We start from the raw sequence: 72,089 nt of genomic DNA on the forward strand, positions 1-72,089 counted from the left end.
GATGATGGATGTAATCGTCTGTCTTTAGTAATAATAAAATAGCACACATCGTGAATTTCAAATGGCATGTATCTATCTGTGTGACTCCTTTTCCTTGCCACAATAATTTATACTCGTATTCATCTTGGTTACTGAATGTGTTTGTTGATATTTAGAACAATAACGACAATGTCGAATCCCTCCAAGGCATTTGCCTGTCTTTCCGTCTCTTTGTCGACCTCTCTGAAGACGACTTTTGCCAGCAACATGGCTCTCTGAAAGAGTTCCAAGCAATCTTGAATGTTAAGGAAAACATTACAATATTTTGCATTTCAAGCTAATATAATGTTCATTCCTTTTTGCATTACGTTTGTTTATTATGTTACTGTGCAGTGGGAATTTATTATATATGCACTGCGCTCACAACCACTGATTTCTACTCAAGGGTGCCGCGTTCCGACTCAAGTATACCGAGGGAAGAGAGGAGAGGGGGACGAAACCAGCTCAACCCACCTCTTCCCCAGCTCCCAACCCTCCCCAGTACCTCTCCCCAACCCAACCCCCACCCGCCATTCTTAACTATCAGTTACATGTCAAGCTGACCTCATAGTTAACACTCATGGCCACACACACACACACACACACACACACACACACACACACACGAAACACTAGGGAATGTAAAGTAATACTTAACTATCGACACGCTGCAGCAAGAAATTAATGCTTTTAACGTTGACAAAGACTAACAACGGCCAAAAAGATTAACAACGGCAATCCCAGGCCTCCTGCGTTGAGTGCACTGCTTTGAACACACACACACACACACACACACACACACACGCACACACACTTACAGGCACAGGCAAACAGACACACAGACACTGACACACACACACACACACACAGACACACACACACACACACACACACACACAGACACACACACACACACACACACACACACACACACACACACACACACACACACACACACACACACACATCCAAACCCAGACCCACAACCACACCCACCCACCCACACCCCCACACACACACACACACACACACACACACACACACACACACACACACACACATCGAAACCAAGACCCACACCAACACCCCCCCCACACACACATAAATACACGTACTCACAAAACACACCCACACACAACACACACAAACAAAAACAAGCACACACACACACACACACACACACACACACACACATAAGCAAAAGATTGCGTGCACACGCGCATGTGGAGAAGCATGCATTCACACACGTCCCATCCACGTGAACTCTCTCTCTCTCTCTCTCTCTCTCTCTCTCTCTCTGTATGTGTGTGTGTGTGTGTGTGTGTGTGTGTGTGTGTGTTTGAAGCCGTGAAGCAAAGGACTGAATTACCTCTCGATCAAGGGAGGTGGTTGTTGTTCACATGGAAGGAGGGAGGGGGAGGGGAGGGGGTTTGAAGCAGTGTCCGAACACTAGACTGTTCTTGATTTCCTGGCCACGGCATGGACAGGACCTGGATAATTTCTTTGGATTGCGAGTGTACATCCTTTTAGTTCATCTCTCATGGTCCATCCTCTCTACATGGGCAAACCATCTCACACGATGCATATTTCATGTAGCAAAATGTTACAATGAAACATCTCTTTGGCTCTGCATTATCCATACAACCGTATTTGGATATACATTTTGTACAGACTTAGTCCTGGTATTAAGTGTCTTAAGAAACTAGCCCTTGTTACTCAGGGTTTAAGGCACGCGTTTTTTTTTTTTTTTTTTTTTTATGTACGTAGCTTTTGGTTCAGCTTTGGACACGCCAAAATGTGTTTTGCATGTTGAATTGAAGTTTCTGATCAATCTACTGTATATTTTGTAACCTCATCTGCCCAGGGAAGTTCCCGAGTGGTAATCACAAATCGAAGCGTGATGGCTAGCAACTCGCGGTACAATGTGCCAAGCGAGGTACCACATCTTCCTTTCATTATGCTTGCACCTGTCTGAGTGTGTTTCAGCTCCATAAAATAAATATTAGGTGATGAAACTTCTAACTAATGAATTATTTCGTCTTTTTCGATACACTAATCCCAGCTTGGCAGAACAGATTATTATTTTCTCAATAGTGAGTTATTCGGGAACGTAATAGTTTTGGACATATCCTGATATTATGTCTCTTTTCCCACACAGATTGTCACACTAAGATCACTGGTTAGTGGTGCACTGTGTAGACATGACCTGCTGATGGTGAGTGATGATCACAGCCAGCATCTGCTTGACATAAGTCAGGTGTTGGCGTCGGCTGGAGCCTTCCTCACGCCAGTCTTCCTCGCCACCCAACACGCACTCCTGCACACCGCCCATCCTTCACACCACACAAAAGGATCCCACCTCACTGCCATCATCATTTTCCACAGCGACCCCACTGCCTTCCTCCTCCTCCTAGGAAACAGCAGAGAGTGGAACCCCAGCCACCTCATCCTCTTCTGTCTCAACCCTCACCTCAACACCACGTCAGTGATCAATCAACCTGTCGTCCAGCGTTCAGAGTTCATTTTGTTGCTGCAGCCACAAGAACGAGCGGGTCGTCAACGCTTAATCGCCTACACCAGTATACCCACAAGCACTAGGGCACCAGTGGGAGTCTGGAGCACCGAGAATTTTCACACCAGACATGCATTCTTCCCTGATCGCTTCAGGGACTTTGGAGGACGGGTTCTAGAGTTAACAGTCGTCTGTTACGACCCACCGTTCTTATACTACGGAAAAGATGGCAAATGCATTGGCGGAAACGCAGACGTGCTTCAGATCATTGGTGATAAATACAACTTCACTTATAAACTCAGCTTCAACGACACAGTCATATGTGGAGTCAAGGAGAATGGAACCTGGAATGGGGTGCTGAGCGATATGATGTACAATAATAAGGACATGGTGATCAATGCAATGAATCTTAACATGGATCGGTCCAGTGACTTTGACCACACCTACCCCTACTGGCGAAACAGTTTTGCGGTTCTCCTAAGTGTCCCACCGCCTATACCCCGCTGGAGGAGTATCTTGTACCCTTTTTCCGCTCTACTGTGGGGCTTAATTCTGGCTTCCACCATCGCTGCTGCCTCTCTGTTCTCCTGCTTACTCCACTACCTCCATCACCTCAGTGACCCCTTCGACATTATTCTCAAGGTGATTAACCCCTTTGATCTGCTACAACACTTGGCGTTGCTGGTTACGTTAACATTTTATTTACTTAACTCTGGGATACTGGCTGCTAAAGTTTTGCTTTGACTATAGTAAAGAAGCCTTCTCACTGGAAAGGACAGTCTTATGTGGAAGGTGACAAACATGGTGGCTGAATTTACTGTCAGTTTGAGACACGAGGTTAGTGCAGACAATGTGATCTCTCTGAACGTATTATGTAATTCTAAAGAATAATGCAGTTCTTGAAGTTGCTTAGTACTTCTTGACCATAACCACCAAGGAATTGTTTGTCATTCCCGGTTATGAATTTATATATGGTATTACGACTTGCAATTTAAAATATTTGCATGACAGTTGAAAATATAAAATATTTTTGCCCAGTAGGGCTGTCTTGTGCAGGCAAGGTAAAATAATTGACTGCAATAAACTTATAACAATTATCATATTAACTGCAAATAATATTATTCTAGTTTTGAAATGTACTTGCATTGTATGTTATTGTATTTGAAAACCCATTTTTATAATTATATCCGTTTATGTGTATTTTGAACCTCATCTCATTCGTTAACAAGAGAAATCCGAAAGTTCAATATTAATAACTGGTTTTAATTAGAAAAGCAGAAATGAATACTAGTCCACAAATCAAATATACTGTATTTGTAAAAAATATATTTCAGTTTTCAGTACAATTATGGTTATCATTTTACAAACTAGTTATAAAGAAGAATCAGCCAAGCCATAGTATTATATTACTTTACCAAGTAATTGCTCCATGTCTCGTCCTTGCTGAAGGGACTGGATGAACACTTACAGCCCACGGGATCTATCCTGAAAATGAAAAAAAATAATATAACTGTACACCAAAAAAGCGAAGGAAATGTTCTCTGGGTAAAGATGAATTATTACACAGCAATTATAAGTATATTGAGGACATGGTTGGAGTTCCTTCTCAGTAGTCTCAAAATTACCAGGCGAAAAAGCAGTAAAGTTTATCATTCTGTATCGGATAAGTGTAGGAAAAAGAAGAGGCCTAACCTCTTGCACTCCAGTCTAGCTATTTTCAGTCATTTGAGTAACAACAGTCTGGATTCACACACATACGGTCAACTGTCTCCCGTAACTAAAGTTTGTCTTCGTAGGAAGAATTAAAAACACAAAAGGATTTTCCTGTTTCATTTCCTCTCTCCTTCCTGTAAAACCAATCCTAGCGACGCCAAGGTTTTGATCGGAGAAATTATTTGGTTATGCAGGAAGATCAAAAGACATGTGAAGTTTCTGAGCTCTCATTTCCTTCGTGAAAGAATGCATGTTACGGCACAAACTTGACCATAAGCCTCTTAGGAAATCTGGGGCCAGACAGACAAATTCATAAATGTTATACATTAATCTAACTTCATTTAAGTTATCACTCTGATGTATAGGCTAAGGTATCTGTTAATTATCTGTGATAAGAATCTAATTTCATTTGAGTTGCCACTCTGATGTATAAGGTTTATGTTAATTATCTGTGATAAGAAAAATATCATCTACGCATGTTACAGTAATTGGTTTTATCAACATTCTTCTGTGGCTTTGTAAAAAGAACTTTATTTCAGCTCTTCCACGTGATACCCAACACCCTTGTGTGAAAAAAAAAAAAAAAAAAAACTCAATGACCCTTTTGGATTTGAGAGGTATACATAATTCTAAGTCTTCAAACCAACATTACCTTCATAGTACTGCTTAGTTTATTATCTGGAACTGTGTGAGAATCAGGTGCTATACTGTAATCGAGAATTTTGTAGAATTCCATATTTCTGATACATAAGTTACTGCACAATAGGAAGGGCACAGTTTGTTTTCTTTTTTACGAAAATGACATTTCAAATTTCTTAAAATTCTTTTCAGGAAATTGTATCAAACTATCTCAAGAATTTCCTTTGCACGATGTTTCTGGCGTGAGTTCAGTTATATAAGTTGGATGACATATTCGTATGAGACGTATTATGCAACTCTGGGTAAAATCCACCTGGACACAAATAATACACAAGCAGGGGTAAGGAGCACTGTCTGGCGCAAGTGCCCTTTGGAATATATGAATTGATACTGCAGTGAAGTTGAGGGAGCAGCCAAGGAAATGATTTTGTAGGAACTCTGAAGAAATGCACTTTGTTGAGAAACTGCTGAGACAATTTTATCCGGAATTACCAATCTATGATTACTGAACTATTATAAGCAGGTCCTCCGATCTCTGTGAACCTGCAACTTTGGTGTTTTAGCAGCAATTTCAATTAATCAGTTCAAAATGATGCCAGGTAAACACACATACACAAGTTTAGGGAGACTTCTTCAACTCCAAGGTTTAGATGATTATTTCTCATTCACTATGTGGAACAGATAGTGTCCAGGGTGATGAATCAGGCCATGACTATCAAGACGGTTACAATATCCATGGCGTAAATTACCATCTTACATCCCAAAATATAAATTTTCCTCAAATTTCCTGGTCCAAACATTCTCAGTCCCCTTCTTTAAATTCACAGATGACTAATTCCTACATAAACTCCCAGGTTGTGTCGGGTCTGCTGGGTCAGTCCATGAATGACAGTAGGGTGCGGGTGTTTTCGTGGGCGCGTGTGTGGCTGATTTTCTGGTGGGTGGCTGTGGACATCTTAGCAGCGGCCTACATGAGCAACCTTGTGTCAGTGCTCACCGTGCCCGTCTACCCACACCGTATACAGACGCTGCAGGAACTGGCTGAATCTGTTATCATGTAAGAGTAGCATAATTTCTTTTTTTATAAATTATCATTTCTTGCCATTATCAATGTACCTTTTTTGCAAACACTATGTTAATGCTCACAATGCCTGCCTATCTGCACCTTTTCCAGGTGCTGAAGGAACTGGCTCATTCAGATATAATTAGTTTTTTCTTCTCTCCATTTTCTCCCTTTTGATTTAAACTGGTGTTGGAGAGGAACACCTTAATGTCATGACGCCGATAAAGCTGGGTGGCTCACTTGCTTGGTTATACAAACGCCCCCTCAGGTATTTTCCTATTCCCGCAGAGGAGGATTGTGGACTGCAGGTGGGCATCGTCTTCAATCCATTGTGTCCCCAAGTCAGATGAACCAAAGGTAGCAACTACTGCAACCCTACTAGCATTGAACTTTGGGACAAACAGAAGGCTCAGATATAGCGTGAGAGCAGCAGCATCTCAATCCATTTACTTTAATCATTATGTATTTTAATCATTTTACTTTCATGTTAACTTTATGTGTGATGTCACCGTGCCCCTCTACCCACGCCTTATTGTCACTGGAGGAACTGGCTGAATCCATCTTAATGTGTGGGTCTATTTGCAAATTTGTGTTGCAGTTGTTCTTTGTGTCACCATTTTCACGCTTCAAAGTTTCACAAACTCTGTCAACCTTGAAATCACAAAGGAGAAATCAGACACCCGATGGATGATTTGCTTAATAACCTCTTTATTTTAACTAGGGTTAATTCTTGTCATTCCTTTTCACTCTGGTCACCCTTCACCTAGACCCTGTGTGGAAGACTATGGAGGCTATATTTCCAAGATTTTACAATTCTTCAACAACCTCATCTACATCAGTTTGATGGAAGGAATGTTAAGACAGTCATGAAACGCTAACTTTCTTTTTCCCTGTGGTCTTCCCACATTCTCGCGTTATATGATGGAATAAGAAAGCATAGTTCTTTATATCTTTTCTCCTTCCTCCCGGCTCCCAAACATATCTTGCTCACAATGGACCTGTTCAAACTGTGGCCAATTTACGATATATTCTGATGTAAACTTCATGATCGTTTAGGTTCGAATGAAAACTAGAAGAATGCCCTGTTCCACTGGGCCAAGTTCTGGACCCTTTTCTATCACTGCCTGATGTAATGTGAGTGATAGTGAGAAGAGGAAGGCCATGAAGGTGAACCAAAGAATCAGACTGATCTGTGTTTAGTTTTCATCCTGGCTTAAATAGTTAAACTTTGTTCCCAGATTACATCCATTTCATGCTTCACTGAAGATATTCCCTAACACATAACGCAGGATCGTACACCTCTGTCTCCCGCATCCAGACCCTGTAGAGCAGACTTCAGAGACTTCATTGACCACCCCCTCAATAATCCAGCTACTGTTTATCTCTCCATGGGATTTGGCATGTACAATAATAATCTGGGTACATTTCCCGCGAAATACTCTGACCTTAAAGACGTTGACAACTTAATATAAAGACAAACAAATAAATAACAGATTATAGCTTATGCTAGGATTCTGCGCCGAACTCAATACTGTTAAATATTTTTACACGAAAAATAGTTTGAGACTTTTAAAGAAGTGTTACAGCTTAATCTAAATCTACATCTACTTATTCTTAATCTTCTTCATCCAGCCCCAGCATGGTAGACTACGGGTCGTTTCTTCCCCAAGCCCTCCTACAATCAACCAACCCTGTGTACCTCACTCTGGGGCGTCGATTGTACCTCGAACCCGTCGCCAACGTTGACGACACTGACACCTTCCTCCTGATGCAGGTTCAGAAGGGCACTCACGGCTTCATCGACTCTGTTGATTATGTCATTGTCCTTCAGATAAAAAGGGATCTTGTTCGTACTACGTATATCATGGATGAAAAGGTAGGAGACTCAGTGTGGGTTTATAAGTCTCTGTAAAAATCACTTAATATGTTACTGAAATCCCACTAACGCAGGCAACGGTTTTCAGTGAAGACAGTTAAAATCAGATCACTTCCTTTCTCCTGAGTGGCATTAAATGAGCAAAACATAAATCAACATTACCTACGTCTTCAACCTTTACGGGATAATTCCGGTTGAAGAACCTTAGCCCACTAGACCACCTGGCCTCCATTTGTTGGGTTTATCGTAAAAAGATACTAAGAAATAATTTCACTAAAATAATTATAATCATGCCGACACTTACTCCCACCTAATGATGGGATGGGAGAAATTATTCTTAAACTAAGGCATATTCCACATTTATATTGCTTCCACCCGACTACTGTATATTGTTTACCTTGAGAGAGCTCTGACTTCACACACACACACACACACACACACACACACACACACACACACACACACACACACACACACACACACACACACACACACACACACACACACACACATGAATTTAAAACTGTCCTGCTGCTAAAGAAGACGATGCATCTTATAGTCTCACTTTTTGGGGTGCCAATGAGTGTGACTGTGAAGACCAGCCCTGGATCCGCAAACTTTACAGCACAGTCGGCATGCCAAGTCCGGCTTTGCTGGTAGAACAGTGTTTTGGTTGTCTCTGTTATTTATGCTCCTCTCGGGCCACGTTTCAAGCTTATTCGAGATGAATATTTCATTTTCATTGGGTTTTCTCAGAGGCATTAGTTCAATATCTCTTATGATATTGCCTTCTTATATCATCTCTCTATCACTTCTTTTGTCCCCTGGGTTGCGGCGTCCTTCATGGACTTGAGTACACAGGACCTGGCAGGAAATACGGTGCACAGGCATGCGGGACACGTGCCCGACCCATCTCAGCTGCTTTATAGCCAGCATGTTTTCTAGGCTGGTTGAATTTGCCTGCTGGAGAATTTTTAAGTGAGGGACTTTATCCTCCCATGTTATTCCTATGATGTGCAGTAAGCATTGGATGAGAAACGACACAAGCTGTTTGATGTGACGCTTGTAGGCAATCCAGAATTCAGCACCGTAAAAAAAAAAAATAATAATAAGTTGGAGTGGTATACAGCCTTATATTGATACTTTCGTCTCGATTCAGGTTGGTGTCTTCAAAGACTCTGCACCTGAGACTTCCAAGCAAGGCTGAAGAGTGGTTGATTCGTGCAAGTACTTGTTTGTCAATGTTATGCTTATCTGTGTGCATACATCCAAGGTAAAATTCTTCACCTGCTTTACATTTTCGCTGTTTATCTGAAATGCAAGAGGCTGCTGTATTGTTTTTCTGAGATATTATTTCTATTTTATAGACACTTATTCTGAGCTCCATTGCATGGTTTATGTTGAAAACGATAATGAGACTCTGTTGTAGGGTTTTTGGGGTATGTGCAAAGACAGCACAGGGATCAACATAATGTAGCTCTGGGAAATGAGCTATTTCAGGCTTCCATTGCGCATGATGACGTTTGAGATTAATAATTTACCGTCCAGATAGAACTGAAATTTTATTTCATAATCAGCGTTCATTTGTTGGTGGCTTAATAACGTGACTGAAGTGAGATAGATGTTGAAAAAAACATGAATCAACACAAATTCTTGCTTTACGCCCGCCTCCACGTTGAAGGGATCGGATTTCCTCCCGCCTGTGGACACATGAGCATTCATGTTGTCATCCAGGCTATTCCGGATGTTTAGAAACTTGTTTGGAACTCAAAACTGTGAAACAGCATTCCATAAAAGTTCTCTGTTCATTGTGTCAAATGCTTGTACAAGATACAAGAATGCAATATATAAGTCAGGGTTCTACTCGTGACTTTTCTCTTGTTTCTGTCGGGCAGCAAAGATTTTATTATACTTCGTACTTTCCAAAATTCACAATGTGTTTCACGAAGTGTTGACTCAAATGTTTTGTCAATCTCGATAACATTATCTTGGCCAGTACTTTGCCACATTCACAAGGAGTGAGATGCCTACGTACTCACGATTTGAGCAGACCCCATTCTTCCTGTAGATGGTTAAAATAAATTTTCAAAAGTAAGCCATTCAGATGGAAATCGTTCTTGTTTGCAGATACTTAGGATGAGATCATAGAGGAGCTGGTGTAGTAACTGGCTACCCACTTTGATTAGTTCAGATGGTATGCCATCAGGGCCAGGGCTTTTGGTATTTATTAGAGATCGGATGGCCTGAACAGCTTCCCGAAGTGTACGTGGGACATCGAGATCTGGTACTTGAGGAGCATTTGGTATGCTATCAAGGATATTTTGCTCCACCGGGTTTCTGGAATTCAGTAAGGTATTGAAGAGTTATGTCCGTGTTTCGTGGAATTCTTCCTTGTCATTCAATAGCTGTTCCTCGGCTGACCGAACACAGATTATGCTGTGTTTCATTGACACCTGAAGGGTTCTTATGGATTTGTAGAACCCATGTTGGTAATTTCTATCAGCCAGTCTTTGGAGCTGTATTTCTTCCTCTGTCTACAATTTGCTCTCTATGTCACGAAGTTTTCCGTAGGTATCACATCTGTAACTCTGCTGCTAGCATGAGCCAACCAGTTGTTGTGTGCTTTATTCTTCATTGCAAGGTTAGGTATGCCCTCAGCATAATCATCAAACCAATCTTAATGTTGACGTGCGGAGAAGCCTAGGGTTTCTTCTGCAGTACTTTGAAGCAGGGTCTAATGTTCAGTCTCTCTGCATCTAGGTTTGTTGCGTTGTTATTTGGGTCAAGTGGTGAGCATTGAGAGAGGTTGTCTGGAGTAGTGCTGTGGAAGGCTTTATAAGGTGGCGTGTCCATTAAAATACTAGTTTAGTTTCTTGGTGGATGATCTATAGAGCCGTATATTTAGTAGCAGTTTTATTATTATAAGGTTATGGTCTGTTGATAGCTCAGCACCTCTCATAGCTTAAGTTATAAGAAATTCTTCGATCTCGCTGTCTTACAATGACAGTGAAATAGGTGCTGGTGTCCTGATCATGGGTGCATCCATGTGGTACTGTGTTTATTCTTAAGTTGAAAATTGTTGTTGTCGACGACCATACTGAGTTGAGAGGATAAGGAAAGCATTCTAAGGTCATTGTTGTTCATGTTATCGACATAATGACAGCATATAATGCCTTACCAGACGTAATTATCTTTTCCTACCCTAGCGTGGCACTTAGCAAACGGTAGCATTATGTGGCACTTAGCAAACGGTAGCATTATGTGGCACTTAGCAAACGGTAGCATCCAGAGAGGCACAAAGGGGACCTTTGATAGTGTTCTTAGAGTCAAGCACTGGTGCACAGGCATTGAGCAGTGTTGCATTTTGGCCGTTAGAGAGTGGTATGTGGCAGGACATCAGCCTCTTTGATATAACGAAAGGTGATTCTTGGATCTTCTGTAGTAGCTTCCTCCGGACTGCAAACCCAGTATTATGTTTCTTTTTTCATTGTCTGGGTATCCCCCCCAGAAATATGTATACCATTCTCCTTTTCTCAATAGGCTGCCCTCTCCTGAGAGGCGACTGTCAGACAAGGCAGAAATGTTAATTTTATATTTTTCAGTTCATGTAGAAATAAGGGCCGTTCTACAGCATGTTCGTGTGTCTTGTTCAGTATCAAGCAAGGGTCATATATTCAAGGTAGCAAAAGTCAGAGGGACTCTTTTGGTTTTTCGACGGCAGTTTGGGATCTCTTGACAAAAGTGACTTTCTGTCCAGGTGGTCCAGAGCATCATATGTTTAGGTTACCTTTTCTAAGCCCATTGCCGTCAGGGGTAAGGAGTTGGACGTCCGTTTCCGGCTGCTTAGTAGCACTGGATGCTGCCGAAGGCGTGACCTGCTCCTGTGTCATCATGCCAGAGACCACTGGGCCAGTGCCGCCTATGTGGGGGACTGGAGCTAGAGACTTCCAGGCACATCCATGACCTGTCACTGTCAACCTATACAGTCGCCATAGATCTTTTGATTTGAATGAGAGAATGAATAGGGAGGTGAGTATAGCAGAGGGCTTACGCAATAGGGTGGAGTGATTTTTTGTTTCTTCACATTTAGAAAAACTTAGGTACTAAGCATTGAAAAACATGTCAGAACTAAAGAAAATGCCATTTGGGGGGCATTGCCATCTCCTGCGTGCCAGCGACACTCACTTTATTCCTACAGAAGAGTCGTTGACCATGGAATATTTTTAAAAAGTGTTAATTAGAATTAACCGCTTTGGGACTGTCATTTTCAGCTGAAATTATGCACAAATGAAATCAATTGCATAATATATTAGATCTCACCCTAAATATTGTGTTGCTTTTTCTTGCAGGTATTGGTGAGATTTGTATTATTGTTCATCAAAGGCTCGTATATATATATATACTGTATACATATGCTATAAAGTATGCTTGCACACAGTCAGCTAGCGCGGGCAGATTACACTTGGTTCACAGACTACACACACTTCCAACACAACAATACACTTACAAGCACTTCTCACCCTACATACAATCTCTACTAGACAACCTAAGCCACTTGGAAGAGATACATTGGCTGTATCGTCCCCGTTTCGGTTGGGATAGGCCGGTCCTGCAGTGGACACTCAAACGGCTGATGATATATATATATATATATATATATATATATATATATATATATATATATATATATATATATATATATATATATATATATTAAATAATAGAACAGAGGAAAGAAAAACAAATTAATAAACAGAAGTGGTCCATACACCAGATTACTGGTGTCCTCCATTCATAAAATATCTGTAACAGTTGGACTTGAGCAGGTGTGGGTTGAAGGTTGGAGGGAAACAACTCTGGGAAAGCGAGTTCCAAAGAGATGCAGTTTGGGGAATGAAAGAATTCTGATAGGCAGAAATTCTGCAGTAAGGCTGAGTAACGTTCCAGTCATGAGTGCTACCTGATGCCTGTGTAGCACGAGGGAAGGCATGGAGAGGTGGCACAATGGACGCAACTTTGTCTGAGCATTTGCCATTAAAACATCTGTAAAATAATGCAAGGGTGGCGACATGCCTTCTTCCTTGTAGGGAACGTAGTTTATTTATAACAAGATTATTAATAATTCCAACAGCTTTGTTCTGAATTTTGTCTAGTTGTTTTAATGCAACCTCTCCACATAGATTCCACAAGGGTGAGCAATATTCATGCTGATAGTGCACATGACTCTTATAAACTACAGTTAACTGCTCGTCAGAGAAGAAGTTACGGACTTTGTACAATAATGCAAGTTTCTTTGAGGCGATTTTAACAAGTGATCTAACATGAGAGGTCCAGCTGAGACCATTGTTAAGTGAGATACCGAGAATTTTAATACTTTTGGAGATGGGAATATTAGTAGCACTGAAGGCAATATACGAATCGGGCAATATCAGACTATTGTTAAATTGTATATATTTGGTTTTACTAGCATTAAATGAGACAAGGTTGTTTAGTCCCCATTCACTGATCGTAGATAAGTCTTGATTTATGGAGATGGCATTACTGAGTTGAGAGTTAGAGATATTAGACTTTATAAATAGGTGTCTGAGTGTGAATGAACTATGAAGTGTTGAGTCATTTGCAAAAGAATGGGTGGGATTGTGGGTGACAGATAAGAGATCATTAATATGAACCAGGAACAAGGTTGGTACCAGAACTGATCCCTGTGACACACTGGCGTTAATTGAGTGGAAATTGGAATATATATCATCTACTTTTACTTTTTTTTTTTTTTTTTTTTTTTGTCGCTGAGATTTGAGGAAAGCAGAGGAAAAAAAGACTTTAGTCCATAGCAAGGGAGTTTTGACAGCAAGGGAACGGTGCCAAAATATGTCGAAAGCTTTAGATATGTCAAGGGCTACTGCATGAGTTTCTCCATGTAGGTCGATTGATTGATGGATGGTATGAGTCAGGAGATTTAGTATGTCAGTGGTGGACCTTTCGTAGCAAAAACCATATTGTCTATCACTAATTACAGTAAGCTGTTGGATTCTAAATGTTTAACTATGTGCTTATTAATTAAAATTTCAAATACTTTATCAAGAGAAGATGTGACAGTTATTGGTCTGTAATCAGAGGGGTCAGAGGAACTTTCTTTCTTTGAAATTGGGTGCATATTGGCTTCTTTCCATGAATTAGGGAATGAAGAAGTACGTATGCATAGTCTGAATAATTTATCTAGAACAGAGGCAAGTTCTAGGGAACACTTTTTTTCAAAACAATTGGAAGAATTCCATCTGGCCCTGGAGCTTCGTTGATTGGTAAATTGTCTAGGATGGATTTTACGTATCTTGTCTGTATTTTAAGTGGAACAATATCGGGAGTCAAGTTCTTGTACTAGGATGTTCTGGCTGACTTCATCTATGGTAGAATTTCTGTCAAATGTACTGGCAAAGATATCTGCTTTCCCACGCAAGTCATCTGTAATGTTCCCATCTGAAGATTTTACTGGGGGAATGAATGATGATTTGTTAGAGTTATTACTGAAAGAATTGAGAGTTGACCAGAATATTCTATTGTCATTAGGGTTGTTAAGTAGTTTTGGTGCTTGATTTTGAAGAAAGTTTGATTTTACGACATTTATTACAATTTTTGCGTGGTTTCTGGCAATTTTAAATTGAGCGAGTGATTCAGATGTTTTATTTTAAGTAAGAGTTATATGCTGATGACTTTTGGGCTGTTGCTCTGGCACAGTTGTTATCAAAGGATTTTGGTGAGAGTGATCTTTTAGTGAACTGTTGACTTGGCATGAATAAATCCATACCAGCTAGTATTACAGTAAGTCGCAAATGTGGGACTGGGTAGAACTGGGATCACTAGAGAAAAAAGACTGCTACGGAATATCAGCAAGATAATTTCTAAATCCATGCCAGTTTCCCCCATTAAAGTGCCATCGGGTCAGCCTGACAGGTTCAGAACAGAGAGGTTGGGGGGCTTACTATAAGTCTAACAAATCTAAACGTAGGGTTTTGGTGGAGTCACCCCCTCCCTGCACTGTTGCCACGTTTCCGAGCTGACCTCTCCATCAGCGATGACCTTGACACTGTTTCCCTCTTGTGATCTCCGTTTTTCTAATACCCCCTATACCCCTGCCACCAACACCCCCTATACCCCTACCCCCAACAACACCCCCATCAACAACACCCGCTATACCTCCACCACCAACACCTCCTATAAATATAGACCCCCACCATCAACACCTGTATAATAATTAGCCGTTGATAATTGCTATACTTTTATTGAGAGCATACATTCTACCCTATTGCTCAAACTCCCTAATCTTACAATCCCATCTGTCTTAATCCTTCTCACTGCCTTCGTTCCTAAATCCCTTAATTGATCTATTTTTAACCTAAGTGTCCCCACACCTTTTAAACCATTTACCTCTCTGTCACTATTCTCCACCATATGTATCAACTTGTATTATATTGTGTATAGAACTTTCATACTGCATGCTGTACTACTGTATAATGTATAAGAATACCCACTGTTTAGTGGAAATAAAGTTTTATTATTATTATGATTATTATTATTATTATTATTTCTCTCTCTCTCTCTCTCTCTCTCTCTCTCTCTCTCTCTGTCTGTCTCTCTCTCTCTCTCGCTAGATTTTGTTATGTGTCATCCATGGTTTTTTACTTCCATTTTTATGTATGGATTATAATTTTGACTTTATTTCCGCACCACCCTTGAGGTAAAAGTCACGGCGCGTTTTTTTTTTTATAGAGGTTTCCCCAATAGACCTAAATCCTGTAGGGGGTTGGTGACCTCCCATAGCGTACACACAAACACGTGTCGCGTGAGTGCTGCCACCCCAAAGCTGTTTGATATATTTATTTTAATTATGAAAGGATCGCCTCTTCCCACTTTTATCCCTTCAAATTTTCTTGCAATTATACTTGCTAAATTAATTAGCAATGTTAGAAGTGTTGGGGAAGTAAATAATAATTAGAATATTTTTAGAGCAACACTGCCAAATTTTTATGCCACGCTTCTCTATTATCGTATAATATAGTATGCAGAATAGTTTTATTCTTCCTTGATACATGTCAGCACTTTCATTACAGTTATATTAGTATGAGTTATGTTTATGTATCATTCCTACTACACAAACCACAGGCGTTATACATCGTAGGGTTAGGAAACATGGCAATAGTGTAGGGAGGGGGTGACTCCACCCAAACCCTATGTTTAGATTTGTCAGACTATAATGAGGCTTTGATGAGATTGTGGTCAGTGGATCCAAGTGGTGACAGTAGCTAGCTCTTACTATACTGATCTGGATTATTTGTCAGGAATAGATCCAAGAGATGGGCACTATGGTCAAGATTATCTTGTATTTTTGTTGGTTGCTTTACCAGCTGCGTGAGAATAAATGATTCTGCAAACTAGAATAGCATCGTCAGTCCTGGAAGAATGCAATAACCATTCAACATTATATATGTTAAAATCACCCAAAATGATAATCTCAGTGCTAAGGGCAAGGTTAAGGTTACTCAACTGTGTGGATATGTTGTCAAATAGACTGGATTCTGAAGAAGCATTGGAGGAGTGATAAATTACACTGGTATGTTTGGTAATATTTAGAAAGTTTAGTTTATACAGTGGATAATCAGAACTGGATTAAGTGAGGTTTAAAATAGTGTCAACAGCATATTGAGATTTGATATAACAACAGGTGCCGCCCTTGTTACGGAAGTTTGTGAGGAGATGGTAACCAGGAAAACAAAATGGGGATATTTCAGTAGAGGGTGAGATTTGTATTACTGTGTGGAATAGGGCCAGAGGGGATATGGACTGTAGGAAAAAATGAACTGAATTTAGATTGTTGCTAAGACCACGGATACTGATGAAGAATAAGGCCGCACCTTCACTTCTACGCTGAAGAGCATGACTGAAAATTGCAACAGTCGCTGCCGGCACAGTCGCTTGATGGTGACTGCAAGGACCCTGTGCCACCAGCCCTACCCTGCTGGCGATGGCAATCCAAGGTACCATCTCGTTTGATAGTCATAATGCAGCGGCTATTGCTAAACGAGAGTGGGAGTATAAGGTGTGATGACCTATGTGCATGTAGTGTGGTGTAGACAGTTGAAGGTAAAGGTATTAAGAGAGTATGCTGGCCTACTCTCTGTGTAAATGAAAGCACCGAAAATGTTCAGCAAAGGGAGATGGTCAGGATCAAGTCCTGAGGGCTGGTGAAATGGGAGCTCCAGCTCTCCCTGTCACCAGCTTGCCATCCAACTCGGGACTACTGCCCTGTTCGACTGGTGCTACAGTCTGCCAATGGTATGTGTACTGGTATGCAATTATGGAGACTAGGAAGACTGCAACAAATGTCAAGGTACTGTATAGTGGTCATACATTCAGTAGCATCAAAAGTTTCCCACCAGGCATCCTCCCAACTAAGAGGCAAGCCATTGAGAAAATTTTGCATTCCAAGAACTTCAGGACTGTCAACGTCGCTGATAGTGTCGCAAACGAGTTTCACGATAAATGGGTGTGGTATAATGTCTACTCTTTTCATCAGTTGACAATATCGAAGAAGTCCCAGAAACTAAGAAAACAGATGGCTCATGAAGAAACGAAGCGGAACGTTTTTTATGAATGAAGCGGAGTTTATGAAGGACATTGATGATCTGTTTGACATATTGTATAAGGATGAAAAGTAAAGGAAGAATTTGAAGAAGGAATACAAACTGAGGATGACTGAAGAAGACTTCACCTTCTATGAAGACCAGAAGAGTGCTCGCATCAGTCGATGCCTGGATGTTGTAGTGCCATTTACTCCATCTGATGAAACATGCATCTGCAGGTCGTGTCATGCACTTGCATCTACATCTGTTCCTGCATCTGAATGCTTCACAATTGCATCTGGATCTGCTCTGGTATCTGCCTTCTCCTTTACCCCTAAACCACGGGGTTGTTTTGGCGCTCCTTGTGTGTCCCGCTGGGATATTCATGCTCCGACAGACTTTGTAAAAATATTTGCCAAAAATCAGTTATTAGTCCTAGAATATTATAATCATATATGCTTATGGCACATACCTTAAACTTTCTCCTGGGATGTTTGTTGAGCCTTTGTCTAGTACCGTAGGACTTGTGGAGACTTCTGAAGTTGGGTAATGATGTCTCCACTTTACACTTCCTGACACCCCGTAATATGATTACCACAGCCTGATAGTATCACTAGAAACAATATTCTATGATTTTCAATTAGTTTGGAATCCATACTCAAAAAAAAAAAAAACTGTGAAAGCAATGAAAATTACAAGCATGTACGAGCTTCCCACTTGCGCTCGTTCCCTGCTGGTATTGTCATTTATTATTCATAAAAACACTCACACTTTATATTCCTATTACTATATAACATTTATATATATCTGCAGTCTTTATCCATAAGTTTCCTTCAGTAATAGCAGTTTCTTGTCACTGTAGGCATTCAATTTCTCTTTCAGTAAAGTACGTAGAGAGCCAAGGTTTCACTTTCACTGTCATAACTTCAAGTATTTGTACTCATATTCTTATACTACTAATTATTTACATTTCTATTTACATTTTCTATTGTATTTTCAATATTTACACTTCTATTTTACTTACACTATGTTATGCACTGTCACTTGCAGTAACTTATAAAACTATATTACACTGTTCCATCATATTTACATCCATTGCTTTCACTTGCTATTTACACATTATTTACACGTTATTTACATTTTCCACTTGCACTTTTAGAACTGCTTCAGGCTGTGGTAATCAAAAAAGAAGGTAATGAAGAGGGGAACTTGGCACTCAGCGCACTGCCAAGTGGTGCGTTTGCGCACAGGTGTGCGTCGGGTGGTATGTGCACACACCTGGCACCTGCGGATCACAGCCTTCCTCTTGGTTGTGGCAGGCATTTGCACTAGTCTGTGCCGATCCATGTACGCCCTCTGCTCAAGTCTGTAGGGAAGTCTTACAGCATGGCGCCTTGGAACTGCTGCTGTCATGCTACCATATCTCTCAAGCAGCTGCTGAACACAGGTCCTGGTGCACGACCTCAGGGAGAAGGACTTGGGTGGCTTTACCTTCATATTGTACAGGATGAAGACGTTCAGCATCGTCATGTCAAGGAGATGCAGAAAAACTTTCCTGTACCACCTTGTATTCTTCCTGAGGCAGTCGATCTCTCCAATCATCATGTCGGACTTGTCCACCAGCTGCATGTTGATAATATAGTCTATGACAGCATCAGGTTTCCTCACAGGTTCACCTGTCCTACGGTCGACCTTCCCACTGTTTTTCAGTTCTTCCTTGTGTACGGTGGTAAGCATGTGCACGACTCTCTTGTCATCCCACTGTATTGCCAGCATCTTCTCAGACTTGCGTAGGTGCACTTCTCCTCGCTGCAAGTTTCCTGTCTCTGGGAATTTGGGGAAGTGGGCACAATTGCTCTTCACAGTGCCGCAGGAGCCGATGCCATGCTCTGAAAGGTATTTAGCAAGTTTCGGTGCTGTATAATAGTTGTCAGTATACAACACATGATTCCCACCAAAATACCTTTCAAGGAGCACTTTCACTACACAGCCTGAGAAGCCAAGGGGGTGTATTTTGTCCAGATCGACAGTGCTGGCTGAACAGATGACGAAGTCAAGGATGTACCCCGTCTTACAGTCGCACAGTACAAAGAACTTGATTCCAAAGCGATGGCGTTTGCTTGGAATGTACTGTACAAACCTAAGACGTCCTCTGAACAAAACCAAGGATTCATCTATGACAACCTTCTGAAAGGGGTAGAAGAATGACATACACTTATCCTTCATTCTGCTCAGAATCTCCCGGATCTTCCAAAGTGTGTCGGTCTGGGAAGGTACATCATTGTTGGTGAAGTGCAGGTTTCCCATGATGTTCCGGAAGCGATCTCTGGCCATGTACTTACTGAAGGTGGGTGAGGGTAGTAAGGGGTCCATGGACCAGCATTCTTCCAACTCATGCTTCTTTGAGTGTGGCATGCGAAGCATGAGGGTGAAGAACACATACAGCTTCTGCACTCCCAGAACGGTCCACTGTTGCATCTTCGCTGCACCTGCACCACTTGCAGCACGTTGTGATTCGTACCTGTTAGTCTCATCACATATGTGCTGCATGACTTCGTCATCAAAGAAGGCCAAAAGGAAGTCCACATACTCAGCATCCTCGTCAAGAGTGAAGGCAGGCTGTATCCCTGAGGAACTCTCGTCGAAATGAAGATGTTCAGGGACGAAATTGGAACCTTCCGTCCACACGAAGGCGTCCAGGATTCCCTGTCGTGGCGGTGTAGGGTGGGTGAGGGTGGAGGGTAGCAGTGAGGCAGACTGGGCTGTTTCAACGTCACTCTCACTGACCCTAGGTTGCCGTGTAGCACTAGCAGCCCTTACTCTACTTCTACTCTACTTTCATGAGTCAGGGATTTACCTCTTCCCCTACGGCCTGCCTTCACTGTAGGTGCTAGTGGAGACTCCGACGACAAAGACTCAGGAGAAAATTCCGCTGAAGATGAGGAAGAAATTAGTGAAGTGGGGCTGAGGGAGTGGGGAGGTGATTCACCTCGGGACTCATTGTGGACTGGGTGACGCGGGTCCATTGTTCTGGGGCTAACCCGCCGCCTTTTCACTCCCTTCCCAAATTCCTTCCCTTGCTGCACTAAAGGCTCCTTTCCTTTGGAGCTAGGGATAACTTGGGACACTGAAACATTCATACTAGGAATTTCTGTCACGATTTCCTCCCCAGGCTCATCACATGATTCACCCGAAAGATCAAAGTCACTATCCATCATTATCATTGATAATTCTGCCAGTTCACATTCCACAGCTGAGTCACTAAGTCCTTTACTGCTTCCCACACGAGTTTTTATAGGGGTAGAGGTCACAGTGCCCTTTGCAATGGGCGCAGAAGCGGCGGAAATGGCGGGGCACAAGTGCAACATGGTTTCACCTCAGAGGACGACGAGGAACTGAATGACGCAACGTATATAGGCAGGCAAGGGTTGACAATGTGAATAGGGTGACAGCTGCTAATTAACATGCTATGAAATGATTAGTAGGATATCTCGACAATACATAAAAAAATAGGTAGTTCCAGGTGAATGTAAATATCACTTAGGCTTCTCCCTTCCTTTCTTATATATATTTTTATTATGAGAATATTATTATACGGCATATTTCAAGGGGAAATTACCGGGGGAATTTAGTGAACGAGTGCAGGTGAAGTGTTGTTAGGTGATAATTAGCCAATTCCAGGTGTATGGCACTATCACTTACCTCTTTTTTTTTTTTGTATATATTATTTTTTATAAGAATAGGGCATAGGGCTGATTTCAATGAATGAAATCGGTGGAAAATTCTGGGGAAGATTTACTTAGCGCAGCATGGCCAGGCAGGGAAGAGGCGAGGGTAATGGAGGGGAGGTAGGGAGGGGAGTCAAGAACGGGTAAATATGGCTAAATTGTCAACAATGGATGGGAGTACAGATGAGATTAGGAGTGCTGACTATTGTTGGACATTGGCAGTACTGATAGATGATACAAGCCACCACTTCTAAGCCCGGGAGAATTCAAAATAACACAGAGTCACAAAAGTGACGCCCCACGGTATGATCCATTGCGCCTGAGCATCACTAAAGTGACGCCCCGTGGTTAAGGGGTTAAACGAGCAACCATCTGGATCTGGTTCCTTGTCCGATGATTCACTATCTACAACGGCATCGGAAACATCAGTAATTTCAGAATTTGCTTCTGCACAATGAAGTGAGCAGAATCAAAGGGAGTGGAAGAACTTTGCTAAGATGTGTGTGCGATATCAGGTGTCTGACAGAGCTGGTGCTGTATTCGCTAATATGGTGTTAAAAGACATGGGCATCATATCTGAATATGACAGAAGACATGGCATCGACCACAGCAAGTTGTGCAGGCAACGTGATAAATATGGGGAGCATATACAAAGAGAAGAACAAGTAAATTTCAAGCTTGTTGACAACATTTATCTGGACGGGCAAAAAGACGCTGCATTGATGATGTTGGAAGGAACAAATGAAAACAACAGGACACTTCAAGTGGAGGAACATTATACTGTAGTTAGAGAACCTGGTAGTTATTATTTAACTCACCTATCACCCAGTGGTGGAAGAGGTCGGACAATTGCTCAGGCTGTTTACAGTGCCGTTAAAGGCACCGAGTTGGAAGCTGCATTAGCAGTTGTTGGCACCGATGGAACAGCTACTATGACAGGTTGGCATAATGGCTGCATATGGGGTCTTGAGGAGATGATAAAGAAGCCACTACAGTGGGTTATTTATCTACTGCATACAAATGAATTGTCATTGCAACACGTATTTGCCTGCATTGACGGCACCACAAACAGTCCAAACAGCTTTGCGGTCCCCATCGGCAAACAACTGAATGGCACAATGTCTGATTGGGCAGTTGTGGGGTTCCAGTGTGTGCCCAATCCAAACTTCTCTGAATTACCTGAGTCTGTTGTTCATGATCTAAGCACAGACCAGCTCTACAGCTACAGAATCTGCAGAGCTGTGATTTCAGGATTGGTGGACAGTGACCTGCTCCTTCAAGTTGGTCCGATTGTACACTCACGTAGGTTGACTCTTGGGTGCCAAATCCTACGGCATTATGTGTCAGTTGAGAAGCCTTCTGTCGGTCTAGTTCTACTGGTAGAGTTTAGTATCTTGGTGTACTTTCCCTCATGGCTCAATATCAAGTGCAACTGCATATTGACTGATGGAGCAAAAACTATCATTAACTTGTCCATCAAATTGCGAATTTACCAAATGTAGAGGTCTGGGATGTCGCTCTGAAAGTGGTCAGGAGGAACTCACTGTGCAGATCCCGAGAACGTCCTGCTGGCTATGGTGGGAGTCGACAATGAAGAGATTCGCAGAAAAGCAGTGGAACTCATGAAGACTCTTTGGAAAAAGAACCTGGAAGCCGAAGAAGTGAGGACTTTCAACATGACAGAGTTACAGGTTGGAGCTGACTCATATCACCGAATTACAAACATGAACTCACCGGATATACAACAACCACCTTCCATTAGGAATTTTTTAGACTCAGACATTGAAGGAATCCTGCACCGGCCACTCAAACTCAAGCACCTGTGTCATCATCAGTCGTTTGAGCGGCATGTAAAGCTAGTGACAGAGGCTTCAGCAAAATGTGGCTGGGCTCGAGAGAAGAGACAGATTCATCCGTCAAAGAATCGTCACAAAAATTTATGAAGAAATTTGAAACGAAGAATCAATCTGTATGAAAACTATGTCATCTGATACAGTGCCAATGTTCCTTGAAAAAATCACTGATTCTCGACAACCATAGGTGTCAATTTCCATTCCTCATGTATGTATTGTAGTACAACTAGTTAGTAGTTGAAAGAAAACATCAGTTTCATTCCAGAACTCGCTGTAGTATTGGAACCACAAGCAGAAACCAAATGTACCCGTGATCATCAACACAAACCTTCTATAGGAAAAAAGTGAGGGTTGCTGGCACGCAGAAGATGGCAACGCCCCCAGATGGCATTTTTCTCTAGTTTTGACATGTTTGTCAACGCTTGGTACCTACATGATTTTGCCCTTCTCAGCCAGTGATGGTGGCACGAATATTCACGATGCCTATTTGAGCTGGGTTGCAGGAGTCTGGTGGAATCTGCGTCTGCCGAGCGCCACCTTCTGTGGGACTCCACTCACGGATGTTTCTTTCAGGATGTATTCCCTTAGGATTAACATAGGCAAGGATTATGGACAAGGAAATGGGTTTAGGAACACTTAGTCTGATCCCTCAATGATGACATGGGCAACCCTGTCCTCTTGATGAGTACGGGAGGGGGGAGGGACTTCCACCCGCTGGTACGGCCCACCAAAACTCCAGGGTAGGCAAGCCCCCACCCGAACAAGGTGATTCGCCCCCCCCCCCGCCCACCTCAACACACGCACTACGATGACACTTTACGTTAAATTCTTACCAATTTCTGACACTTTTATTCAGCTTCAGAGAGACCGCTGGAAGCAATGGAGAGAGAGAGAGAGGGAGAGAGATTCAATAGGGGGACTGTAACCATAAGATGATTATTCTTGAAACTCTACCTGTATAATCATGTCTTACCTTTCTGTCTTTGGCACAGTAGACATTTTCTCTGCTCACAGATTTAGGATAACTGATAACTGAACGAGTGAGGCCAATGAGGTCAGCGGTCGTTTTTTCATTTCCTCCCGTATAAATAGTTCTTTCCGACAAGGAGAGTATGTATTCACCCCTGTTTGTTTGTTTACTTGTTAGTATGTCTGTCAGTAGGATTACTCCAAGACTGAAGGTCAGATTTAAACCAAATTTGGTGGGTGTATAGCCCATATCCCAAGGAACAATCGATTAACTTTTGGGACCGATCCGGGTCGTATTACAGGATTTGGATCCGGAAAACAGCGAAACCCTAATCAATGATTAGAAAACATAACCCATTATGAAGAGTGGTTTGGAAATGACGTTGCCCGTGTTGGAGAAATGCGCTCCAGTGAGTGCCCCTCAAGTTTCATTTGCTTTTAGTATGAATGTGCGTGGATGTAGTACAATTGAGGCTAAAAGGGAGGAGATTGGGAGAATGTTTGTGAGAAGAAAGTTGGATGTGTTAGCTTTGAGTGAAACGAAGATGAAAGGGAAGGGGGAATCTATGTTTGGAAGTGTGAATGGAAGATTGTCAGGTGTTGATAGAGGAAGGGCAAGAGAAGGTGTGGCCTTGTTAGTGAGTCCGGAAGTACAGCAGTGTGTGATTGAATGGAAGGAGGTGTCATCGAGACTGATGTGGGTGAAAGTGAAATTTGAACGTGAGTTGTGGGTGTTTGTGAGTGCATATGGGCCTGGTAGTGAAAGGGATGAACAAGAGAGGGAGTCTTTCTGGAATGATGTTGATGAGTGTCTGCAGAGTTTTGGAGCGAATGTGAATGTGGTAATGATGGGAGATCTGAATGCTAGAGTGGGAAATGTAGCAGTTGAAGGCGTAGTTGGTATGCATGGTGTGCCTGGAAGAAATGAAAATGGGGAACGAATGATAGCGATGTGTGTTGAGCGAGAGATGGTGATTGGGAATACGCTGTTTGAGAAGAAAGATATTTATAAGTATACATGGGTGAGACAGGAGGGTGGAAGGGTTGTTGATAGAGCCTTGATGGACTATGTGGTTGTGTCTAGGAATGTAATAGGAAGATTGTTGGATGTGAGAGTTCTGAGAGGGGAGGGTGGAGGTATGTCTGACCACTACCTGGTGGAGGGAAAGTTAAGAGTAGGTGAGAGATGGGTGAGAGCTAGGAGGGTTAGGTGTGGCAGGGGGGTTTTGAAAGTGTGTGAGTTGGATAAAAGAGAGAAAAAGATAGAGTATCAGGAGAAATTGAAAGATGAGTGGAACGCAGTGAAAGATCGGGAAAATGGCAGTGTGGAGGAGGAATGGCAGTTGTTTAAGAGTGCTGTGGTGGGGCATGCAGAAGAGGTGTGTGGTGTGAGACGTGTGGGTGGTGGTGTAAGAAAAGGAAGTGAATGGTGGTGCGAGGAAGTAAGTATGGCTGTGGCTGAGAAGAGACGTGCATATGAAGTGTGGCTGCAGAGGAAGGATGAGATGTCATATGAAAGGTATAAGGAAAAGAGGAATAGAGCGAGAAGGGCTGTGCGTGATGCTAAAGTGGCAGCAGATGAGAGGTGGGGTAGGCGGCTGACAGAGAATTTTCAACAGAATAAGAAAATGTTTTGGAAGGAGGTGAAAAGGGTGCGAAAGGGAGAGTCTGGGAAGGAAGAACGAGTAAAAGCAGAGGATGGAAGGATGTTAATTGAGATGGATGCAGTTAGGAAGAGATGGGCAGAGTATTTTGAAAGATTGTTAAATGTAGAGGAGGAAAGGGTGGCTGAGATTGTGGCAGATAGAAGGGTGCAAGGAATAAATGTGTTGGGAGAGTTGAATGATTCTTTGATCACGAAGGAGGAAGTGGAGAAGGCAGTAAAGGAGATGAAAACAGGGAAAGCTGCAGGTATGGATGGGTGTGCTGTGGAATGCCTGAAGGGTGGTGGAGTGACTATTGTTGACTGGTTAGTAAGATTATTGAATGTGTGCTTTGAGAAAGGTATGGTGCCAATTGACTGGGCAAGTGCTTGTGTGGTCCCGTTGTATAAAGGCAAGGGTGATAAGTATGAATGTACTAGCTTTAGGGGTATAAGTCTGTTGAGTGTTGTAGGTAAAGTGTATGGTAGAGTGTTAATTATGAGAGTTAGAGAGGGTACAGAGGGAGTGATTAGTGATGAGCAGTGTGGCTTTAGGAGAGGGAGGGGATGCGTTGATCAGGTGTTTGCTGTGAGACAAGTGTGTGAAAAGTATTTAGCGAAAGGCAAGGATGTGTTTTGGGCATTTATGGATTTAGAGAAAGCGTATGATAGAATTGATAGGGAGGCTTTGTGGACTGTTTTAAGATTGTATGGACTTGATGGTAGGTTACTAAAAGGGGTGAAAAGTTTTTATGTAAATAGTAGAGCGTGTGTAAGAGTGGGAAATGCTGTGAGTGATTGGTTTCTCGTGAGAGTGGGGCTGCGACAGGGATGTGTGATGTCGCCTTGGTTGTTTAATATTTACATGGATGGTGTTGTAAGGAGGTGAATGCAAGAGTTTTAGGTGGTCTGAGTCTGGTAAATGTTGATGGAGGAGAGTGGAATCTGAAGCAGCTGCTGTTTGCAGATGATACTGCACTGGTGACTGATTTAGAGGAGAGATTGAGACAGTTGGTAGAGGAGTTTGGAAGGGTGTGTGAAAGGAGGAAATTGAAAGTAAATGAGAATAAGAGTAAAGTGATGAAGTGTACGAGGTTGATAGATGGTAGGGGGATGAATATAGTTTTGAATGGTGAGTTGCTTGAGGAGGTAGATTGTTTTAAATATCTAGGGTCACATGTTGCTGTGGATGGAAGAATAGATGCAGAAGTGAAGTTTAGAATAAATGAAGTAGGAAAGGTGCTGGGAGGAATGAAAAAAGTGTTTAAATGTCGTTCGCTTAGAATGGATGTAAAGAGAAGGCTGTATGAGGGTGTTGTGGTACCGACTGCGTTATATGGGGCTGAAACATGGAATATGGGTGTAGCAGAGAGGAAAAGTTTGAATGTAATGGAGATGAGATGTCTGAGGAGTATGTGTGGAGTGACGCGTATGGATCGAGTGCGAAATGATGAAGTGCGAAGGAGAACTGGAGTTGTTCGGGAAATGGCTGGTAGAGTTGAGCAGAGGGTGTTGCAATGGTTTGGGCATATGGAGAGAATGGATAATGAGCGATTGGTGAAAAAGATAACTAGATCTGATGTGAGAGGTGTAAGACTGAGAGGAAGACCACGAATAGGATGGATGGACAGTGTGAAGAGAGCGCTGGATGCGAGAGGGATGTCTGTTGAGCAAGGAAGAGTGGCTGTGCGTGACAGAAATAAATGGAGAGAAATTGTGAATGAATAAGTGATGACGCAGCCCTGAGGGGATATTCTCCCGCATTTGGTCTGATCAGCTAGTCAGGTCAGGTGCGGGTAAGGGGATGGGTCTGTTATGATGTGGCAGGGGTAAACCAGTTCTGCTGTCGGGCCCTGCTGTGGATGTCACTGCTTGCATTGCGCAGTTGACCCTTGTGCGGTGTGATGCGGTGAGGATCTGTCCGTTCTCCCCTTTGGGGCTAAGATGCGAATGAATGTGTTTGAATGGATGAGTAAATGGAGAGTGAGTCGTCCTGTCTCGGCTACCTCCCTTTCCTTGGGGGAAGCAGCCTAGGTATATAGATAGATAGATAGATGAATACAACAAATTCACCATACATTTATGTAAAACCTGGAACACTACTAGAACTGGGTCGCACGTTTCAGTCCTACAAGTGTATTAGCCATATAAGTAATGCTGCCATATTAAAGCTGTGTGTGTGTGTGTGTGTGTGTGAAGCTATTCTCTCTCTCTCTCTCTCTCTCTCTCTCTCTCAAACCAAATCACTACCCATCCTCACAGCTATTCAGAGACCACATGACATGGTTTCTACCCCGCAACACAGCCTTCACCCCTCTAATATCCAAAAGCCTTCAGCGCATCCTGGAGACAGGCATACTGGGAAAAATATATGAGACACACGTCAGAAATATCGCCGTACCCACTACACAAGTAAGCTTTGATGTACGAATCTATTTTCACCTTCAACTGTGCAATTACACTAATTGTATTATCGTCATAGACATTACTGTTACCATCAAGGCAGCTGTACACTTCAGACCATTATTATTATTATCATCATGAACACCGTAGTAGAGCAAATCAGAGTTCATCATCATCATAAAAGGAGCACAAATTAGATATTATCATCGTCACCTTATTAGCGATAATTACACAATTATCATCACCGTAGCAAAACAAATCAGACATTATCATCACCGTAGCAAGACAAATCATACCACTATTATCAATGTCATTGTAGCAATACAAGTCAGATCATTATTATCATCACCACAGCCGCATAAATCAGAGATTATCATCATCGTCGTAGCAGCACAAATAAGCGATTATTACATCACCATAGCTGCACAAATAAGACATTATTATCATCGCCGTAGCAACATAAATCAGACATTATGATTATCATCATCACCGTAGCAGTTTATCAGTATGAGTGTGAGGCATCGTCTTCCTTTCCGTCGCCTAATCAACTGCATTTTTTATCACCAACATCAGCTAAGTTTAACTTGACCTGAACATCGCCTGACAAGGATAACCAAGAAGAAATCTAAGGTCTGACAACATACTCCCAGTTTTAAATCATTAGGACTTCACGAATGCTGATAAGAAAGCTGTGATTGAAATTAATACAAGAACTGTTCACTCTGCAAAATATCAGAAATATAATTTCTATTGTTAGGCGATGATAAACGGAAAAGTGAGTACCCAGACTGTTCTTGTTTTGTACAGGTTCGTGGGACGGGTGTGTTGAACCTGGAGCATCTACAGGGAGCATTCATAGCACTGGGGCTGGGAGTTGGTCTGGCTGCCTTTACCCTTGTAATTGAGTGTATTATGAAGAGTCAGTAGGTTACTTCCTTCCACAGACAACAACGTCAACACCATCACCACCATCATACAACATCACCACCAACAAAACAACCTGGAGCATCAACAGAGAGTATTAATAGCACTGGGGTTGGGTGTTGTTGTGGCTACCTTTACCATGATGTTGGAGTGCACTGTGAAGAGTCGTTAGTCACTCGCCACCAAGAGCACCATCAGCACCACCACATATCAGTATCATCACCACTACCATACAACCTGAAGCATTTAAAAGAGCCTGTTCATTGTATTGGGTTTGGGTGATGTTATGACTTCCTTTACCCTAATGATGGAGAGTATTGTTAAGCCAGTATGTTGTTCACCACCATCACTAACAGCAATATCTTCACCACATAACAACAACAACAAATGCAGCCTGCAACATACAACAGGGCTCCTTCATAGCACTGGGTCTAGGTGTTGTTCTCACTACCCTTATCGCAGTGCTAGAGTGTATTGTTAAAAGGTAATGAAGCTTCCTCATCGCCACCAGTCCAGTCCAGCATAACCACACAGGCACCATCCTGCTATCACAACAACGACCTAACAAGAAGCGATGTTAAGGCAAGCAAACCCCTCCCCGGCAGTCATTTTAGTGCTGACGTATGAACACAACAGAATGTGTAGCCAATAATGTTACATATTAAATCTGGAGCAAATCGGGTGAAAATTGATTTTATGTCCATTTCAATATTTAGGCCCGACTCACCTGACACTGACCCCCTACCGCTAACTAGGGGATGACCCCCGTGATGTAATGAGGCATGTTATACTGTACAGTGCAGATTTGAAAGATACACCTTTAGGTTTTGGTTTCATGTCGATATGACAAATTTCAAAGGAGTTATAGCAAAAATATATATATATATTTGTGTGTGTGTGTGTGTGTGTGTGTGTGTGTGTGTGTGTGTGTGTGTGTGTGTGTGTGTGTGTGTGTTTTCTTTACATTTTTGGGGCTTACAACCAGGGCCTTGGTCCAATTTGGCCCAAAATTTAGTCAGATGATCAGAAGGTCAAAGCACATCATCCCTGTTATTTTAGTCAAAATAGCACCAGTAGTGTTCACGTAAAGTTGTTAACAGCTAGCCAGCCAGACAGACAGACAGACAGATAGACAGACAAACAAACAAACAAGCAAACCGAGTGAAAACAATAGCTGTCCCAGAGATCCTCCGGGGCGGGGACCGGATTAAATTTCACCAGCATTGCATACTTAACCTCAAACGGTGGTGAGGAACGCCTTCACGTGATGGCACCAATATGACCGGGTGGCTTTGCAACTTTGTTATACAAACGTCCCTCAACTCCCATTCTCTCCAGGAAAATGATGATGATGGGCTGCAGGATAGGGGCAGCTCTAGCCTACAATACATTTAGTTCAATTTCATATAATCCTGGAATTACTACTACTACTACTACAACAACTACTACTACTACTAGTACTACTACTACTACTACTACTACTACTACTACTACTACCACCACCACCACCACTACTACTACTATTACTACTTTTTTTTTTTTTTATGTGTCCGACTCTGGGCATAGGCTTCACAGCCTGCTCTCAAGGCCCAGTAGTCCTCCTACATACCATACACATCTCTACATTACTACTACTACTACTACTACTACTACTACCACCACCACCACCACCACCACCACCACCACCACTACTACTACTACTACTACTACTACTACTACTACTATTACTACTACTATTAAACACTATCCCTCGACAGCCGCCATCACTACTCCTACCAGCACACAATCACACAACTTCATCAACATCCAGGCAACACCACTACTGGACAACTAACACCACCTTCACGCCACCACCACCTCCACCACCATCATTTCCACAACCTCCAACAACAACACACACAATAACCAAACACAATTACCTTTGCTTGAGGACCTGGAGCAGTGGCATCTTCGTCTTGAGTCCATCCCTCACAGGCTGTCGAAGCGGAGGAGGACAGCATGAGGGCCAAACCATCGCAAGCCCCCCTGTCCCTTCACGGGGCCCGAGATCCTGGAGTGGCTTTGGTCGCCCGTGCAAGTACTACATCGAACACAACACACACAACAACACTGTTCTCCACACCGAGAAATGACTCTCCGGTGGTCATTTCTCAAAGACTTCTTCTAGCCGATGACATTAACCCCTACACCGCGGGGATGTTTTTGCACTCCTTGCGCATCCCGCGAGGATATTCGCACTCCAACTGACTTTTTAAAAATATTTGCCAAAAATCAGTTATTAGTCCTAGAATATTAAAATTAAATAAGCCTATGGCACATACGTTCAGGTTTCCCCTGAGATGTTTGTTGAGCCTTCGTCGTCTACCGGAGGACTTGTGGAGACTTCTGAAGTTGGATAACGAAATCTCCACTTTACACTTCCCGATACCCCATAATATGGTTACCACTGCCTGATATTATAACTACAAACACTATTCTATGAATTTCAAGTAGTTTGGAATCCATATTCCCCAAAAAAACCACTGTGAAAGCAATGTAAATTACGAGTGCATACGAACTTTCCTCCCGTGCTGGTTCCCCGATGGTATTCTGAGGCGGAGCTGTCATTTATTATTTATAAACACACTCACACTTTATATTCCTGGTACTTTGTTACACTTATTTATATACAATATTTATCTATAAATTTCTTTCAGTACTAGTAGTTTATTTTCACTCCAGGCATTCACTTTCTCATCCTGTATACTAGCGTAGAGAGCAAATCTGTCACTTTCACTTTCATTTTCCCAGTATTCATACATGCTAGAGTGAATCTTTCACTTTCATTACTCCTAGTAAATATACTCGTATTCTTGTATTACTACTTATTTACATTTCTGTTTACATTTTCTATTTTATTTACATTATTTACATTTCTATTTTATTTACACTATATGCACTGTCACTTGCAGTAACTTATAAAACTATTTTCCACTGTTAATTTATATTTACATTCATTGATTTCACTTGTTGTTTACACATTATTTACACATTATTTACATTTCCACTTGCACTGTTTTAGAGTCACCAGAAAGATCGTAGTCACTGTCCATCATTATCATTGATAAATTAGCCAGTTCACGTTCCACAGCAGTCACTTAGCCCTTTACCCCTTTTCACAAGAGGCCACAGGGCCCTTTGCATGGGGCTAAAAAGCGACAGACTTGGACAGGAGCGAATCCGACGTGGTTTCACCTTGAAAGACGACAATAAACTGAATGGTGTGGCCTAGGGGCAGTGAAGGGCTGCCAATGTCAGCATGATGACAGCTGCTAATATATATGCTATGAAATGATTGGCAGGAAATCTAGATAATACCTAATAAATTATGTAGTTCCAGGGGAATGTAAACATCACTTAGGCTTCTCCTTTCCTTTCCTATATATATTTTTATTATGAGAACATGTCATACAGCATATTAAAGGGGGGAAATAAATAGGAAAAATTAGCGAATGAGTGCACGTGAGGTGTTGTCAGGTGGTAATTAGCCCATTCCAGATGTATGGCAGTATCAATTAACATTTCTCTTTCTTTTATATATTATTTTGTATAAGAATAGGGCAAAGGGCACATTTCAATGGATAAAATGAGTGGAAAAATCCGTTCAGCATGTATAGCGCAGTGCAGCTGGTCAGGGAGGAGGAGAGGGTAATGGAGGGGAGGTAAGGAGGAGGCGAGTCAAGGACAGGAGAAAAATGGCTAAATTGTCAACAGTGGGTGGGAGTTCAGGTGACATTAGCAGAATTGAGTATAGCTAGACACTGGAAGTACTAATAGATGATACAAGCCTCCACTTGAAAGCCCGGGCGAATTCAAAATAACACAGACTCACAAAAGTGACGCCCTGCAGTATGACCCCTTGCTCCCGAGCATCACAAAAGTGATGCCCCGTGGTTCAGGGGTTAAGAGCAACCCAGGACCTATCAACAAATACATATATATGTCCAATGTGCTCTAACACGTGAGTCGACAGACAAAGGGTTCTGTTCAGTGCGAGTTCTGCAAGAACTGGACCCATTTCACCTGCACAACACTTGCATCCAGAGAACATGACACAAACACCTGGACCTTTTGCTTATGTTCCTTCGCCCCATCCTCTAATCCCCCAGCCAGCCACTCTCTTACTTCCTTCACACCCCCTCAGCCTAACCTACCTATCCTTCCCACACCAACCAATCCCCCAATCCCTCCCATTCCACCCCAATCTAATCCATCCCAACTTTTATCTCTGTCACAACCGTCTCCCACCCATTGCCCTGCACCTACATTTCCTCCTCCCCTCCGTGCTGCAGCACCCCTCATACATCGTATGCACAACATAAACATTCTTCAAATAAACACAGAAGATAGAAACACTAAGAAACAAGAACTCACACAGTTCATCAAACAACAAAATGTACACATTGTCATATTACAAGAAACAAAACCACGCAGAACACAAAAAGCACCTACATTTCATAATTTCACCATCATCAGTCAAGACCGGGCCTACAGCATTAGCGGTGGACCCAGCACCCTAGTGCACCAAACCATGAACTTCTCAGATACTAGTGCACACACAAAATCACTTCTCGCCGCACATGACACCACAACAGAAGTACAATAAAATAATTTGCATTGGCAACAAATCACACATGACAATCCCCAATACGTATACTCCCCCCCCCAATCGTCTCCCACAGTACCACACAATTATTCTCCTCAAATACGAGTACACCACGTCACTAGCATACCAAACATCATCCTGGGTGGTGATTTCAACGTCAAGGTGTCGACCTGGCATGTCAACAATCCTGACACAGACAGAGGGCTGATACTACTATCCCTAACAAAGCATTTTTTCATCTTCAAGAATCTGCATCAACGTACCCATATCCCACACCAAGCCCTCTTCCTCTTATCATCCCTAGACATCATCCTTTGCTCCCCAAACCTCGCCCCCACAACATCCTGGAGAGTGGTCAAAACCTTTGGCTCTGACCACCTCCCGATCATCATCACTAACAAAACCAGAATCACCCAAGCTGACCACAGACACACATACACTAATTATAAGAGAGCCAAATGGGAGGCCTTCACAACTGAAACAGAACAACACTTTCAAACATTACACAGTATAACCATGACAAACATCAACGATACAATTATTCAAAACACAGACAAAAGACACATCCCTAGAGGCAACAGAAAGAAACACAATCCCAAGTTCACACCAGAATTTCAAGGCCTCATTAATCAATGCGACATACTAGACACTCCTCAACACCCAATACACAAAACACCGTACAACAAATACAAGCACTCAGCACTCATATAAACAATAAAATATCAGAGAAGCAAATGCTAAATTCGAATAATAATCTCCAAACACTTGGCCACAAAACAAACACCAGCAAACTCTACAAAACACTAAACAGTATCACACTCTCCAACAGCAACACTAGACTATCACATGTTGCCATCACAACAACAGACACCATACCCTCAAATAAACAACATGCAAACACTCACCAATCACTTTTCACACGTCAGTCATCTAAACCCCCTTTGCGACGACCGACGTGTCATCTGATGTAAGAGACTTCACCAAAGACCCAGACTTCGCACCCTTCCTTTACACTTAGATGAAGCACATCATTAGCAACCTTAAGCACTCATCTGCCTGTGGCCCAGACAACATAAGCAACATACATCTTAATCATCTCGGACCACAAGGCATACATGCACTCACCAATATCAAACTACAGCTATTCACACAGCATTATATCCAGCATCTGGAAGCATGGCACTATCATCACTATCCCCAAACCCAACAAAGTCCCTTCGTTACCCTCCTCACACCTCCCCATTACATTCCTCTGCACCCCCTCAAAAGTCACTGAATGACTGGTATTACAATTAGTAACACCTCAGATCCCCCTAGCCCTATCACAACATGGTTTTTAGGCTGCTACACTCCACAAACACTTCTTACAGACCTTACACAATGAGTTTTTGGTGGCATCAATTCAGCTAGGCCACCACACAGAACACTCCTAGTCACAGTAGACATTGGCAAAGCTTTTGATGCCATCGCCCTCCACAACCTCACAAACAAAATATTCAACCCAAAAATGCACAATAAAACACAAAGATGGTTGGCAAACTATTTAGCAGGCAGATTTGGACATGTAACATTTGTCGGTCAGTCATCGAACATCAGAAACTTCACAAATGGGCTCTCTCAAGGATCTGTTTTGTCCCCTACACTGTTTAACCTATACATGCACGGCATGCCCACACACCACAAATACACTTAGCTTCCTATGCAGATGACATAACACCAATATGTACAAAAAAGGCAAACACAGCCACACACATCCTCCAGTCTTACCTTAGCACACTACACGAATGGTTCACCACAAACTGATTCAAAATAGCCCCAGCCAAATCTACAGTGACCCTTCTCACAAACTGGACAGGAGAATATAGTTACATTCCACACCTCACCATAAACGACACCCTCCTACCACACACACACACACACACACACACACACACACACACACACACACAATCCTTGGGTGTAACATCGATGTCATTTAAACAATACATCATATTCATTAAAAATAAATTAGCATCAAGACTCAATGTCATATAGTCACTTGTCCATACAACATTCGAACACATACCAAGAAACATCAAATCATCACCCAGTACACAATATCATACACAAATATTGTCATCTCTCCACTTGCCCGCCTCAAACCAACTTCCACAAGCATATCCATACTCAGATCACTTGCCGCACCGATCAGTCATTCAAAGAACACATGCATCTGCATTCACGGCCTCCAGATACCCACCCTTCTGAATCCTACCTCCCTCGTGAGGACAGGGTCCATCTGGCCAGGCTGGCATGTGAGCATCATCCAACCCTCTTCAGTTATCAGAAGAGACTGGATGATTCCATTGCTGATGCGTGTCCAGGATGCAACACAGCTCCCCATACTATTAATCACATTATGGAAGACTGCATTGCACACAATCGCTTGTGCTAAAAACGCAACATACACTCACTGAGAGCTCCGTGGGAAAGCCCGGTATCTGTCATGGCCTTACTTAAGGACTCGGAGTTGTTAGGCCAGCCTGCTTAGGGAACGACAACTACTACTACCTTTGCCTGACTGAACTTTATGTAAGAATACCCACATAAGTACAACTGCAGGGGAGTTTTGTTATATATATTTTAATTTTGGAATAAAGCATTATGTAGGCTCAATGTTGTGATCATTTGACAGACGTCCTGGTATGTAAACTTATCTGTGATATGAGAAGGGTGAAGAAAATGTTCTACCTGACACTAAGAACTAGAGACGATATAGGAAGAGAGACTGGACAGCCGGCATGTTGGTTCAACGAATGGATATTTACTGGGCATCACTCAAGCACGTATATGGACCAGTGATCACTGCTTGATAACACCAGGCAACTTAACTGCTCTTCATAATATATGGTGCATTTTGAACATCTGTTATGCTATTTCCAGAAGCGGTGCTTTGTTAATAAGTAAGGCTGTATAAAAATGAAATTTTCTTGTGTATCAGCTGGGTGCATTTCTAAGCACGCAAAGATCAGGGATGAGTTGCCACACGACGCTAGATCGATTAACAAGAGCAGTGTTTACTTATTTTGCAGCGGTTTTTAAGTATGATGGAGTTTTGGTTGAAGTTAAAGATTGTTGTTCTTCTTTATATTTATAATTGTGGTTCCCATCGAGATATTATCTAGGCTTACATCCCCTATATGGATGTGGGCCAAATACATGTAAAACAAATAAAACTTGCCTAGGAAAGCAGATGATGCTCACTAGTAAAACAGCTTGTTTTCTTCACCTTAATATCCCATATTTTCCCTCTTGGTGGATCACAAGGGAGTCGGAAAATTCGCATAGAGGTTCCATCGGTTTTATTTCACCCAAATACAGCACAATGAGACCATTTAAAGGAAAAAAAAAAAACAGTAAAAGAACACATCACCATCAGTTATGCGGCTCTAACAGTTTGGTGTGTCAAAATTATATTTCGGCGATTATCTCGGTATTTACATTGACATAAAATCCATATTTAGAGATGAATCAATCAATCAATCAATCATTTCCTGTGGCACCCTCGGGGATGCATAGGGCCTCGATGAACTCACACCGCCACATCCTATCTTGTGCTAACTCCTCAAGATCTCCCCAACACTCATCTCCAGCTTCCCGTCTCATTGTCCTCACCCACGTCTCTTTTGGCCTTCCTCTACCTCTCCTACCAAGTGCCACCCACCCTGGTGTACCTCGTACTATTCCCTGTCTCCTATACACATGTCCTAGCCACTTCCATCGTGAGAATCTAACATATTCATCGATCGGCTGCACTCCCGTTATTTCTCTAATTCTACTATTTGGTATCCTTTCCCACCACTTAACTCCTAATATTCTTCTAAGTGCTTTATTTTCAAACACCAAGAATTTATTTTCCATAGTCACTGTGCTGTACCAAGACTCGTGTCCATAAATTAAGATACTCCTAACCATTACCTTATAAAGTTTGATTTTTGTATGCACAGAAAAATTGTTATTATTCCAAATATTTTTAAGCATTCCTATTGCCTGATTAGCCTTCTTTAACCTTTCCTCGAATTCAAAGTTCAAAGAACTATCCTTGGCTAAATAAGTACCTAAATATTTAAACCTATCAACTTGCTTTACAACCATACCTCCAATTACACATTCCTGGGCATTTTCCATATTCATATTTATTATTTCAGTTTTTCCACAATTAATAACCAAACCCACCTTGCGACCTTCACTCACCAAACAGTCCAACACTCTCTGCATCTCTTCTGGCCCATCACAAATCAAAACTATATCATCTGCATAATCTAAATCCAAAAGTTTCCTGTTCTCTCCCCAAAGTATACCTGCACCGGTTTCTGTTCCAACGCGTTTCATAATGTAATCAATGACCAATATAAATAGTAAAGGCGATAGAACACCACCTTGAATTACTCCGGACTTGACTTCAAACGAATCACTCAGACAACCATCAACCATCACTTTACAAAATGTGTCCTCACGCATGTTCATAATGACCCTCACAAACTCCTCTGGTATTCCATAATGTCTCATGATCTTCCCCATAGTCTCTCTCGAAACACTATCAAAAGCCTTTTCAAAATCAACAAAACAAAGACTTAACGGTACTCTCATTTCATTAACTTGCTGCATCAAATGCCTAACTATAAAGATATGGTCATTGCAACCACGTCCCTTTCTAAAACCAGCCTGTTCATCCCTCAGAATACCCTCAGCCACCGGCTCCAACCTATTTAACAACACTCTACTGAAAACTTTCAAAGCTATCGGTGACAAAGAGATTCCCCTCCAATTACCACATTCACTCAGGTCTCCCTTCTTCGGAACTTTAACAATTACACCATTCTTCCAAACTGATGGTAGTAACCCCGTCACCCATATCTTATTGAATAGCTTGGTCAAGATCATTATTAATCTATCCCCCTCCACTTTAAACTGAAATCTTCAGTAGCTGAAATTAACGAAATATACCACAGTTATTGAGACATTTTAGTGATCAACCAATCATGTACCATAGCAGACGAGATATGTGTTTAGACAAATTTGCAGTCAGTAGCATCCGGGTTGTAAGCCGTTTCAGCCAAAATGCCGCCATGTCGGCCGACTAATCAGCGAGCAGCTGAAAGTATTGGCTGTCCAGTCTCTCTTTCTATAGGGTTTCCACAAAAAACTAAGATAAACAATACTGAGCAGAAACTGAAGAGAGGTTGCCAGGGACTGAGCAGGGTGACCAGGACCTGTGCATGCTTACATGTTTCCACAGCAATTAGGCGACCAGGAACTACGCATGCAAGCATGTTGGAGCCTTTATAAGCGAAACGAAACGATCACATTGATTCATAACAAGAAACCTTCTTGGTTAAGGAAACAAGTACACTCTATTACCACTAGAGTGAAAAAATAGAAACAGACATTGACCCTTTCAGTCTTTAAAAAAGTACTTCTCCACTTTATTTTTGCTACTGGCGAAAGACTTTGCTCGACTTAAGCAGAGATATTTCGAAATGATGGCGATAGATACAGCCTTGACCAACTCATTCAGTTTAAAAGCTAGATAAAACGAGGTAGGTAGAGGACTAACTTGAAGGTTGATATGCTCAAAACAAAAGTAAATGGGCAGTAATTAATAAAGAAAAATGAAACTATCTGGGAAGTATGAGTGAAAAACATCGGCTGGCGAGGTGGGTTCGATCCCCACACACTTAAGAATGCTTTACGGAAAGATGCTCATCGATATGTCATCTTGTAAACCATCGTGACAGGAAAAGCTTAAATTCATTACCATCCACAATGCAGTAGGTCGGTGTGTGTGGTTCGGACAAGAAAAACGTCATACTCATGTGACGGCCACACATCTAGACCTGCAGCGGGGAGGTGGGTTCGAGCCCCACACCGGTGAGTTTGCTTAGCAATGTAATGTTATTACAACCTGTTGGCAATATACTCAGTACTGGCTGGCGTTCAGGCAAATAAGACAAACGTTCATCATGTATATACATTATAGAATTTGAAACAATTTGGAATCTGTAAATATTTCTAACGATTTCTTATTCAACTTAGAAAAGATGTGCAACAAGGAAGTTGTCAGTGAAGGTCATATTTAATCCCCACAGCTCGAAAAGTCTCTCCAGTTCTGAATCAAATCTTTTGAAGTTACCAAAAACATGTCATTGGATTCAAGAGGTTAAGAAGGTGGTACCTGTCCCTGCCCACGAGACCTCCAGAGTAAGCCAACGATGTGGATATTTTTATACAAGGATTTGGAGATGTCGTAACAGCCATTCCTTACCTATTTATTCTATACATTATACCTCAGTATTTACTTGTATTATTCTATGGAAACTAAGTTGATAATAAAGCGATATTGTAAACTTCTTTTTCTTCTTCTACTCCCATCTTTTGTACGGAGTCAATGTGTCTAACCAGACTTCGCCATACCAACCAGTCCGAGGATATCCTGGTTTGTTTTGCTAACTTGCTAGTTTCGTTTTGGCAGGTTAATGCGTAATATGCCAGATAAATCGCTAAAAAGTTGGTACTACTAAGCCTCCTAAGCCTCATATTATATAATTATAATACTTTCCATGAGGTTTTCTGAGAAGCCTTTGTATACAATTGTAAGGAGAATAAAGGATTCAACTTGAAACCAAATTCTTAAAATAACCTCATACCGAATAAGTCAATAGAAATGAACATCAAACATATTTTATTCATCTATGTAATATTTTAATGCTGGAGGATTTATGTTTGGAAATATTTCACCTGACCTAATAAAACTTAATCAAACAATATAGCATGAGATGGATGGATTTAGTAAAGATAATAACATTATTAAGAGCACAAATAAAAAAGGAGCGAGGTGTACATTCTGTGTTTTTTCTAAGTTATGGATCGAAAGCGTGCAATTAAAATCCTTGGAACGTAAATTTAGAGTTCTTCAAAAAGAATGAATAAAAAAAAAGTTAGATGTCAGAGAGAGAGAGAGAGAGAGAGAGAGAGAGAGAGAGAGAGAGAGAGAGAGAGAGATCCTAGATAAAAGAATCAACCAAATTAGACAATACATTAACTACAAAAAAATAAGCATAAATGGATGAGGGCAGGCCATGTCCTTCATAAATATCAGAGTAAATGACTGCCAGCCCAGAGACAGACTGAGAGGAATGAGCAGACGAGACAGAGAGCTGTAATTTGGAGTTTCACTAGGACTGGATGGAATAAGCTAACAGCAAAAAGGTAAGACATAGGTGGGAGAGCCCTTCGACTTGGCATGGACTGTCTCAGGGTGTTGTGTTTGTTGATGATGATGATGATGATGCGAACTGGCCAGAATAGCAACGTTCAGATATAACTTGTACATATATGTATATACATGCCTGAAAAATTGGAACTTGTCGGTACATCACATTGACAGGACTAATAAATGAACACAGTATATAAAAGTGTCCACACTGACTTGAAAGCCACAAGGTATCCTAGGTTGTAGTACTATTTCATTTCAGTAACGGAACACTGAAGTCTTGATCCTGCTGAGGGTTTTCCATTTTGTTTTCTGGGATCAATTGTATAATCCTGAGGGTTGTCGACGAAACACGCTACTGTAGATGGCCGTTCTTTATTAACTTCGCTGTATCTCCACACATACTGGTTGACACCAGGGATAGTGGACTTGTTCCAGATCAGGGTAAGGCTTGAAAAACACTTAAAACCACACAATGGCCATGTTGAGCCCAGTTATAAAAGGAGAATCCTATACCAGAACGTGGCTGAAGTCCACACCAAGACTTGCATTCCTGAGAGTGTTGAATTTCCAAGTAAATTACCAAGGTGAAACTGATATACTTAAATTTGAAATAATAAATAATTAAATACATAAAAATCTTCGGACTTTTTCAAAGTGATATAAAATAGCTGTCCTTTAACCACTCTAACCTCCCGTCTTTAGTGATACTGCTCAGGATAAGAACTCATCACCGTATTCCATGACTGCAAAATATATTTCAGTACCAGAATAACGTACAAGACTGCATATGTTTAGGCTGGCAAGATAATGGCACAGCTATTCTGTACCTTTTACCATATTTCACAACTTCAAAACATTACTAATACAGGTATAGTAATATCAAAATCTTTTGTTGAGTAGAAGTAAATGTATTAATCCATACTCTCCCCATAGTGGGGAGAGAGTTAAAAAAAAAAAAAAATCTCCGCTGAAGGACGGAGTGCCACCATTCAGAGACAAAAAAAAGCCTTTGTCTCCTCGGGGAAGCGCGCTGGCTTTCTCTTGAGGAACCCTGATGATAAACTTGCAAAACTGAATATTATTTGTTTTAGTTATATGGGTAAATATCACAATATATATATATATATATATATATATATATATATATATATATATATATATATATATATATATATATATATATATAAGAACACATTGGTAATATTCTTAGTCTCAAGCGTCATTTTTTTCATCATCATCATCTAATCAACTGACAAAAATACTGAAACACTGTATAGAACACATAACACCATGGGAAAGATGTACAAATATATGAGTTATTATGAATAAAGAGCAAAACTATTATATGTGTTTATTTACAACCAGTAGCCTACATACTGTTATGATTTACAACAGAAGAAAATAATGACATTTAATCAAGGACCAATTTTAGTTTACCATAGAAACAACCAAACACTAGTTTTCTTTCAATACTGCGACGGGATATTCGCTCTCTGTGGCTAACTTATGACCAACAATTATAAAGAAAAGACGGAGACATGGTCTAACTTCTGCATGAACTGGCCAGCTTTGATTCTTTGATAACGACAGGCTATGTTTGCAGTATATTCCGGCTGTCAGATTGGTAGCAGCAGCAGCAGCAGCAGCAGCAGCAGCAGCAGTAGTAGTAGTAGTAGTAGTAGTAGTAGTAGTAGTAGTAGTAGCAGTACTAGTAGTAGTAGTCGTGTTAGTAGTGGTTGCGACCCCAGACTCATCTGAAGTTCTGAACGTGAACCCAGTGGACTGCAGGCTGAAGTTGCCCTTTTCTTGCAATCCACCATCTTCTTTTAGGTGGACTGGAATTGGGTTAAAGGCAGTTTGACTAAATGGGCAGTGGAGCCACCCAATTTCATGGATGTCACCACTTAAATGCCTCCCTCACCAGCATCGTTAGGTAAATAATTATCCAAAACAAAGCTGTCCCTATGAGTCAGTTTAAGTTAGGCTAGGATGGGGTAGGTCAGGTTTGCTAGTAGGTTATTTTGTTTTACTTTCTGGATTCTTGTTTACAAATCGGCTCTGAGACGATATCGATGTTTTTTATATTTTTATTTTTTTGCTTTTAGTAAGTGGTAGTCATGAATATAAGTGACTTCTACGCCATTTCCTTCGCCAATTGTTCTTAGATGATTAATAAAAATTGGGAGGGGTCTACGTGTCGCTTAGGATAGAAAACAATGTCAAAATCGAATGAACCACACACACACAAGCACCCTCCCCTCCACATACACGTAGAAAGTAACGGGGATAGGTATGAAAGTTAAAATGAGTGTGTGGAATTGTAAGGGTTCGCCATTTTTACACTGCTTCTAGACAAAACTGCTGGAGTGTAAAAGTTGGGTTAGTTTCTGTACTTATTTTAGACAAACCTGGCTGATACTGAAAAGTAACCCGTCCTCTCCTAACAACCTAACTTATAAGGGAGGGGAGTGTTCTATCTCTCTATCTATTGCCAGACGCCTCAATCCCGTTTGGGGTGGCCACAAACAAATCGCCTCCAAGTAGCCCTGTCCCCCGCCATTTCACTGCCCTGCTCCCAACTCACACCCCCCTCTCTCATATACCTCTCCACCCCATCCCTCCATCTCATCCTCGGCCTCCCCCTCCTCCCTCCACCTGACTCACATACACTCTCTTCGTCAGTCTTTCACCCTCCATCCTCTCCACATGGCCAAACCACCTCAGGGAGTGTTATTATGGATATATAATTATCTCATTCTGGGAATTGGAGAGGGTCGCCTTCATGTGGTGGTACCAGTATAGCCGTGCTGCCCCACGGCTTGGTTATACAGAAGTCTCATCACTCTCTTCCTATCCTCCGAAGCGAGGATGGTGTGCTTCACGAGTGTATATATAGCACGCCAATAATATTTTGTATTTTAGTTAAGCAGTAATGCTGATGTCAGAAAAAAAAGGCAGATTAAATACCCTGCATTATCATTATTATTATTATTATTATTATTATTATTATTATTATTTTATTAATAATAATAATATTATTATTATTATTATATTATTATTATTATTATTATTATTATTATTATTATCATTATTATTATTATTATTATTGTTGTTGTTGTTGTTATTGTTATGCTAAGTGTTTAAGGGGGCGGTTTCCCGTCCCTAGAATGCCTAGAGTGCAGCTGGGTTCCCTTTCTAGACCGGAGCTTAGACAAACAAGAGAGGGCCAGGGCATACAAACACAGAAGAACAACCTTACACGTATTTTGACAAATTCAGTGCTGTGGAACAGGTAGACAGTCTTACACAATATATTAGGCAAAAATCAATACATAGGCTGGTATTAGTGGGCAAAGTATCGCACAGGATTCTAGATGTACAGGAGTCTAAGTCTGGTTCAGGAGGGCAAGGCACTATTTCACTGTCAGTAGTAAGGAGGCAATTCCGTGAGACTCACACTGTTCTGGTACTAAGTTTTAGACTGGGCACGGGGGGGGGGGGGAAAGTTACTGACTCTGCACAAAGAGGGGGAGTAGATTTTGACACTATGTTACAGGCACTGCTACAAGGGGTGCGTGTGTCATCCGGTGTTCGTGTACATTATACTGTCTGTATAGTCACTGTTTGGTATCACTGAGACGCCAGTTCCTTACACTCACTAGTAAGCGTTTTTTCCTTGTCTCACTGTACACTTACATTACTGTACGTTACACTCACTCTCGTGCCTCGCGTGTCGGCCTCACTGTTCACTTACGTTTCACTGTCTTTATCTCATCTCATCTCATATCATCAGCCGTTTGAATGTCCACTGCAGGACCGGCCTATCCCGACCGAAGTGGGGATGATACAGCCAATATATCTCTAGCAAGTGGCTTAGGTTATCTGGTAGAGACTGTATGTAGGGTGAGAATTGCTTGTAAGTGTAATTGTTGTGTTGGAGTGGCTTTGGATGTGTGTGTAGTCTGTGAACCAAGTGTAATCGGGCCGCACAAGCCGACTGGGTGCAAACATACTATACAGTATGCGAAACTGGTTCAGTCACAGCACCCCCTGTGTCCGCCAATGCAGTACATGGCATGAAGAACGCTCCCAAAGTTTATTTCCCTGGCGGGGCGCGAACCCTCGTTCTCCAGTGTACGAAAATGCACACTTTACCACTGTACCACAGAGGCTCCTATTCACTGTTATATCACGTGTGGGACAGAGGGAAGGGGAGGTCCAGGGCTCACAACTTTCGGCCTGGGGAGTTCCTTCGTCCCGCGGCCACGGGACCACTCTCAGGGGCATCGTCTCTCGGCTGGGGCTTGGGCTATGTGTGGTGAAGGGCCCTCTGGGGTTGGGGACTGGAGTCTGGCCCTCAGGACTAGGACCAAACAGGTGTTGAAGGCACTAACTCAGGTGCCAGGTGGAGGACGGGCGTCACCTTCATCAGGGAGGGGAGAGGCCCCACCCGGGGGTCCTGGGGACGTCCTTAGAGACACGTCGGCTGCGGTCTCCTGCTGGTGGCGTCGCCATCAGGGCTGGGCTGCGTTGTCTTTCCCTACTGGAGTCCATCAGGTGGGCGCCCTCTTCCTCCGGACGGAAGGAGAATAACCCCGGGGACAATACAGGGCCTCTCCACCAGTCCTCAGGGCTGGTGGTGGCTCAATCGGTACAGAGGTGCCTGCGGTCCTACCTGACCCAGGTTCAAATCCCCGCTGGGACAGGGAACAGTCTAAGGATTTGAATTTCCTGTAGAGCAGACTTTACCGATCTACCAGAAGACCCGCCGACATGTCGTAAAAATACCCCCACTAATACCAATACACCAGTCCTGTATGAGACAGCCCTAGCATGTATTCAATATGGACGGTGGGCGATAGCGCCGAAGTGGTGACATGTAGAGATGTATGATATGTAGGAGGACTACTGGGCCTTGGGAGCAGGCTGTGAAGCCTATGCCCAGAGTCGAGCACATAAAAAAAAAAAAAAGTGATCCTCCTCCTGGAGGTTGCCTCGGTCTTGATGGACAGAAGGGCAATCTGTGCTCCTGCCGGAGGGCAGGACTGAGTGCAGCTCACCTTCTTGCTGTGGAGTTACAGGGGGCAAGGGACTTTGGCATCTCTCCCCTGTGCGGCTACAGGCCATCGCTGGGTTCCCTTGGGCAACAGATGGAGGGCAGCTACAGGCCATCCCTTCGCTGTCAGTGTGGCTACAGGCCGTCGCTAGGGCCCAACTCCCTGGCAGGAACACAGTCAAAGCATGGCTACAGGCCGTCACCAAAGTCCAGCAAGAAGGACGACATGCAAGCAAGGAGCAGTTTTTTTTTTTTATGCGAGGAAGAACGAACCAAAGGCAATGAGCCCGCATTTATTGTTCCCTCAGGAGAAAAACAAAATACAAGAGAGAGCCAAATTCAATATCCATTCATTTTGAGATGCCTGGACACACTGCATTTGAAAGACTGGAGATTATAGGAAGCACGAAATACAAACAGAGGGAGACAGTTCCAGAGTTGACCTGTTGCATAAATGAAGGACTGGGAGTAACGGTTAACTCTTGCATTAGAGAGTTGGAAAGAAAAGGGGTGAGACTTTGCTGCTAGACGGATGCTACGTGCCCATCGTAGGGAGGGAGGAATGCATGCAGACAATTCAGAGGAACAGTGACCATTGAAGCAGCGATAGAAAAAGAGATAAAAATGCGACAGTGCAACAAAGAGACAGAGGTTGAAGGGAGTCAGTAAGAGGGGGAGAGTTAATGAGATGTAAAGCCTATGACTCCACCCTATTGAGAAGAGCTGTATGTGGGGAGGCTCGCCACACATGAGAATTGTACTCCACGCAGGGGCGGATAAAACCCCTGCATAGAGTCAACAACTGTGCTAGGGTAAAGAAGGAATGGAGTCGGCTTAGCACACCCAATTTCTTGGAAGCAGATTTTACAAGAGATGTAATATGATCTTTCCAAGATAAGTCCCGAGTAAATGAAACCCCAAGCATGTTCAACGATGATGCAGGATTAAGCTGAATACTATTAAACATTAGTGGGTATACCTGCAGATGATTTTGTCGGGTTGATAGGTGCAAAAACTGAGTCTTTGATGCATTGAAAACAATCAGATTATTTTTACCCCAGTTAGAGATACGAGCCAAGTCAGACATTAGGTGTGCCATAGCCTCATCCCTTGTTTGTTGAAGTAACTGCTGAGATGGACGTTGTGGGAATCGAATGGAAAGGTGAAGGGTGGAGTCATCAGCGTATGAGCGGATAGGGTTAGATGTACAGCTTAGAAGGTCATTGATGAATAACAGGAAGAGAATTTTTTATAGGACAGAGCCCTGAGGAACACCACTGTTAATAGATCTAGGAGAAGAACGATGGCCGTCTACAACAGCGGCTATAGAACGACCAGAAAGGAAGCTAGAGATTAAGGCACAGATAGAAGGATAGAAACCGTAAGAGGGCAGTTTGGAAATTAAAGATTTATGCCAGACTCGATTGAAACCATTTGAGATGTCAAGTGCAATGGCAAAGCTTTCGCCAAAGTCCCGAAAGGAGGATGACCAGGAGTCTGAAAGGTAGGTGAGAAGATCGCCTGTGGAGCGTCCCTGATGGAACCCATACTGATGATCAGAATGAAGGTTGTGATAGGAAAGATGCTTTAGCTACAGGCCGTCTCCTGCCTACTGGCGCAGCTACAGGCTGTCGTTGGTGTTGTGCCCTCCAAGGCAACTACAGAAGGAGAGGGGACATACTGGTCTCTCCCCAGCGCAGCTACAAGCCGTCGCTGGTTTCAGCAGGGGATGTTAGCAGCACTTGACAGAGTGGCTACAGCCGTTTCCAAATTGGCAGCCTAGCTACAGGCCGTGGCTCTTAAATCAGCGTGGCTACAGGCCGTCTCCTTTGTCTCTGAGTGGCTACAGGCCGTCTCAGGTATTGCGCGGCTACAGGCCATCTCAGATATTGCACGGCTACAGGCCGTCACTGGAGTGCTGCTTGGAACTGCTACACCAGTTCCACCGAGATCCTGTCGGTGGTCAGCTCGTCCGGGAGGTAGTGTACTTTGACTAAGGTGGTGGCAGCGGGTGAGTTCCGGGAAATATGGGCGCGTGGCCCGGGAGAACTTATATTTGTATTGCCTGAGAGCGTTCTGCGCGCCGTCCAGCCCTCTGTGTTCTCCTCGGGGTGTGGTGGCGACCTGAGCTGCCACAGCCGGCATTTTAATTATTATTATTACTATTATTATTATTATTGTTATTATTATCACTTTCTAGTAGAAAGGTGGCAGCAGCAATTCTTGATGTTTTTGTTGTTGTCACAGGTTTAACTGAAACGTGAACCCGGTGAAGCGCAAGGTGAAAGTGTCGTTCTTCAGTCTACTCTCTTCTTTTCAGGGACAGAGAAGTTATGGGACGTTTGTATAACGGGGCAGTGGAGTCACCCCGTTATATTGCTGACCCCACTTGAAGGCGTCCCTCTCCACCACCTAATGAGGACGAAATATGGAAAATCAATCCTTGTGAAAAGACTGTGGAAAAATCTTAACCTGACAAGAATGCTGTCCTTGGAGGCATCAGTGACATGAAACGAAGACTGACATGAACGAGGACTACTGTGCCATAGGAAACGGGTTATCAAGTACAAGTTATGCTAAAAAAAAAAAAAAAAAAATGCAGGATACGGGGGGGTGAGTGGGACGCAGGACCCAGAAATCCTTATCCCCATTATCAGGTGAGCGATGTTATTTTTGAGAGAGAGAGAGAGAGAGAGAGAGAGAGAGAGAGAGAGAGAGAGAGAGAGAGAGAGAGAGAGAGAGAGAGAGAGAGAGAGAGAGAGAGAGAGAGAGAGAGAGATCATTTATTAACACAAGAAACTAACGCCACCGTAGGGAATTTTATTAGTTAAAAAAATGCAACACATGATTCCCTATTGTTTCTCATTTGAATCTGATAATGTCGATGAAAGTCTTTGGTTTATGGTAAAATAATATAAAAACTAAGCATACGTATAGTGAAAGAAACAGATCTTCCCAGTGCCATCTGAAGACAATTTACAACTGGTGAAATACAATGAAAACCCCATTTCCTAATAGCGCGTGTTTCAGAGCTTACGTATTTCCCGCTATGTATTCGTTAAGCTTCGGGAAGGTAGTTATTTCTCCGTCTGTACGTATGTCTGATAAATTTCTATTATATCATTAATGGATTATTGTCGACAGTATACAAATATAACACTGAATCCCTCTCTTCTTGATGTTGAATCCACCTCTGCATTAACTTTTAAAATTTAAGATCGTTACTTGGGAACTGTGAACACTCACACACACCTCGTAACCCTCTCTCACTTTACACACACACACACACACACACACACACACACACATAGATCACCGAGAACTAAAATAACTTGTCATTAGGTTCCAGGAAGAAGATCCAGTGTGTATAGGTCAGGGTGTTTGCTGTCTTGAAGGTGTGTACAATAATGCATTACCACATTATAGCATCATTTCCTCCTCCGTCGGATCTTAGTATCGACCAAAACCTCTCCAAATGTCAGAGAATCGTGGAATTTTATTTACTGACACATTATTATTATTATTATTATTATTATTATTATTGTCCCCTCAGGGCTGCGTCATCACTTATTCTGCTGTCGGGCCCTGCTGTGGATGTCACTGATTGCATTGCGCAGTTGACCCTTGTGCGGTGTGATGCGGTGAGGATCTGTCCGTTCTCCCCTTTGGCGCTAAGATGCGAATAAATGTGTTTGAATGGATGAGTAAATGGAGAGTGAGTCGTCCTGTCTCGGCTACCTCCCTTTCCTTGGGGGAAGCAGCCTAGGTATATAGATAGATAGATAGATTATTATTGTCATGTGAAATATGGCATACCAGCGCGGGGAAAATCCTACACATCCATACCGCAAAATCCACAAAAATCCCCTTATGCCATTAATGCTAAACTTATCCGTATTAAGGTTAAAATAAGCAAAATAATTCGCCAAGGAAGAGGTGCTGCGAATGCTCCAACATGGCCTCGTAACATTTACTAGTATTTTATAGGTTAAGTAAAATGTTGGCAGAGGAGAAAAGTTACATTTTGCCGTACTCTCAGTGTCATGGGGAGGTTCGTAGTACCTATCCCTTAGCGATTTATTTTGCACTGGACCACTTGGCAGTAGTCTCGTCGGTTGAGTACGCTCCCTAACACCTATTCCAAAGTGAATTATTTTGTTTATTACACCTTACTGTCCTCTCTTTGTTATTAAAATATTTTTAAAATCGCCATACTCTACCTATATAAATATCATACAAAAATATATTAATCAACCACACCCAAAAATAAATAGCTAAGTCGCGTCCAGACGTGTGCTGGAACAATTGCTGGCTTTTTTTTTTTTTTTTTTTTTTTTGCCCATCGACCATTGTGGCAGGAGCCCCTGGTCATTAAGGCAATACATATATATGTATATACATTGATACATATATACTGTACATATATATACGAACATATATATATATATATATATATATATATATATATATATATATATATATATATATACATACACACATCCATGCATATGAACATACACACTTTCATGCACACGTATTATATATATATATATATATATATATAGATAGATAGATAGATAGATAGATAGATAGATATAGATATATGTAATAATAATTTTTATTTTATTATTTTTTGTAGTTTTATTTTTATTAAGATTTTTTTAATTTTTTATATATTTTTAAACCTTATATTACTTATAAACTAAAATGCCTAATCTAAAGACCCTAAAACTAATCACCTAACAGACAAATCGCTAACCTATACTAAGTCCTAAGAGACAAATAACTAGACCTACACTAATGGTAAAAAAGCCTCGACCAAGAGAACACCATCGACTGCAGATATGAAATGCTTTTCTACATTACATACCTGCACTCATCACCTGGTGACTGTCAGTCGAGACACAACCTAATATAGGGGACATCAATATATGAAAGGGAACCAGACGAGTCAGGAACATTTCCATATACGTCAGCTGTCAGCCCTAATTAGAATAACTTAAGCAAGATGGTATAATGTATTTACATAATTTGTACAAAAAGTGAAGAACCTCTCCCAGCAGACCACCATCGACTGCAAGTGCCCAATACCTTCCTATATTGCACACTTGCACTCATCAGCTGGTGACTTAGTCGAGGAACGGGGTTTAATGTAGGGGACATCAATATTAGAAATAGATCAGTGACTGGAGGAACTATTTCAAATATGTCAACTGTCAACCCTAATTAACAGTAAAATATATACATATTTACAGTTGATAAAAATCATATCCATACAGTAAAAAACTCGCATCACTCTGATCAGTCCGGTCTCTCTCAGGAAAGCCATCAATTTATCAGTCATAACAATGTCCCCATCACCCAGGATGGTGGAAAGGGTGAAGGGGACGTCTGCTGCGCCGTAGCAATTTGTAAGTGAAGAACGTTCACAAATAAATCGCCGACAGCGCAGGATGATATGACTGATAGATAACACCGCATCACAGATGTCACAGTGCGGTGGGAAGCGTCTTTCCATATATGGTTTCATGTGAGTTAAAATGGTGTCATTGAGCCGTAGCCGTGCTAATACTTTTTCTTCAAGGCGACTGGGACGGTTGGCAGTGTCCTAGTCGCCCAGGTGCAGCTTACAAGTTGGAATATTAAGTCTGGTCCACTGACCTTGCCACAGAAGAGTTATTGATTTCTTTCCGAGAGAGAGACTCGACCGTAGATCACGAGGAACGTCCCAAGTCTCCTCGAGCTCTACAGTCGACTTTGCAAGTAAGTCAGCCTGCTCATTGCCATAGATGTGATAATGACCAGGCACCCAGATCAGCGTGAATGACTTGTTGCATGAATGAAACTTATTAACGATGCGGCCCTGGATCTCGTGAGAGTCCGTAGTACAAGATGCAATTGCCTGAAGGGCTGATTTTGAATCTGAAAATATGACAAATAAGTCATGCCTAGAATTGAGAGTATAGTCTATGGCTTTGTCAATAGCAAAAATTTCGGAGGTAAACACTGATGTATGAGTCGGCAACTGATACCTAAGTGCACATTCAGTCGACCACACACTTGCATCCACACATTCAATCGACTTGGAGCCGTTGGTGTACAATTGATCGGACCCCGAGTGACGAATGATGATGTTAGGAAACAAGTGGTGGACCTCCGGCTCTGGCGCCTTGGCCTTCGGTGCTGGGAGCCATGATACATCCACTGTAAAGCCGGGTGGCTCCCAAGGTGCTATATTTTTAAACACCAACTTGTCACAGTCACTGGGGTCCACACCAAGCTCCTGAGTCAGTAAGTGGAGGCAAATGGCAAGTGGCTGACGCACCCCCCTCATGAGATGGTGGTATTGACGCAGGGGGGTACAGGCCACATTACCGATATTACTTTTCCTTAATGTTCGTAACCCGTACGATAATGCCAGGTGGTCACGGCGAATACGGAGGGGAGGCACATTCGCCTCCACTTCCATATGAGCTACTCGGGTACACCGGACAGCTCCAAGACACATTCGGAAACATTTATTCTGCAACACATCCAATCCTTTCAGTGTGGCATCGGATGCCAAACCATACACCTGTACGCCATAGTCTAGCTTTGATCGAATAAGGGACTTATACACCATCAATAAAGATTTTCTGTCGTCACCCCATGTAGTACCCGCTAGGTTCTTAAGGACATTTACTGGTTTATCACAACGAGCAAGCAAAGTATTAACGTGAAGTTTAAAATTCATTCTGCGATCAAAGTGGAGGCCCAAAAACTTTACAGAATTTTGAAAAGGTACCACTTGATTATCCAAAAATAAATGCAAATCAGGGACGTTACGAGTTGTAAAAACTACAGCGGCACACTTAGGGATGGAAAACTTAAATCCCCTCTGCAAGGCCCATTGGTGGACCGAGTCAAGGGCTGCTTGAATCCACCCAGCCGAAAATTGTGCATTACGGGAGGAGTGCCATATTGCACAATCGTCAGCATAGAGCGAGTATTTAAGATTCCTGGGGATGGGAGCTGATGACAGAATATCATTGATCATAATACTAAATAAGGTAGAACTAAGCACACTTCCCTGCAGCACCCCGTTTTCCTGGATAAATATATCCAATGTTACATTATGGGGCAATTTGACAGAGAAATTCCTGTCCCTTAAGAAATTTGAAATAAAAATTGGCAAATTTCCTCTTAAACCATAAGCATAGAGCTTCATTAGTATAACGTGTCGCCATGTCATGTCATAGGCTTTATGGATGTCCAAGAACACCTCTATCATGAATTCTTTATTGGCAAATGCCTCTGCAATACAATGCTCCAAATTCATTAAATGATCTAGTGAACTTCTGTATTTACGGAAGCCACATTGTTGATCATTTAACAAATTCTTCGACTCTAAAACAAAAAGAAGCCTATTGTTTACCATTCGTTCCATGACCTTACATAGACAAGAAGTCAACACAATTGGACGAAATGAAGTGGGATTCATAAGACGACCAGCCTTTTTGGGGATCGGTATGACGTGCGCAAAGTGCCATGACTTTGGGAACATTCGAGACGCCCAAATCTCATTGTACAATGCTAACATCTTAATCAGGTTGTCCTGAATAAGATGCTGGATTATACTGTACGTGATGGTGTCTGGTCCAGGGCTGGTGTCTTTACAGGATTTAAGGGCAAGGAGCAGTTCATCTAGTGTAAACTCTTTGTTGTACGGGGAGTCTATGTCTTCTGTGGCAAAGTCTAATATCTGTAGCTCAGCCATGCATTTATGGTGCTGAAAACGCGGGTCATAATTGGCTGAGCTACTTACATGAGAAAAACTCCTGGCGAGGATGTTAGCAACGTCCACGGGCTCGTCATAGATGGTGTTATTCACCTGCAGGGTGGTCACAGGGAAGTATGGGCGTTTATTATTTGATATTCTTATAGTGGACCAGACTTTATGTAATGGTGTTGTACGAGTCACCGTGGACACAAAGGACCACCAGGAGTCACGTTTAGCCCTTCTTATTATTCTCCTTGCCTCAGCCCGTGCCTGTTTGTATGCAATAAAATTGTCCTCAGTGGGCTGACTATCAAAAATCCTGTATCTCCTATTGCATTTTCTTAATGCTTGTCAGGAATCCGTCATCCACCAATGTGCTCTATGCTTCACATGAACTGTAGAAGTCTTGGGAATAGCAGCCTCAGCTGCGTGTAATATGGAAGTAGTTACATTTTCGACCTTAACATCTATGGTCTCCCCAGATATATTTAAATTGGTGATCTTCGAGAAGGATCCCCAATCTGCTTTCTTTTAGTAAAATTTTGGAGGTGGAGGGTCTCAAACAATGTCGCGTGTACTGTATAAGAAAGATAGATGGGTAAATGATCCCTTCCCAAGGCGTCGTCATAAGGGTCCCATGAGAAATCTTGATGTATACCAGGGAAGGCCAAAGATAAGTCAATGGCCGAAAAGTTACCAGTATGATCATCTACATGAGTCGCTCTACCATCGTTCAGAAGACAGAGGGTGGACTGTAGTATTAGGTCGGCTACTTGCTCTCCACGACCATCGATCCTCAAGCTACCGCACTGATAGTGATGGGCGTTAAAATCGCCCAACACTAACGTATTGCCAGGAAGATGTTCAAATAGTGAATTTAAAGCATCACTATCAATGAGGCCATGTGGAGGACAGTACAGAGAGCAACTAGACAGATACGTGTTATTAAATTTTACTCTGCACGCGACAGCTTCCAGAGTAGAATTTAGAATCACTTCTGTTTGTGGGTGCGATTTGTGTGTGTATATGGCTACTCCGTGACCTTCATATCTTCTATATGGGTGGTAGTGTTTGAACTGTGGAGGATCAGGATGATCCTCCAGGTGCGTCTCTTGTAAACAAACAACATCTGGCCTGTGTATGGAAAGCAAGATTGCTATATCATGTAATGTATTCCCAATACCTCTACAATTCCACTGTAATATAGTGAATGTGGCGGTTAAAGATTTACGCTGGGGGCCAGTATGCTTAGCCTTTTTTTGCCGCCTGCCAGCAGGCGAGCAACTACCGGCGGACCTATTCTGGTGCTTGGTGATGGAAACCTCCATGTTTTCATCAATAACTAGGATCCCAGGTTCCACCGAGGAAGAGCTCCCTTTTCTCTCCCTCACTGGGCCAGGAGCAGGAAGAACATGAGGTCGTGACTTGGTGAGGGTGGTCATATTATTCTTACTAGAGTTGTCAGGCTTCGGTATAGGCTTGACTGACTGAGAGGTAGCAGCAGCCTGAGAGTAGGAAGGTGCAACAGGGGTGCCAGTTTGAGAGGTGGATTGGACAGGAGGCTCAGATGGAGAGGTGGAGTGTGAGGCAAGAGTAACAGGTTCAGGGTCATTCTGTGTTTCCATGGTGCACATGACGGGAAGGGACATTACTGCCGAAGCATAGGACCTACTCGGCTTGGGAGTTGCATGCAATTCCTTCACCTTTTTCCTAGCTTCGTAGTAGGAAATGCCCTCAGTTGCTTTCACTGCACAGACCTCCTTCTCCTCCTTCCACTTGGGACAATCCCTAGAGGAAGTGGAGTGTGCGTCCTTGCAGTAAAAACAACGTACCGTCTCCAATGTGCAGCGTTCAGCATCATGTCCCTGTGTTCCGCATTTGCCACATACTGACCGGGAAGCCCGACAAGTCTTATCGAGGTGCCCATACAATTGGCACCTTAAGCAACGAAGTGGATTAGGGATATAAGGCCTGACGTTAACAATTTCGTATCCAACTTTGCCATGGTCTGGGAGTGACACTTTTCCAAAAGTCAAGACAATGGTGGCAGTGTTCGTCCTCACGCCTTCGGAAAATCTAGTGATAAACCGGTCACCGATTACGTCCTGCTGGGCAAGTTCCCGTATGATCTCGTCCTCTTCCATAACCATGAGATCCCTGCAGGTGATAACACCCTTGCAGGAATTCATGGCGTGCGGGATCATCGGCTCAACATCACATGAATGGAGTTTACTCAGTTTCATCAAGTCTTTTACCTGGGATGAATTTACTGTTTTGATGAGGAGGTCTCCGTTACCAAGTTTTTTTACTTGTTCCACCTCCCCAGCACAGTAATCAATCACTTTCTTGATGAGGAAAGGATTAAGACTGCTCAAGGGAGTAGAACCTAGAGCATGTAGGGTCACATATTGAGCATTATTTACAGGGATGTCAAGGAGTGTGTGTGTCTCGGGCCGGTCAGTCTGTCTATCAGTCTGGGTGTCGTCAGGTCCACCTCCTCCCCTGAAGGAGGAGGAGGCAGCAGGGGCGTCCTCCATAGTAACCCCCCCCCCTAACGGGGGAATTGGGAAGGAAAAAAGACAATCAAGGGACAAACAACCAGGGACAAAACACCTATATCTGACGTTGCCCTCTCAAACCACTCCAGGGAGGCCCGACCGTGTCCGTTCACACCCCAGACCGATCAGTGGGGGGGACCCTCCATGGACGATATGCAAAGGTAAACTCAGAAAAAGATACAAACACCTATTGTTTCTCTAACAGGGAGGGGAGGAAAATGAGAACTAACTAACCTAACTTTATTTAAAAAACGCCCTAGTGGCGGAAAAAACAAAATCTATGCCGGTGAGGCAGTCCTATAGCTAGAGGAGAGCTCAGAAAACACGTCTTTACTCCCCACAACCATGCATAAAAGTCAATTGCTGGCAACATGTAAACTACACAATAACGAACAAACTGCAGACATGTTGGGAACAGGAGCGTCCAGAACATGTTGGCAAAACCGTGGTGAAGTCTCAGCTGCTGGGTTAGGACACATTTATCCAATCGCCCTCCTGCCAGTGTTTGAAGCTACACTGAATTATGTGTGCATACCTCTGTCCAAATACTGTTGTATACATGCATCCAAACATCTTGCCAGCTGTGTTTTCAACATAAGTTGTAGGGCACGTGTGGATACGCCCAAACGAGTAGGTGTCAGGGAGCACCCTTAAGTGGCAACAGTACAAACCTTTATTTAACCACTTAACACACTCTTCTTGCATATTTGTATCGGTTTAAAATGTGTATAATTTGGATCAGTAACGTTCAAGAGGATATTGTGGTGCACTGTGCAGAATAAATCGCTAAGGAACGGACATTACGAACTCTCCAAAGCCACTGAGAAGAGGACCCTAAAATTCACCGTTATCAAAAGTATGCAAAGGAGAGTATTTTTGTGTATTTACTTTTTCTAGCAATCTTTTCTAACCTATTTATTTCTACATAGCACACAAGAGCATTCTTGGTTACATAATAGTGAATAAAGCTGTGGAAGTGCATGGTATGTAGGAGGATTCACTAGGTCGCGAAACTAGAGTTAGACACATAAATTGTTACGTCCCTGTCCCACACTCCCACAGGCTCCAACATCAGTAGTTCAGTAGATGAAGGACGTTGCCCAGCGAGTTGTTCTTCCTATGGTCAGAGTTAACGTGCACAGTACACGGGATCAGCTCAGGCTTCATAAATAAACACTGGCTTCTTAGGTTCACTGTCTTTATTTTCCAAATATTTACTCTTAATGCTTTCCAAGTTCACTTCACTCTTCTCACAAACACTGGAGCTATACAAACTTAACTGCAATTACAGTTAATGCTTGACAACATTATTTTTCACAAGTACTGATGATACAGACTTCAAAAACACTTCACTGTTTGCCAACAACACTTCACCATTTTCAAAAGTACCGATGATATACAAATTTCACTGACACTGTACTACACTCAAAGTGAACCGAAAACCGACTGACTATCTAGTCTTTTCCCCATCCTTATATAAGCTTCCTATATTCTAGAGTATTCTACATTTTTCAACAGTTCTGGTGTATTCCAGAGAGAGAGAGAGCATGATTACAACAGTTACCAACTCGGAGATATCCAAAACATGCCAGAGTTTTCTTACATAACACTGTAAATTATTTATCATACAAACTTAATTTACAATACATATTTTAACAATCACATAAATCAAACATTACAGAGAAAAAGAGCCCAAAAATTAATGTATAACTTACGAAATAACTACGCTCACAAACAGCAGGCAAAGTGGCGACTGTGACTCGTTCCGGAACTTCCGTGAACATCGTGAATCAGTGAGAAACTTCGAGACTACCTAACTACCAAATCCTGCTTCTTAGCACTACCCCCTCCCTAGTTCTTTGTTGTCCTGACAAAACAACACAATGTATATAAACATAAACCTTGATGCTAAGGAAACATCCAAAATAATCCTTCAGCTTATCAGGTCTTCTTCTGTGCTGATTCTGACAACGTCCTTGCCCTTCCACGGTGCACTCCTCCAGGAAAGTCTTCTTCCTGATTCACTTCTTCTCTTGGAAAACTGTCACCATCCTCTTGCAGTTCAGCTTATCAGGTCTTCTTATATGCTGATTCTGACAACGTCCTTGCCCCTCCACGGTACACCCCTCCAGGAAAGTCCTCTTCCTGATTCACTTCTTCTCTTGAAAAACTGTCACCATCCTCTTGCAGTTCAGCTTCTTGGTCCTCCTCAACATCCTTGTCGTGGGAGAGCAAAATTCCTAGGAGACGTCCCAGCTGTACTGTCCTGGTCCATGGTACTGCCAAAGACGATTCACGTGCACCACCTTTGGGCGAGAATTCCTGCCTCCCCGAATCTGATATGTTACATCTGATAGGCAGTCCAATTCAGTGTAAGGCTCATCTCATGGGCTCTGCAGCTTCGGTGACTGTCCCTTTTTTCGCTGACGATTGTATAACCAAACTTGGTCACAATCTTTGAAGCTCACCTCAGTTGTTTTGACATCGTACTTGCACTTCATAACCTCTCCTGAAAACTTGAGGGCTCCTCACATTTGATGATGTACCATGGCCAGCCTTTCCTGATGATGCTTTGCATAGCTGGAGGTGTCTGTAGGCAGCTCTTCAGCAAGTGGTCTCCCCATGAACAAGTCAACAGGTAAGTGTAACTCGTGGCCCAACATCAGTTTTGCAGGGGTGTAGCTGGTAGACTTATGGAATGCAGACCGATATGCCATCAACAATGCAGGTAATTTCTGGTCCCATTCTGTCTGTCCCTCTATGCAGTACTTAGCCAGTTCTTGTCCTATGGTTCTATGTCATTTCTCCACCATCCCATCTGACTGTGGCCTTAAAGGGGTGGTCCTGGTCTTCTTGATTTCCTATAACTTGCAGCACTCACGGAACACAGCAGACTCGAAGTTTCTACCCTGGTCTGAATGTACCTCTTGTGGCATCCCAAAACGATAGAAGAACTGGTAAACCAACAACTGAGCAATAGTACCAGCCTATTGATTGGGGATGGCATAGGATTCTGGCCACTTTGTAAAGTAGTCCTTGGCGACATATATAACCGGTTTCTTCTTTGAGTGAATGGCAAAGGTCCAGCAATGTCAATCCTGACTCTTTCCATCGGTGCACTCACTTGGTACAGCTGAAGAGGGGTGCAACCATGTTTCTTTCGTCCCTTCTTGGCACAACACATGTTGCAGGCCCGACACCACTCTTCAACATCCTGACACCTGCCAATCCAGTAGAACCTCTGTTGCAGACTGCTTAGTTTTCTTCACTCCCAGGTGCCCACTAGTGATCTACTCATGGGACTCATCGAAGATCTCGGACCTCATCTTCGGAACCATCAGTTGCCAATACTTGCTGAGGCCATCGGGTGTCTCCCACTGACGTTCCAGTAGTCCATTGTTCAAACGAAGAAAGCCCCACTGACTCCAGTAGCTCTTGATCGCAGGGCTTAACCTGGAAACTACTTCCCGAGATGGTCACATTGTACTCTCCTGAATTGTACTCTATACACTAGTTGTAAATTTGCATTGTCCATCTGCATGCTCTTCAGGTCTTCTTCATCTGACACTGGCCCTGTCACAACAGCATGGTGGCATCTCTTGCCAGAATTCCCATTCCAGCTGCGCTGCTTGCCGTCTGTTCTTCCATCTTCTCGCACACTATTCATCAAGGTTCTCCTGCATATCCTCTGTGGTGAGGCTTCTTGGGAAAAACTGGCTGGTTGTTGCCTCTCGTCACCAGCCTTCACTAATATACCCTCATCCTTCTCATTTGGACACTCATAGCAGAAGTGTCCCATTTCATAACATGTCCAACATCTGTCTGTTGTAATCAGGGATTTCCTTGCTCTGTTCTGTTCTTGCTCCTTCTTCTTTGTAACAATCCACCTTGTTGTGTCCCAGCTTCCTGCAGAACCAGCAACCTCCTCAGATCTTCTCCTGTTCTCTCTTCCACTTGTTGTAGTCCACTTTCCAATGTCCTGGCTTCTCACAATATCAGCAACTTCCTTAAGATTTTTCCGCTTCACGTACCTGGCCTTTCTTGCCTTGAATCTCACACTACGACCAGCAAGACAAGTGGACGTACTGGACCTGATGTAAGACTCAAATTCTAGAGCCCTGGCTAGTGCTTCTTGCATGCTTCTGGATTGTACCTGCTTCACTTGTACTTTCAACTCTACGCCATCAAGAGCATCAATGAACGGGTCCCTCAGAAGAACAGCCAACAGGTTAGGTGCTGCTCCAGGGTATGCCTTGTATGCCATACTCTCCAGGACTTGAGCAAACTGCTGTAGGGACTTGCCTTGAGCCCATACACGGCTCGGGAATCTTGCTCTGTAAACCTCAGTCTGGCACATGGTCCCATATCTGCACTCCAGCACTTCCACTAAGGACTGATAACTGTTCCTCTTCTTTCCTGACATCTGGCCCAGAATTTCCATTGCAGTACGCTTAAGGCTATTATCAAGCTGCACAGTTCTCTGCCTATCATCCCAACCATTGGGAGCAGCAAGAAACTCAAACTGCACACAGCAAGCTTCCCAAGATACTACACCATCAAATTCCTGAGGTTTCTTTTTAATTGGACCCCCCATTATGGCCTTGCACTTCACTGGTTTGAGGCCTGAAAACTGGAGCATCATTATTAAGGCCTGGACTCAAATCTCCTACATTCTGATTATTCAGCCCTGTAATGCTACTTTTAGATGCTTGGGATCCATCAAGAGTCACCATATGCTGTCCATATGCTCCCTGTACATTAACCCGAGGCTCCGCAGTGCAATATTTGTCTGCAGCCTCAATTCTCTCACTGATTATCTTCCCATTGTTGACTACATGCTTCAGCTGGTTATCTACATGCTGTCTGTACCCCATCACCATTCCCTTACTAATCTTCAGCTAGTCATCTACATGCTTCAGCTAGTAGTCTAGAAGCTGTCTGAACTCCATCACGTTATTGCTTACCTCACACTTCTGCTGCCGTAGCTCAGCATATACTTCCTCCTTCAGTCGTTCCTGTTCTTCCTTCATATCCACCATGAAAGCAACTATCTGTCCTTGCATCCTCACATGTAATTCCCTCTATTGATCCTGTAATGTTTCTTGAAGTTGTTCATATTGTTCTTTTTGTTCGTCACATTGTGCCTATAGTTGTTCACTCTGTGCTTGGAACTGTTCTTAATTTCTTCATTTTGTGCCTGTAATTGTCACTTGAGTTCATTATGTCCTTCATTCTGTGCCTGTAGTCCCTCATTCTGTGCTTGTATTTGTACACTTTGTGTTTATAATTGTTCTTTGAGTTCTATATTTTGTGCCTGTAATTGTCCTTAACCCCCCCCATCCCGAAGTTTTCTGGGCAGTGGTACGCCCCAGTCCTGACATTTTTGGACCTTTTTTTTTTTTGGCTCAAACATTCGCTTTTGGTGAGAAACATTGAAAATTCATAGAGAAATCGCTCACCTGAGGTTTAAAATACTCGATCCAGGTAGGCGTACCTCCTTACCTTACAGGGTTTTCTATCAGGCTGGCTGCAAAGAAAACGAGTTCTATGGGAGGATAACTATTCCACACCACTCATAAACGGTATTTATTTATTTATTTGGTACGAATTTATATGTAGTACGAGAGTATATTGGTTTTCAAACAGTAGTATAGGCATTATAAGCATTGTTTCACTCACTGACTCATCACCATTCCTGACCTTTTTTTACGACATTACCTGATCATCATTTCTGACTGTTTCTTCCTCTAATAATTGTGAGGACGTGAATTCACGTCTCTGGGACGGGGCGGGTTAAGCTATTTCTGTCCTTCATTCAATGCTTGTAATAGCTTCATGATTGATGCCACACATGCCTCTTCTTGTCTAGCTTGGCCTCTAGTCAGTACACCTTCTGCTTCCATGTCAAAGGTTAGACTCACTGCATCACTTAAATTATCCACACTCCTGACATAAGTGTTACATCCCCCTCCCACACTGCCACAGGCTCCAACAGCAGTACAGGAAGGAGTTGCCCAGTGAGTTGTTCTTCCTATGGTCAGCCTTTAGGTGTACAGTACACAGGATCAGCTCAGTTGTAAATAAACACTGGCTTCTTAAGTTCACTGTCCTTATTTTCCAAATAATTACACTTAAAGCTTTCCAACTTTACTTCATTATTCTCAAAAGCACTTGACCTTTACAAACTTTACTTCCTGTAGTTACGTTTCACCCTCTTGCGCACGCATAAGTTTTACAGTATAAGTTTTGCTGACACACGGTTTTACTCCACTCCCCTCCCTGCCAGCCTGCCTGAGCGCTGCTGAAAACACGTATTCTAGCCTTATTTTCGCCACTCAAACCTCTATATATTGCCATGAAACCTACATATCTTGTTTGCCGATGTTTGCTCTAGCTAAAAACCGAAAAAATGCAGAAAAATACGAATAAAAGTACATTAGGCCACGGTGAATAGACATTTCTGAACATCAGTTTCACTTTCCAACATCCTACTTTTAATGGTTTCCATCATACAGAAAAATGTTATCACAAGTTTTGATAGAGAATTTCATCAGCTTTCTAATAGGGAAGTCCGGTTATGATACGATTTGTAGTTTTCGAAAAAATAGCCAAAAACTGAAAGCCATTAAAAAAAAAAATATGATATTTCTGCAAGGAGCTTTTCCACAAAAGTTTTCTTGCACAAGTTATGTTTTTAGTTTATATCTTTGTGTAGAATTTCATGAGCTTTCTCATGGTCCCTGCCGATTTTTGATAGGCCTCATAGTTTCCGAGTAAATTGCAAAAAACTACTGCGCACTCATGGCCGTGATGCACTTTCGTCATGTGCGCACCATAACATTTATATTCCCACCTACATAACAACGACTTTTCATCAGAGATATTGAAATTATAACAGCAGAAGATGATAGGACACCCCCAGGAGGCAACACCAGAGGGGTAGACGCAGTGCACGGTGTCTGTACCATTATGGCACAAGTCCCAGGTAGCCACACACTCCTACTCCCCAGAACCTACCCGACCCGTACACCTCAGCCTGGGCGCACCACCTTCTCGCCAGCCCAGCCAGTGTCAGCATTGGGATGGAGCTGAATTCCACACTCCGTGCAGCCACACAGAGATGGCTCCAAGCCACTTCGCTACTGAGACGGCCTCAAGCTGCTCCTCACACTCGAGATGGCCTCAAGCCATGCCACATATGAGACGACCTCCAGCCGCTCCACATACGAGACGGCCTCAAGCCGCTCCACTGACAAGATGGCCTCAAGCCACTCCTCCACTGAGACGGACTTAAGCCACTTGACTATTGAGATGGCCTCAAGCTGCTCTACAAGGACTACCTGCAGATTTGGTAGCGGTCCTGAGGACAAGACACTGATGACGGCTTCCAGACGCGCCCGCAGACTAGAGACGGCCGCTAGCCACTCTACGCCCGCACGTTGTCCTCCTGCGACCACCTGCCATAGTACCAACCTCCAACCAGGGAGTCCACCACTGACAGCCTGGTGGCAGGGCCCTATAATGTCACCGGGGCTAGTCTCCCTGCCAACGGCCCCTGAAAAGGACCAGCCCCTGACAGACCCCTCCCCGGAACGACGTCACAGTCCTCTCCTGGCGACGAAGCACCCCAGAGCAGGACCGCAACCCCAGGGTCCCCAACGGCGTCCCCGGCTCTCCGGGTCAAGAAAAACCCCTCTCCCACTGAGGCGATGTGGTTCCTCAATGCAGTGGCTCAGAAGGTGTCTGGAGGAGTTGTTTGGCCCCTAACCCACAAGCCAAACTCTGTCCCCAGCCCCCAGCATCCAGGGCCTTTCATCACACCCACGAGGGATGACCTCAACCTGCCCAGACTGTAAAGTGATTCAGGTGTGTAACATACTGAAAGTGCCAACAGTGAAATCATTAAGTGATGGTGATCAGACAGTGATGTAAAGTGCAGTGTGTTAGAAGTAAGGCTCCCATACCTGATGTAGTGATATTAAGATTCAACAAACTCCCCTCCCCTTGCACTCTTGCTAACGCCCCTCCTCTGTGTGCTCCCTTCAACAAAGTCAAGTCAGTGCCCACCCCCAATGATCATCATGAGGTTGGACTTATGGACTCTCATGTTACCTGGAGCCAGTGTTCCTGAACTGTAACACCTTATACTGTGAACTGTACTGTGAACTGTAACACCCTATACTGTGGACTGCACTGTGAACTGTAACACCCTATGCTGTGGACTGCACTGTGAACTGTAAAACCTTATACTGTGAACCGTACTGTGAACTGTAACACCCTATACTGTGAAATGCACTGTGAATTGTACCACACTGAATTGTGAACTGTGTCTGTCAAGTATCCTGCGAGTTATGCTCACCCCTATTCAGCAACCTCAGAATTGATGAGTTAATAATATTGTGAGAAATCCTATTGCCCTTGTAGATCCTTAGTGAATATATGTGTAAGGTCTTGCCTTGAGTTTTTATGTCCTGTTCCTCCTGTATTTGTAGTATTGACCTGGTCTTGAAAAGAACCCAATACTATGCCAGGCATTCTTAGGAAGGGAAGCCGTCTTAAAAACACCTAGCATAGCACTGGTGGACAGTGGTGGCTCTTGACCCGGGTTGAGTTAGACTAAAGGAGGAACAATAAAAGCAAAAATACCAAAATGGTGACTAAATCACACGTTCAGCTACCCAAATTCGAGCAAGGGCAATACGATATCTAGACGTATTTATCGATCATCAAGCCGCTGCTCGATATCTAGTTTGAGGATGATAGACAGAAAATTGCTGTAACATTACCACTGCTGGACAAGGAGGATTGCCCCTAAAGTCGTCTCCGATCTCTCCTGGGCAAATTTCACGACAATAGTGACAGAGGCAGTCACGCCCTATCATGGGAAAGTCGTAGCATTATCACAATTGGATAACCTAACATACAAACAGGAACCTGGATGATACACTAATCCAGGCAAGGCGGCTCATCACCGCTGCATACCCGGAAACAAGCGCAGAGACCCGGGAGCAGCACACTTTCAATACCCTGATAAGAGTCCTCCCCAGCATGGTCAAAGAACACTTCACAATTCACGACCCAACGGGGGAACTAGACAGGGATGTCTGGCTGATACGACAGCTGTTAACCTCCTGCTCCACCTCCCAACAAATTAACACGGTGAGGAAGTTGCCAACCCACAACCCAGCACCACACGGCAAACCCCGATCCTCACCAACCCGCAATAGCCCCACACCGGTACCTCCCCCAACCAGGGCCTATCCTCCAAGCAAACGCCCTGGTCAAACAGAAAGCCAGAACCTGATATCAATCAACCCCTGGGAATTCTCCGCATGTAGCCACCGATGCCTGCTCCATGACATAAGGGAGCAGCTCAAGGCTTCCCGGCAAAAAAGGAACATCCTGGGTCAATGCAAGGTATCCTCCCTGGGAGACGAGGGCCCTGGAGATGAAACCCCACCCATGGAAAACACTGACGTAGAGAAACCGGAGCTGGAGGAAGAAAACAAGCCCCAAGTGTTGGATTTTAGGACCGCCCCAACACCTCCCCACTGTGACGGGGGCCACCTCTCGCAAGTATCGCCCCCCAGTCTATGGCAAGATGAGTGTGAACGGGGTAAAAGCAAGGCTGCTGGTCGACATGGGAGCGGCCAGATCCTGCGTCTACAGCCACTTCTACTCCCGTTGCAAGTTTGCCTTCAGGCAGCTTTTTCCCACTTCTGCTCAACTCATAGATGCGGGGGATGGTCCCCTGCTTATCCATGGGGAGACACAGGCCATACAAGTTGACATGCACCAGCACACATCCACCCAACACAAGTTTATTATCTTTGACTACCTGCCACAACTATGACAGATACCTGGGGCTGGATCTCCTGCAGAAATTATGCACCACGATAGATTGCCACAAGTGGCAGCTCCAGTTTAGCAAGAGTCCAGCCCCTGTACCCCAACCCCTGAAAGCAGTATGCACCTGCCCCCTGCCCCTGACCCCCCCACATCCCCACCCCCAACCCCTCTCTTGCCTTCTCTCCCCGCCCACCCCCATGCGTACTCCCCCCCTTGTGTTTCCTCTGCCCCTGCCCATGCCACACCACCTTTCCCCCTGACCTCCGCCCTTCCCCCCCACCTTTCCCGCCACTATCACCTCCACCACAACAATTCCCCGGCACCATGAAGCTTGGCTTTCCCTGAATAGGCCCACCAGCCCATCCATCCTCTTCTCCCCTGGACAGCCACCAGAAACACTCTCAGCCTGTCTCCTACCCCCCACCTTCCTACCCCCACACATCACGGCAGTGAGAATCGCTAACATCTCCACGACCTCTCTCATGCTACCTAAGGGGCTCGTTGTGGGAGAGACAGAGGAAGCAGAGCCATGCTCCACTGCCTCCCCCTCTGCCCCGACCCCCTTACCCCCCATTCCCAATCACCTTTCTACCCACCAAGCTGACATTCTTCACCACCTCCTCCTGGACTTTCAGGACCTGTTTACATCAGGCCCCTCCGACATCGGCCACACAACATACCTGACGCACCAAATACACACCACAGGACCACAAATCTGCCAACAATCCAGATGAAAGAACCCTAAGCAACAGGCAGAGGAAGACTGGCAGGTCGAGGAAATGCTCATTGCCGGCGTAATCTCAACCTCCACCAGGCCTTGGTCCTTCCCCGTCGTCCTCATCCAAAAGAAAGATGGTACCATGCGCTTCTGCATCAACTACCGCCGCCTTAACAACTTGACCATAAAAGATGCCACCCCCTCCCCAAGACAGACGACTCCCTCGACTCCCTATACGGAGCCTCTTGGTTTTCCGCACTGGACCTCCAGTTGGGTTATTGGCAAGTTCCCCTGGAACCCGAGGACAGGCAGAAGACAGCGTTTTCCACTAGCAATGGGAAGCACTTCGATTTCAGTGTCCTGCCTTTCGGCCTCTGCAACACCAATGCAATCTTCTACCGATTGATGGAGTCTGTCCTCAGCGGCCTGACCTGGGAAATTTGTCTGGCATATCTGGACAACGTTTTTATCTTCAGCAAGACATGGGCCGACCACCTCCATCGCCTCAGAAAAGTATTCCAGCAGATCCGGCAGGCCGGCCTGAAGTTCCAGCCCTCCAAATGCATCCTGGCAGCCTGGACCATCTCTTTCCTGGGGCACATGACCTCACAAGATGGGGTTGCACCTGATCCAGACAAGTTGCACACTATTGCTGACATTCCCCCACCACGGGACGTCCATGAAGTCTGGGTCTTCCTGGGCCTTGCTTCCTATTATCGGCGATTCGTGAAAGGTTTTGCTGATATCGCCAAGCTTGACCTGGAAGGGGGAACCCTTCAACTGAACTGCTGAACGACAGGAAGCATTTCAGGCACTGAAGCGCAAGCTCACCACCGCCCCGATCGTCACCTTCCCTGACTATACCCTATCCTTCCGGCTGTATACCATCTCCCTGATAGCCATTGGCGCCGTCCTTGCCCAAGTGCAAGAAGGGTGGGAACACATCATTGCCTGCGCCAGTCGCACCTTAACCCCTTAACCGCGGGGCGTCACTTTCGTGACGCTTGGGAGCAAGGGATCATACCACGGGGCGTCGCTTTTGTGATTCTGTGTTATTTTGAATTCACCCGGGCTTCCAAGTGGGGGCTTGTATCATCTATCAGTACTGCCAATGTCCAACACTAGTCAGCACTCCTAATCTCATCTGTACTCCCATCCATTGTTGACAATTTAGCCATTTCTCCCCGTTCTTGACTCCCCTCCCTACCCCCCCTCCATTACCCTATCCTCTCGCCTGCCCAGCCGTGCTACGCTAAGTAAATCTTCCCTGGAATTTTTCACTGATTTCATCCATTGAAATAAGCCCTATGTCCTATTCTTATACCAAATAATATATACAAGAAAGAAATAAGGTAAGTGAGAGTGCCATACACCTGGAATTGGCTAATCATCACCTGACAACACCTCACGTGCACTCGTTCGCTAATTTTTGCTGTTTTCTTCCCCTTGAAATATGCCGTATAATCTATTTTCGTAATAAATATACATGTAAGGAGGGAAGGGAGAAGCCTAAGTGATATTTACATTCACCTGGAACTACCTAATTTATAATGTATTGTCTAGATTTCCTGCCAATCATATCAGTGCTAGACAAAGCTGTTTCAAGATCGAACATTGGTAGCTCTGAATATATATCTCCTAAGTAGGCCTCTAATCTATTTTCGTAATAAATATACATGTAAGGAGGGAAGGGAGAAGCCTAAGTGATATTTAAATTCACCTGGAACTACCAAATTTATAATGTATTGTCTAGATTTCCTGCCAATCATATCAGTGCTAGACTTAGCTGTTTCAAGAAGTAATATTGGTAACTCTGAATAACCCCTAAGCAGGCCTCCACGCTGGCCCTCCGTTATCAGTTTACTCTCATCTTCCGAAGCGAGGGTACGTATGTTTCTTCTTGCTGACTTCAAGGCCTTTTTTCACCCCCATGCAAATGGCCCTGTGACCTTTACCCCCTACTAAACCTCGTGTGGAAAGAGGTAAAGGGCTGACAATTGATAAAAGAGTGACTACGATCTTTCTATTGAGTAAAACAGTGCAAGTGGAATTGTAAATAATGTGTAAACAGTAAGTGAAAGTAATGAATGTAAATATACGTGAACAATGGAAAATAGTTTTATAAGTTATTTCAAGTGACAGTGCACAACACAGTGTAAATAAAATAGAAATGTAAATAACGTAAATAAAATAGAGAACGTAAATAGAAATGTAAATGAGTAGTATTATAAGAATGCGAGCATATACCCTAGGAGTAATGAAAGTGAAAGTTTCACTCTAGCATGTCTGAATGCTATGAGTTATGAGAGTGAAAATGAAAGTGACATTCACTCTCAATTGATCTTTTTGGAGAAACTCATGCAGTAGCTCTTGATATCTCTAAAGCTTTCGACAGAGTATGGCACCGTTCCCTGCTGTCCAAACTCCCTTGCTATGGACTAACGTCTTTTGTTCCTTTGATTTCTTCTTATCTTAGTGACAGGAAAATAAGAGTAAAAGTAGATGACGTATATTCGAGTTTCCACTCAATTAATGCCGGCGTGCCGCAGGGATCAGTTCTGGCGCCAACCCTATTTCTGGTTCATATTAATGATCTCTTATCTGTCACTCACAATCCCATTCACTCATATGCAGATGACTCAACACTACATAGTTCATTCACACTCAGACATCCATTTACAAAGTCTAATATCTCTACCTCTCAACTCAATACAGCCATCTCCATAAATCAAGATCTATCTACAATCAGTGAATGGGGACAAAACAACCTTGTCTCTTTTAATGCTAGTAAAATTAAATATATACAGTTTACTAATAGACAGATATTGCCAGATTCGTACATTACCTTCAGTGCTACTAATATTCCCATCTCCAAAAGTATTGAAATTCTTGGTGTTTCACTTAACAGTGCCCTCAGCTGGACCTCTCATGTCAGATCACTTGCTAAAACCGCCTCAAAGAAACTTGGATTATTGTACAGAGTCCGTAACTTCTTCGCCGATGAGCAGTTAGCTATAATTTATAGGAGTCATGTGCGCTCTCAGCTTGAATATTGCTCACCCTTGTGGAATGGTTGTGGAGAGGTTGCATTAAGACAACTAGACAAAATTCAGAATAAAGCTGTTAGAATCATTAACAACCCTGCCATTACATATAAACTACCTCCCCTGCAAGTAAGAAGGAATGTTGCCTCCCTTGCATTATTTTACAGATATTTTTTTGGCAAATGCTCGGACGAAGTTGCGTCCATGGTGTCACCTCTCCATGCCTTCCCTCGTGCTACACGGGCATCTGGTAGCGCTCATGACTGGAATGTCACTCAACCATATTGCAGAACTTCTGCCTATCAGAATTCTTTCATTCCACGAACTGCATCTCTCTGGAACTCGCTTCCCCAGAGTTGTTTTCCTCCAAATTTCAACCTACAACTGTTCAAGTCTAACTGTTACAGATATTTTATGAACAGAGGACACCAGTAATCTGGTGTATGGATTATTTTTTTTCTCCATTTGTTTTTCCTTCCTCCGTTCTATTATTTAAAAAAAAAAAAAAAATGCCAGTATACAGGACGAGAAAGTGAATGCTACGTATTTTACTGAAAGAAATTGAATCCCTACAGTGACAATAAACTAATACTACTGAAGGAAACTTATGGATAAAGACTGTAGATATATATAAGTGTTATATAGTAATAGAAATATAAAGTGTGAGGGGTTTTATGAATAATAAATGACAGACTACCAAGAGCGAACTAGTGCCAGTGCGACGATCAGACGCGCTCGTAATTTCCATTGCTTTCACAGTGTTTTTTTTTTTTAGTATGGATCCCAAACTACTTGAAAATTGTAGAATAGTGTTTATAGTGTTTGTATCTGGCTGTGGTAATCATATTACGGGTTGTCGGGAAGTGTAAAGTGAAGACTTCGTTACCCTACTTCAGAGGTCTCCACAAGTCCTACGGTAACAGACGAAGGCTCAACAATCATTCCAGGAGAAAGCTGAAGGTATGTGCCATAAGCATATATAATTTTAGTATTCTAGGACTAATAACTGATTTTTGGCAAATATTTTTTTAGAGTCTGTCGGAGCCCAAATAACCCCGCGGCACATGCAAGTCATTGGTAAACAAGCCCGCGGTGTAGGGGTTAAATCAGGTGGAGCGGAATTATGCCACCATTTAGAGGGAGTTCCTGGGCATCATCTGGTCCTTGGAGCGCTTCCGGGCCTACCTGTCAGGCACCTGCATCTCCATCATCACTGATCACCAGTCGCTCCAATGGCTCCAGCGAATCAGACACTCATAATGCCCAGCTCACTAGATGAAGGGAGACCTAGAAGAGTTCGACTATGAAATCTCCTACCACCCTGGCAAACTCCACATTAATGCTGATGCCCTCTCCTGCCTCCTCACCCATGCATTCCAGCCCGGATCAGACCTCCTGGCACAATGGCATAATAAGGACTGCCTATCATGGATCCCACCCCACCTATTCACCAAGCTACAGCAACAGGGCAACCATGTTCTCACTCCATCTGGGCAGGTCATTCTTGCCCCTGACACTGCCCAGGGCGCCATGAGACATCTTCATTCTAGCAATGGTATCCACCTCGGGACAAAAAGGCTCCTGCAGATATTCAACGACATCTATTGGACCCCCAACCCCTCCCAGCTAGCCAAACAGACCGCCCAATCCTGCCGAGCATGTGCCCTGGGCAAAGACATCACCCGCACACCCGGCCCTTCAGGAAGCATCACTGCCCATAAACCCTGGCAGTTGCCATCTGTGGACGTGGTGGGGCCCCTGCCACCCAAGGTGGGCTATCAGTATATTATCACCTTTGTGGACAGCTATTCCAGGTTCCTCATAGTGTGCCCGGCCAAGGAACACCATGCTGTCCCTGTACCCGAGGCCCTGGTCCGCCATGTTTTCCTTTACTTTAGGATTCCACAGGTCCTGCATTAGGACAACGTCCCTGAATTCACCAGCATCGTCTGGGAGGAATTAGCCAATCTATTCAGCTACTGTATGTCTCATTCCTCCCCATATTGGCCGCAGGGCAATGGAATATGTGAAAGGGGCCACCGAACCCTAATGAAAAAAATTCAACCCCGAATAGAAGAGACAAAGAATGAAGACTGACCTGCCCACGTTAAGGTCATCCAATGGGGAATGAACTCCTGCCCCAGGGAAGATGGCATCTCCCCTCAAGAACGAGTCTTTGGGGAAGTGACACTCCTTCTTCCCCTACAGCAACACCTCCAACCACCCTCTACTCCGCTGTCCGATCCCTCCA

The sequence above is a fragment of the Coenobita brevimanus genome, chromosome 44, assembly GCF_032717465.1.
Source record: "Coenobita brevimanus isolate Jiangsu-jjx chromosome 44, ASM3271746v2, whole genome shotgun sequence".
NCBI lineage: Eukaryota > Metazoa > Arthropoda > Malacostraca > Decapoda > Coenobitidae > Coenobita > Coenobita brevimanus.